Here is a 72,089-nt window from a genome sequence, read left to right on the forward strand (position 1 = left end):
ACAAAGACTTCATCTGACTGCCGTCTTCATGATGTCTCCCTTTGCACCATTGCTGTTGCATCTGCTCACCTCCACCCAACACAGGTCAAGGTAAAATCCCAGAACAGAGTAAACACACCCCCAGGCACAGTGTTACCATACCATGTGCTCCACTGAGTGGTATGCACCAACTTCAACAAAGACCTCACCTTACTGCCGTCTTCATGATGTCTCCCTCTGCACCATTGCTGCTGGACCTGCTCACCTCCACCCAAAACAGATAGAATCTCAGAACAGCGTGAACACATCCCCAGGCACAATGTCACCACACCATGTGCCCCACTGAGTGGCATGCACCAACTTCAACAAAGCCCTCACCTAACTGCCACCTTCATCAGGGCTTGCAAAATTACCTTGTTGCTAGCATAGACATGCAGTGCATGATATAAAAAACAGAACTGCCTTGAGGTGTCCCGCATGGAAAAAAGAAACTTGACAGTCATGGTCTACTCAGAAGCACCTGTCAAGCTGGCGGGAGCACTGTTGCGTACCTGATCTTGGAGTCGGGGTGTAGTATACACCACGTTGTCCCTCAAGGGTTGAGCCAGAACTGAAGAGATGTAATGTAAAAGCACTACCCTGTACCACCTACCTGGGAAAACACCAGAAGGCAGGAGACAGAATAACACTTCTTGCACCACGGAGCAGAGGACCTGGTGATATTTACCTGGTACAAAAACAGTGTGAGGCATTGAAAACCAGGAATCCAGAAAAGGCACACATGGTGGTCACACAAGGCAGAGGCAAGGCAAGAGAAACCATGAGGCAGCAGGAGAGGAGAGCAACAAGGTAGAGAGCAAGCAGGCAGAGAGCTGAGGGGCAAGGAGTAGGAAGGCAGGGAGCTGGGAAGCAAGCATCAAGAGGTCAGAGAGCATGGAACAAGGAAACATCCAGGAGAGATGCACGGAGAGCCGAGGAAGGAAAAGGAGTGAGCAACAAGAGTGTTGAGACGCTACGAGCTGCGTCTACTTCCTGCTTTTGTAGGCATGGGCATGGTTGCTAGGCAACGTTGTGCGGAATGCACGCATGCGACTGCCTGTCATGGCCATGGTAAGGTGATGTGGTCAGGCAAACGTGGGCACAACCAGCTGCCTTGGACTTTGTGTTTTCGGACCCCCACTGGGCCAGCAAAGAACAGGGGAGGACCGACTAAGCGGGGGTGGGGATCCAGCCACCAGACCCAACTAATGGGCAGGCCGCCAGTGGTTGTACAGCCTCCAGGCTCCCGGGCCTTGACCGCGACTCCTGGGTGTAACACTCTGCCCCCTCCCCGGGACCGTGGGGCCACCCGGTTTCCAAGGAAAGCAATGGTAAAACCATTGAAGTAGCCACGGCCAAAACACGTGAGAGGCAGGTTCCCAGGTGCGATCACTAGGTGCATAGCCTTTCCAGTGGATCAAGTATTGGAGGCAACCCCGATCAAGACGAGCATCACATATGGCTTCCACCTCATATTCAGGTTCACCATCAAACACAACAATGTGATCCGGGCCAAGACAGGTACGATACAATGAGTTCCGGAAGATAGGGCTTGAGCAGGGAGACATGGGACACCGGATGAATGTGCCATGATGCTGGGAGGAGGAGACGGAAGGCCACAGAAAACAGTTTCTTCATGATCTTAAAATGTCCCACAAAACAAGGGTCAAATTTCCGGGGACAGTTGCATAAGGGCAAATCCCGTGTACTGAGCTATACCCAGTCGACGACTTGATATGGAGGTTCAGGAGTTCTTTGTCGATTGGCCTGAATATCCTGATAGGCCTTGGGTTTTGTCAGAATGGATTGTAGGGATGCTTGTTTAACACTGATAACCTTAATATGGTCATTCACAGAGGGCATGGAAGTAGAGACAATCAGGGGTATGGGAAGTGTCCTGGGGTGTATCCTGTAAGTGCAGAAGAACAGGCTCTGTTTGGTGGTTGAATGAGTGGCATTGTTGTAAGCCACCTATTCCTTATCCAAATAATCCACGCAATCTGATTGTACAAAACCAGTGTAGCAACGTAGATAGGTTTCTATGGTCTGATTGGTCCTCTCGGTTTGTTTGTTTGTTTGTGAATGGTATCCAGAATTAAGAGTCATAGGTATTCCCAGGGCCAGGCACATAGCCGTCCAAAAACAAGAGGTGAATTGTTGTCCACGATCAGTGATGATGTTCTCATGCAAAGCCGTACAAGCGATAGATTTCATGCAAGAAAGCTGCTGCTGTTTGGCAGGTAGAGGGTATAGTGGCAAAAGGAACCAAGTGTAAAAATCAATGAGCACCATGATGCATGCATATCAATTGGTTGCTGCTATCTCTACAATAAAGTCAATGACGATGGTATGCGAGGGGTAGGGTGGAACCTCAACGGAATGCAGGAGACCCACTGGTTTGCATCGTGGTGTTTTATACATGGCACACGTGGGACAAGAGGACACATAAGCGAACACCTATTTTCTCATCGCAGTCCAGCGTAGCAGATTGCTCACAGCGGCCAGCAGTCACTGAGTCGTGAAAACCATGTAGGACCATGTTCCGTAGTGCTTCAGTGGGGAGGTAAATTTTACCTTGATAAAGGCCCAGTGCATCCCGGCTGGCAAAAAATGCTAATCGTCTTCAGGTGGACTTATAGGGGTTTATGGCCTGGGCTTTTCTGACCATGTCCAGAAAGGATTGTACAGCCATCATGAAATGCTTGGCGGGTAACAATGGCATGAGTTGTTCAGGATTTGCGGCTTGGGGTTTCAGACTGCATGATAGGGCGTCTGCCTTGATGTTCTGTGTGGCTGGTATATGCGCAATGGTGAAGTGAAACTGTGAAAAGAACAATGCCCATCGGGCTTGACAGCTGTTGCTACACATGAGGGTTCAAAGGTATAGCAGATTTCTGTGGTCGGTACTTACTTCAACCGGAAACTGTCGTCCAAGAAGGCGATGCCTCCATTCAGAAAAGCTTTCCTTGATAGCGAGTAGCTTCTTTTCGATGATGGCATAATTACGGTCACTACGTGTCAGTTGACGAGAATAGTATGCAATGGAATGTTCCAGGCCGCTTGTAGGATTAAATTGCAGTAGTACTGAGCCTATGGCGGTGGAAGACGCATCAGCTTCAACAATGAACGGTTGATTTTTCCATAGAGTGTAGAAGAATGGGAGCCTTGGCGAATTCCATTTTATTCATTTGGAACGCCTGTTCTGCCTGTCATCCCAAACAAAGATGGTTCCTTTCCATAGAAGAATTGTGATACTGCGTGTCAGTTGGGCGTACATGGGGAGAAACCGGTCATAGAAATTCTGGAAGCCAAGGAATCTTTAGACTGTCTTCACATCCTGTGGACTGGTTTAATCCTTGATTGCTTGGATTTTCCTAGGGTCCATGTTGATGCCAGTGGGACTTATCACATACCCCAAAAATTCAATGCGCTCCAGATTTTTCTTCTTTGGCGAACAATTGATTATCTTGTAACTGTTGAAGGACTTCCGAAATGTGTAAAATATGTTCTTCCAAGGAGGGAGAGAATACCAAGATATCGTCTAGGTATACCCACATGGTTATGCCCAGTAGAGCCGCAAAAATAGAACCCATGAAGCGTTGCAACACAGAGGGGGCGTTACATAGGCCGAAAGGCATGACTCGGTACTCGAAGTGCCCCAGAGGGCATTTGAAAGCTGTTTTCCATTCATCCTCGGGTTTGATACATACCAAATGGTACGCTCCACATAGGTCGATCTTGGTGAATTGTGCCGCCCCATAGGGATTCCAGAATGTCCCGGATAAGTGACAAAGGATATCTATGTTTGCACGTAATGTCGTTCAGTAAACGATAGTCCAAACAAGGCCTCAGGGTTCCCTCCTTTTTAATCACGAAGAACAATGGGGCCCCATCTGGGGATTTGGAATGCTGTATGTATCCCTTCTCCAGGAATTCCTGGAGATTTCTTCGCAATTCTTCTCGTTCAGTAGCAGTAAGTGAATACACACAACCGTGAGGGATAGACTGATCTGGTTTGAGGAGTATTTCACAGTCAAAGGACGTGGAGGTGGCAAAGGTATGTCAGTGGGAGTGGAAAGCACTTTGTCGAACTTGCAATATTCAGTAGGCCGTTTGCGGCAACAGGAGATTTTTTGGGCATGGCTTCTGATTTGGTGATGGTGAAAGGAACAGCCGGGGAGCCTGAAACCGAGCAACATTCTCTGATCCAACAATGGGAACAGAAGAACAGGGTTCCTGTAGCCCAGTTAATGTAGGGGTTGTGGAATCCCAGGACCAAAGGGTGCGAAGGAGACTGGATGATGTCAAAAGCCAATGTTTCCTGATGTGTATCAATAGGCAGATGAATGGGTTCCGATTCTTGAGTAATGGGTCCAGAAGCAAATGGCTTGCCATTGATTCCTTACACCAAGGCTGATTGATTTTTCTGGCGGAGCTGTAGACCTTGGAGCGCCAGGAATTATGTATCCATATAGTTACTGGACGCTCCAGAGTCCACCAAGGCCACAGTATCGACAAGGTTCCTATTTATGCCCCAGATAAGGGTCACCTTCTGAACAAACAAGGCACGTGGACTCATGTCTTGCATCTCGTCCATGGGAAGGGGCAAAATCGGGGTCGGGCTTGTTGTTTCCTTCCCAGCTGACAGCAAGCCCATTAGTTTCCCATTGGCTTGGCTGGTCTGTTAGGAAACCCTCTCAGGAAATGGTTGTCATCACCACAATACAAACATATATTCTATGTACTATGTCTCCATTTCTCGGCTTTAGGCAAAGGACCACGTATGGCCCTCAGTTGTATTGGTTCCACCCCTGCTTATCCAGGAGGGACGGGGTTCTTGGCTGATTGTGTAATGTTGGAGACTGGTCTCCCGTAGTCCTGTTGATGCCATTCTGAATGTCTCTTATTTCATCGATCGTCAATCTTAATTACGAGGTCTACAAGGGCCTGAATGGTAACTGGTTCAGGAGCATGAACAAGCTTATCCTTACCAGACACAAAAGGTGTTGCTCCGGCCAGGGCATTCCCGGTGAGGTTATTCAGGATATAGACGATCTTTGCTCTGTCACTAACTAAATGCACAGGATGGAACATGAATTGAACCCAACAATGGTTGAAAAACTCAAGTACATTGATCCCCATCATACTTTATGGTACTTGATGATACTATGGTGCTTTCTGCGAGTGGAGCTGCTGCATTTTGGGACATAGCATCCTTCAATAGTTGGTTTTCTTGTTTTAACGTGTGTACTTCTAGCGCAGCACCCTAACCTCGTCTCTCAGTTAATCAATGGCTCCCATGTCGTCAAGATCAGACGGTAGGCATCTCAATCTTTCAAGCTGGAGTGAGCGCTGTTGCGTACCTGATCTTGGAGTCCACGGTGTAGTATCTGCCACGGTTTCCCTCAAGGGTTGAGCTGGAACTGAAGAGATGTAATGTAAAAGCACTACCCTGTAACTGCCTACCTGGACAAAACACCAGGAGGCAGGAGACAGGATAAGACTTCTTGTCCAACGGAACGGAGGACCAAGTGATATTTACATGGTACAAAAACAATGTGAGGCACTGAAAACCGTGAATCCAGAAAAGGCACACAGGGTGGTCAAACAAGGCAGAAGCAAGTCAAGAGAAACCACAAGGCAGCAGGAGAGGTGAGTAATAAGGTAGAGAGCAAGCAGGCAGAGACCTGAGAGGCAAGGAGTAGGAAGGCAGAGAGGTGGAAAGCAAGGATCAAAAATGCAGAGAGCATGGAACAAGGAAACATCCAGGAGAGCTGCAAGGACAGTAGATGAAAGAAAAGGAGCGAGCAACGAGAGTTTTGAAACACACCGAGCTGCGTCTACTTCCTGCTTTTGTAGGCGTGGGCGCAGTTGATTTGCAACGCTGTGCGGAATGCATGCATGTGACTGCCTGGCCGTGGCCGTGCTGACATGAGGTTGGTCAGGCAAACATGGTCACAATTAGCTGCCTTGAACTTTGTGTTTTTGGACCCCGCCAGACCAGCAAAGAACACGCGAGGACTGACGAAGCGTGGGTGGGGATCTGGCTGCCAGAACCCAGGTAAGGGGCACACTGCTAGCGGTCATACAGCCGCCAGGCTCCCGGCTCCTGACTCTCGACCAAGGTACTGGGAGTTGCGCTGCAACGTAACAGCACCCAAGGGTGGGGTGGCACTCCTGGCTGTCCGGGGTGCTGCCATGGAAGCCTTTGAGCTATGCTCTCTGGAAAGGCCCATGCCCAACCGCCTGGCCCAGCCCCAGTAGCACTTCCCTGGGTGACATACCATACCCTGGGTCCCACCTGGGCTTTCAGCTGTCGGGCTTGCTTAGCCTCTCGCTCTGCGACCAGACCTGTTGGTCCCCATCTGCTCTGGGGTCCCAGTCCGAGCATGGAGGAGCCCATCCAGCTCCCATGACACACGTCTGTCCCACAAGAAGACGCTTCCCACTGAATATTATGGAGCCCAGCCACAGACAAATGTAGGCGACAGCCGGGCCAGCTGCAATTTAGGCCATCTGGTCTGACTACCATGGCCAGATGGCTAGTTGGGCTCAGCTGAAGGACCAGAAAGTCAGGACGGTCCGCCCCAGCCACATTGCTGTGTGACCATGAGAATGTGCCTGTTTTAAGGCCACTGTCCAGGATCCAGGGCTTAAGCCGTCACCTCTGAGCCCTAGACCCGCCTCAAGCCGCCATCTCTGCGCCCTAGGTCTAGGGCTTTAGCCACCATCTGCAACCAAGGCCTAGCCTCTCTACCCTGACTCCCACGGGCTGGGTCATTCCACTCTGCCGCTGGCTGGGCTAAGGACTTCCGATCTGCTAGGCTGACTGAAAAGGGAGAGGAGTGCTTTACACCCAGCCCACATCCCTGCAGGTGCACCCAGGGTGGGTGGGAGTTTCCCTGTGGCCGAGCAGGAGGAAGAAGGATAGATACCATTGCGGCACTGGCACCTCGGCAGTGCCTTTGACAAAACCTTGGCCCAGAGGATGACTTCCAATAGATTGCAGCAAAGTAGCTCCTCTGCTACTCACGAAACTATGACCCAGAATCAAGTCGTCGACAAATGATCATGCACCACATTCCCCAAGAACATGTGGTGCACTACAGGCAAAAGAGGTTGCCCCCTTCTGTCTACTTTCGAGTCCTGAGGCATACAGCTATATGCACCGGGACCGAGGCTGACTATCCTAGGCCAACCGAGGCTCCACAGTGCTGTGTTACCGTTACAGTTTAGGGGGGATTCTGAGTTAGAGGCATTCAGTCATAATACCACAGATGGCAGCTTCGCCCCATTGGCTCCTCAGCCAAGCACATAACCAAATGTCTGACCATGTGGCTCCTCTCGTACGGAGTAGGATTATTATTGCAGCAACAAATCTGTAGGGTACAACTAACCTGTCACACGATGGTCTAGACCCATCTCACTTTCCATATTCGTGGGTGAATAATCTAATGTTTGCGAATTCTGTTTCACAATGATAGGACGAGCTGACATGGAAGGATCAAAATGCAAAGTCACTAAGAATGCTTTGCCACAATAAGGCAGTTATCCCTGTAGGAATTGTCAGACACCTCCTTCTGCAAACACAAAAAGTTAGAAGGAACTTGGGGCCCCACTTGCGCAGTTTGTCAACATACTTAAAATCGAGATCCAACAAGCTTTTGCTCTTAATTTGGCAGGATGTGTGGTGCCCACCCTGAGCTTGCATTAGGACACCTGCATCATCGTAGGACAGGTATTCTGCCCCAGTCAATCTTCCCACCTGCCAAATTATCCATAGCAGGTTGTGCCTGGCTGGAGCCAGGTACTTGGAGCCAGAAGTGACATCCCTGCTGGGATTTCCCCTACCTCACTGGACAACTGAAAAGATTATAACAGTAGTGGGATTGCACTGCTGATCCAAGAGGCTCACACCTATCCTACAACTCTCACATCTCCTCACAGTGCCAGACTAGAGTCAAGCACGGTAGGGTCTCCTATGCCCGCTGATTTGGTCAAACCTGTTCCGTTGGCTGTGGTTTATTAGATAGTAAGTAGGGACAGTTCATCCATTCGTGCATGGCACCTATGAGATGATGTAGCATTTGGCCACCTTAATAGAGTCATAGTTTCTCCCGCCATGTACCTGCATTAAATTGAATTTCTTCACTTTGACATTCAGAGCACTGGGCAGAAATCACATTGTGTGAACACCCGCTGCAGGCCCTTGTGATTCCTTTTTTCAATTAAACCGTCAGATTTCCATGGTCCGAACCAGTTCTAAGTCATCTGCTAGGCATCGGCTGAGGAAGAACCCTGGGAGGGGAACAGAGAGCAGCCACCACCCCAGTTGAGGTGAACCACTGGAAGTGCTCAGCTCTTGTCCAGAGTAGTCGGGCCCCCCTGGGGTGGAAACGACTTGTCCGGCCATGGTGCGTGGCGTGCCCTGCTACATGCACCAGACTGACCCACTCAGCCCTTTCTCATCTTGAAGTTACGGATCTCGCTTGCCGACTTCCCTTACCTACATTGTTCCAATATGTCAGAGGCAGTACACGCTGGTGCCCTGCTGTGGATATGGGTATAAGCCTTTGCAAGATTTATATCAGATTAAGAAGAACCAGCGAGAGCTCACTGTACGGCGTCCGAACTGTGATATTTTCCAAGGCTCAGACTACTCTCTCAGGCCTAACTCCATTCCACGGTGCTCTGCCCTTCACAAGAAAATACTACTCTGCCCAGGATGCAGGATGCACACGGGATTCCCCAGGAACTTTTGCATTACCGCAATGGATGCCCCAAGGGGGCCGGTCTATGCCAATCTATACCCAACTCCCTCTCGTTTGGGTGATGGCAACGGAGGCCATTACCTGTCTCTACCAAATGGCTCTCAACCATCTCCTAGGAAACACTGACCAATGTTCAACAGCAGTTCACGTGGTACCCTCCGCCACTATGGCCTTCAAAGTTTCCGTTTGAAAATATGCTACTACCACCAAGATCTGCATCTGCAGCGGATCCACCCGGGCCCTCGCCCTCGGCTACAGTGTACACTGCAGCAGCTCTCCTGCTCATTGCGGCTTACCCCATGTGGTACTCAGCACTAGCAGTGAGTGCCTGGGTATGGGCCCGACACTCCTGTGCCATCCATTGCAAGAGATAGTTAATTCAGGGGGTGAGTTGTTACACACTCCTTAGCAGGTTCTGACAGCCACTGTTCTCCTTTCTATATCGCCCAACACCTTTTCTGGGGCCTGATGATCATCAGCATCATGCGCCTAAACCTGATGTTTAGTTCATCTTGCAGTGCCAGTTCTCCGTACCAAAAGTGGCACAATGGGCACTGGAAATTGCTGGTCAGCTTCATGCCAGTGAGCCAGGCTCCTCACCCAAATAAAGTGTGAGAATAGGTTGAAATTTCTTTGGCCCCAAGACCTCTAATCATTTGCCTCACCAGCTTAAACTGGGGTATCCAAGTGCCAGCTATCCCGAGGGAAACTTCAGAGGGAATCAGCTACTAGATGGTCCGAGTACTCTTCTGCCCCTATTGACAGGTCAGATGACCGATTTGCATGACAGGACCACTACCCTGCCCAGGCATAGTTCACCATCTTCCTGGTCCTATCAAACACGCTCATGCTTCACCTCCCCAACAGAGTTGGCGAGAGGTGTGGTGGTGGTGTGCATGAACAACAGAATCCCACCACAGCTGGTGTGCACTGGCCCTCACCTTCATTGTGCCAGAGGGTTTTGTTTGGCTCTTTGACTTGTGCATGTGGTAGACTCATTGGTCTGTGTTTCAAGACATGTTGGGTGGGTAACCAACATCACCACAGACCCCTGGCACCCTTCGTGATGCGACATGGTGAGGGTACACTGAGCACCAACACTATTCGTCAGTCACACTGATGAATGAGCCTGTCACTCTTATCGAGATACCAAAGAAACCTCTTTCTTTAAAGAGGACAGTCCACACAAGTCGATAGTCGCACCAGGAGCAGGGGTCCCCATCCCCTGTCTCTGCCCGGTTGACTCCTGAGAGGTGCCAGGACGGGTACTGGAGGAGGGTGCACTGGTGGTCAATCTCCCTCTGCCCCATAACATGGACAAACTGTAACGATAGAGCAAAGAGCCACATGCCCCCACAGAGCCGGTCGCAGTGCACTGCCACAGAGGAAATGTGCACCCAACTCAGAGAAGACCCCATCACGCCGTGCCGTCGGCTGCTACAAGCCTAACACCATACACGTGGTGGGCCCCGAACAGAAGGACTTGGGCTCCCTGAGTGATGCTGGGGAGTCAGTTACCTACTGGCACAGCTATGGTGCTGTGAATCCCTCACCACCTCAACCTAACACTGGGCCTCCACATTGGTGTAAGGAGGGCCAGTGTTCAGCAGAGGTAAAGGGCACCAGGGTGGAAATAGGGTGTTGGGTTGTCCTCTCAGGGAGTATGGGCACTAGATGAGGAAAGATGCCTGTAACAACATAGGACATTGGGTTGGACCTGCTAAAGAAGTCAGTCATACAGACTGTACATTTGTGAATCAATGTAGAATAGGATGTGCAGTGCACCTGCATGTGGAGGGCTGTAGCAGTCCACAACACCGTGTCACTTTACTCCACTGAGCATGGCTGCATGTCCAGTACTCTGACTCGAAATGCTGTCGGGAGGGCAATGGCCCCGACATGAGGGAAAAAATCAAATAAGAACAAATAGTTAATCTAGGACAGGGGTACAAATCAAATAGAGTCCACCTTGGACAAGGACAAAAAAAGAATAGTCCACCTTGGACAGGTGTATGAATTAAATAGAGTCCACCTTGGACAAGGATTCATGAAAAAAGAGTCCATCTTGGATGGCGGTACAAATCAAACAGATTATACCCTGGACGAGGACAAAAAAATAATAGTACATCTTGGACGAGGGTAAAAATTAAATAGACTGCAAAGTGGGTGTAGATCACTAGAATAGGTAGATTACTTTTCTTAGAGCTAATCATGATACCTTGTTGCCGGGGAGGGGGCTCCAATGAAATGGTGCCCTTCAATCTCCAAATGGCGTGTTCAGAAGTAGAAATTGAGCCATATTCAGCTGGGCGCTTGGTTACTGATTAATTCCATATGCAGATACTGGAGAAATCATGGATTCCTGACAATGTATTCAACTTATTGATGCTGTATTTATTTGACAGATTTCAGCCATCACCTTTTTCGGCCTTACTGGGTCTTTCTCAAGGCTGTGAATCATACTGTACCGCAGTACCATGTGTATGCACATACATTAAGCACCCAAATTAGTGAGTCCCATTCTGTTATTAAAATGTGAGTTGCATCATACAAAGTGTCAAGTGTGTACAGTATACATGAAAGTATTAATTTGATATTTACCGTTTTTTGTTTGGGTACACATAAGTAATTACACATAAGTAATGTATATGCATAGGTATTAAATCATCAAATCACAATTGTTTCATATATTTAAAATTCATGACCAGATAATGGTTAGTTATGAGAAAGAGTATGTGACATGGAAACAAAGGGGAAGAAAAAAAGGAGTGATGGTTAGCTCATTGTATGGAGGTTGATGTACTTGTGGTGTTGTTAGTTTAAGCCTGGGTGATCCTTGACTTACCGTGCAGTATAATTGAGCAGTCATTGCTGGGAGGCGATGACATAAGATCCAGAGTGATCCCTGCTGGTGTAGGCACTGGTTGGGCTGGCTACCATTTGTATGTGTCCTGGTTGGGCTGGTTGGATATTAGTCCACTGTGTAGCTCAGGGTTGTGTGCCAGTCATTTGATTGGCTTTCTGGCAATAGCTGTGGAGATCGAGAGTTTGTTGTGAGGTGTCGTTAGACCTCTTAGAGCCCAGGCTGAGCATTAGCTTGGTGTGCATCCCAAGCAATGGATCAATTTCTAGTGTGGGATATTTAGCTGCTCTTGATGCTAGTGGAGTGTGGGGATGTTCCATGCTGATCGTTATTCGTGGTGAGTGTGCTTACATCCCATCAGAGTGCTAATCTCTTCCATTTATTAAGGCGTTAGAGGTTAGTGGCCCTGGTGGGGTGAAGTTAAGGTGAATCCTCGGCAGCATGTAGCTTGGTAAGGCATTATTATCCATGGGGGACATAGTCCGACTGTGTGGGGAGTCCATTGTTTTCTGCATTCACTAAGATATGGTACTATATATCGATTGTCCCCCTTATTTGGTAATGCAGTGGCCTTACATGGACGTGGTTCCATTTAAGTTGACTCAGTCCCGCGAGTGCCATCTAACCGGTGCCCATGTATACAGATGTTACACTTATAATTACCATTATTTCAAACAGCATTTAGAATTGTAATATCCCTTGTTGGTTGATTCTGAATATTGTCAGCGTGATCGGGGGTTGTCAGTGTTAGTCAAGGGATTGTTTTACTAGCTGTGTCTAAATAAGAAAGTGTGGTCGGCATACGCCTGGGTGCCATGAGGTATGGCCCATGGTTTGGGTTGTAGTAACACAATAAGACGGGTCGGGAAAGTTTGAATCTAGGTGCAGTTATCTTGCCATCACTGCTTGTAATAAAGTGATAGTGGCTCAGTATTTGAGCGGTTTGTGGGTGGATTGCTAGAGCGCCGTGATTAATGGCACAGGTTTTCTTTTTGTTAGAGCAGTCAATATCAATTTAAGTCAAGGAGTAGTGATGTTGCCATCACTGTTTGTAATAAAATGATAGTGGATCAATAAATGAGCCATGTTTATTCTTCAGTTTTATAGTGGCACGTGATGACGTGGCAGTGAATGCCAGCTGTTAATGATTAACAGGACGGCTGCTTATGCCAATCAGACCCTGAGTGTTGAGTTAAGCCTGTGTGTGTTCGAGTACTGACTAATTAGTATGAGACTTGGGTTGGCAATGCTAAGTGTAATGCACCAATGTGTGCTTGTGGTCTGTAATTTCCCCAGCATTTTGAGGTCCAGCTTGTTATCGGACCGGCCTGCTGTATAGCGATATGTGTCCTGACAGGATTATTCCAGGATATGATTGCTGATGTGGCACCCATTATCTATTAATGGAGGTTTGGTGCAGTGCTTGAAGATAGGTGGCCCATTAGGGCTTGTGTTGCTATATAAAAAGCATGAGTGCCATAGCTGGTTTGTGGGGGAATGTTTAGAAATGTTGTAGGAGTGATTGAGTATGTATGCAACTAGGCACCATAGGTCCGTTGGTTAGTGGAAAATGGGGCAATGGATGGATGGGAAGGAGCACAAGTAATAAATGAACAGGCTGGGTTTCATGCATTTAGGCAATGTTGTTACATGCATACAGGGAGAGTCATCCTTGCTTAATTTGATTGCTAAAGTTAATAAACAATTGCAAAAATACATTGAATTCAGGTATCCTGTTAATTTTTAGAAAACATATTTTCGAAATGCCATTTTGGCGAAAAAAAAAAATTCTAAAGTTTTCATTTGATTTTATGTTTTTTTTTGTTTCGTTAGTAAAACAAGTGTAAATAAAAAAAAAAAACAGGGGTTTAGGGGGAACCCCCCCATTTCAAAAATAAAATTTTTAAAAAACCATAAAAAAAGAAAATCCCCAATTTTGTGTCGAAAAAATGGCATTTCGAACATATGGCGTTCGAAAATGTCACTATGAACCTTGAATTCATGTTCTGTGCTAAGACCCGTTTTCACGCATCTGTATTCATAGATGAGCCTTGCTTCTCTATGCCATAGTCTTAGCTCTCAATCTCCTCTTGCTTCACAGGTTACTGTTTCAAGTCCCACAAACCTGATATCCTTCTTGTGTTATTGTTGATGTTTCTCCTGCCAGTGTAAGGCCAGGGGATATCTTATATCCTGCTTTACAAGCATGTTTAGGTGTTCCCTGATCCGAGTCCTCAATTCCCTGATTGTACATCCAATATACATCAATTTACAGACACAAATGATTAATTTACATATACAACATGTTTAGCTCTGCAATTGATTATCTGCTTTATCTTGTGGCAATTAGTGTCATTGAAATATATTTGCTTCACATTCTGTGTGAATGGACACATGGAGCCAGTTGCACATTTATAAAAACCATCTATTTGCAGTTGGTAGCCAGGCCTTTGGGTGGTCTCAGGATTGTCCTGAGCGTGGGTACCTTGGTGAATGAGAATTGCAGTTTTGTTGATACACACTTCTTGATATCCTGGTCAATTTCCAACATGCAAGTGGGTATCCGGTTAATTTTTCGAAAACATATTTTCAAAATGCCATTTTGTCGAAAACAAAATGCCGGAAAAAAAATGTCAAATGTTTTTTTTTATTTTATGTTTTTTTGTTTTGTTGGTAAAAAAAAGTGTCAAAAAAAACGGAGATTTGGGGAGAAAGCCCCACATTTCGAAAATAAAATAAAAAATAAACCATTTGAAATTATTTTTTGTTGGCAAAATTGGCTCGAGAAAATGGCATTCGAAAATATGGCATTCAAAAAAGTCACTATAAACCATGCCAGTGTTTATTACTTATTTTTTGTGGCTTGTAGCTGTCGTTGTTGTATTGAGTTACAATGTCAGCGTGGTGTCGGTTGTTTCTGTTTATCTTTCAGAGTTAGTAATGAGTCCCTGGTTATTGATTTAGTCTTGTTGATTGCTTGTTCAACTGTCTTGTCTGGATAACCTCTTGAAAGTGATCTATTTTTCAGGAGTTCACATTCTTCCTGATATGCGTCTTCATTGTTGCAATTACTCTTTGCACAAATGTATTCTCCTTTGGGAATGTTCTGTATTATTGATTTCCTATGGAAGCTCATAGCAAATACTATGGAGTTTGCCTCCGTAGGTTTCCTACAGGTTTTAGTTTGAAGTTTGTCAGGGTTAGCTGCAATTCTTAGATCTGAAAAATCAATGGTTTCATAGCTGTGGTTTCCTATCAATTCTACGCCAAAAGGTTTGCTATTAAGATAGTTTTCTAAGTTTGACCACTGCTCTAGGCTTACAGATCATATTAGAAAAACATCATCAATGTATCGGTACCATTTTAAGATGTGTGGATTGAAACCAGAGTGTGTCAGTGTATGTACTTCTTCATAATGATTAATGAATCATTGCGTAGGAAACAGCTGTAATGTCTGTTGCAACATGGCTTGACGCGTCCCTGCCCTGTTTGATGGGTCCTTTCCTCTAATCAGTATGTGCTGCTCTAAGCTGTTCCCCCCCTGATACCGGCGGTTGAAAGATCTTGCTGCACTTGTAATGCTGACGGCTGTGGCCACAACGCCCTGCTGCATCTGCCGTTAAATGGGTGTGCAGTTTTCTACATTTTGGCATCTTTCTGGCACTGAGGCTGGCTCCTGTGGGGCCAAGGTTCGGCTTGGAAGAAAAAACAATCTACAGGTATGTCTTGCCCGGTCTAGTGGAGTGTTATACTCTGCTCCGCTACTTCTTTTTGGTGTTTTTCTTCTATAGTGTCCACAATCTGTTAATGCTTGCACCCAATCAATCTGATAATGCTTGCACCCAGCACTCCCGCATTGCAAAAGCCTTTAAACTTCCTAAGTAACACCTCTCACACTGTAACCCTGCAAAAATCCGATATCATGTCTTCCAACCCTCTGGCTGCATCACCATCCCATAATGGGGATCACCTCTCTGAAGTGTTGGCCTTAAGTTCTCGTAGGAGGCAGCAAATTTGCACCAAGAGAACTGAGATGCCTTCTGATATCGGTACCCCTGATAAGGCTACTGATATCCTAATAAAATGTACAGAGCTCGCTCAACAATGAACAAGCTCAATAATCAAGGTTTAACAAGTAAAAACACCAACAGCCCATGGGGCCGCTAAATCTGAAAACCTTTCTGAAAGCAGTTGTGAATCCTTTTATTTTTATTTTTTTTATTTTTATCGGCAGAGGTTTACAGCAAACACACATGTCAGAGCACAAGATACAATCAATACACACGAAGGACGCAATGCGCCCGCAAAGAAAATAGTACATCAAAGGGAAGAAGAACAGTCAATTATGGGACACCATGGCATTCGAGATCAACTCTGTGGGACCGGGTTTGAGTCACTTCCAGATGTGCTATCAGCCTGACTGATAAGGTAACTGTTAAAAGCAGACCATATGTTCTTGGGGCGAGAGTGTGCAGGGAGCATAGTGAGATATTCTTCTTTGCAATTCCGGGACCAGGTAAGTGTGTTGAGCCACTTCTGAAAGGTCAGGGGGGAGGGGCTCTTCCAACCTTGAAGTACACACTTCTTGGCTATCATGAAGCCTCTGTTTAGGAATTTAGCCATGCGTCTAGTATCATCAGTATTCCGCACCCCGAACAAAACACCCAAAGGATTAGGGTCAATCACAGTGCCGGTGTTATCAGTGAGCGCCCTCAGAATCCCATCCCAGAAATCTCCCAGTATGTGACACGTCCAGAACATACGTAGATGGTCTGCACCCTTTGCCTTGCAGTGAGCACAGATATGTGTGGTGGTGCGAGTAAACTTAGAGATCTTGAGAGGAGTGTAATACAACCTGTTCAGTAATTTAAACTGCATGGCTCGGTAACGGAAATTGAGGGACACTCTATTAGTGTGCGAGCACATCTTTTTCCATAATTGGTCGGAGATTTCGAGCCCCAATTCATCTGCCCATTCGGTGCGTGCTTTGGAAGGCTGAGCAGAGGTGCCCACTAATAGCATTTTATATAAAGAGGAGATGACGCTGCGGGCGCCACTTGAATTAGCAATGTATGCAACCTCTGGGGTGTCAGGAGGCTCATCCATCAGGAAACGTGGGCCACCTGGCTTGGAAGGTGGCACAGAGCCTATAGTACTTTAACATCTCGAGTGCAGACCCAGAGTGGCCCTGCTTCCATGTCTGTGGATCAATGAACCTCCCCTCAGGAAAGAAATCAGTCAATGCCGGATAACCAAGAGCACCCCAGCGTCGGGCCAAGGCTGTGTCGTGTGTAGGTTCCAGCCCTGGGAACCCCTATAGAGGAGGTCCCAGACATGGCCTGCACGCCAGCCCCCCATTTTGAGGTGCCAGGAATATACTTGCCAGGGTAAGTGACGTATGAGGAACAAATGAACCAACAGAGAGCAGCTCTAGGCCTCTGCCCAGTGCCCATCAGAAGAGCAATACCTGTTGAAGTGCCTATAAGTAAACAACCTTGGGCAGCCCGGTACCCACTAAGACAACCGTATCAGCAGCTGACACGAAATGAAGACTACCTGCAGACTGTCCCCGAAGAGACCCAAAGAGCCTTAATGGAAGAAAAATGGTGACAACATAAGAGCCCGAACAGATGTACAGATGAACATAAACGACGATCAAAAGATGACACACGAGGGCGAAATGCAATGAATAATGGTGCGACAGACTTAAAAGAAGAAACAACGTTGCAGCACAAAGAACGTAACCATAAAGGAAGGATGAAAATACGCAACTAACTAAATGCCTGTAAATAGACTTGTAACGCAAGAAGCCAAGGAAACGGTACTGCTTGCAATGCTTAGTAGAAGAATAGAGCGGCAAGCGCCAACTATATATCTACCTCAATGAAGCACATTATACAAGTACGACTACATTTTGTAAAAGCAGAATTAAGCCCAGGCTGCAAGGGGCTAACAAGGCCGAGATTCATATTCCAGCTAAAGCCAGAAGGGAAGAGCAGAATTGAAACTCTATAAGAAGTAGCTCATGCCTGGGAATTCGAGCTCAACACCAAAAAGGGAGGATAGCAGCAACCTCGAAGAATCGAAACTTCAGAGCATAGCAGCCAGCCAGTGAAGTTCGAGATAAGGAGGCCCCAGGCAGGTGGCGAGGCTATAGACGAATCAAATACACGAAAAGAAGGAAAATGAAGCATATTCACGGGGAACAGACATGTGACCAGCCAAGGGAAAGAGGTACCAACGTCTGATGTCACCCAGAGCCCGAGGATGCCATAACTTCTCCTGATAAGAAGCTACATTTTCCAGGCCATCCTCAGCCAACTAATTGACACATAGCCCTAAAGTACTGATTGACGGAAGGGAGGCAGGATGAATCTAGGGGCACATGGCACCTGGGTGTCTATTCTGCATGCTGCTAATTAAAGTGGAGATTTATGTCTAGGGGTGTAACCCACCCAATCACAATGGACCAAATAATCTAGGGTCCTATTGCTAGTATAATCAATAAAACGTTGCACTTGTAGTGACGTCTATAACAAGTGATGTAGAGGGATGGGCGTAGGCGCCACCCGATAAAAATTATCAAATCCTCACGCTCTGTTACCATATACAGATATAGCACCTATACTTAAGTTACCCTTTCCAACCAATAGAATTACACGACAAACTTATGAGTGTTACACGTCAATGATGACGAATTTTGGGTATAACTGTTACTGGTTGAATGAAGAATTTGGAAGTTGAAGCGAGACAGGCGATTGCATTACAGTTAATTTCCATTTGTTTCCCCGTTTTTTGTACTTGTCATTAAACGGACTTCCCTTTGCCAAACCATTGACTTGTCCTTATTGATTGGTGTTGGAGTAAGAGAATCCTGCACCCCATCCTCCTCAAGGTGCAGCTATCTTGTTTAAGGTGCCGGAGGGCGAGCTCTGAATCTCATGGGCCTGTTCAGAGGTCGTTCCACCCTCCAGTACACTTAGTAGCGATGAGGATGGTTTTGACCATCGATTAGTGAATATCGATTATTGATAAGACACCTATTGACCGACGACACAAAGTAACTCTAGGTCTTCAGCAATATCACGAGTCCTTCGCCATTCGGCTGAGTAGACTGAGAAGCTTCCCGTGGACAATGATAGTGTAAGTCCATTCAAACTTCAGTGGGTCCGAAGGAACCTGCCTTACAGAGCATAACCCTTCTCATTCCTACGGGCAGCCGATCGGATGAAAAGATCGAAGGAGGCGGTAAAGGAGGGGCGGTGATCCCGAGAATCCAGAGGAACCATGCAAGCGGTGAGTGAACCAAAAAATTCAATACTTTGGCAAAAGTCTTGTAGGCATTAGAACAAGTAAGGGAAAAGGTAACGGAGAGTGGTGGAAAAAACAAAATAGTTAGAAGTAGAGAAGGCACTATATATACATAAGGGGATAATGTCTCGAGTATAATTGAGGAAAACAGAGGTTACCTGGATAGACACCCGAGAGAAAAAGTGGTTACTGGGATAGACACCCGAGAGAAAACAGTGGTTACCGGGATAGTCACCCGAGAGAAAAACAGAGGATACCAGGGAGGACACCTGAGATAAAAATGAGAGGATTCGCCTTGTTCCTGCGCTTTAATATAGCAGTCAAAAGAAACGTGAACTCAGAGCCCACAGAATAGGGGACGATTAGGATACGACCACGTTTAAAGACGTCGTTAAGAAAGTTCGTTTACACCTCATGTCGAGGTATTGAATAGAAGGCAGAGATGTATGTGTCCAGCTGGTGTCTGTCTAGTCTGTCAAGTGTCTATTGTACGTGTTCTGTTGTATGTCACATGTAAAGAATTGTGTATCATTAATAGTTTGAAACAAAGTTTTGGGTTTTACGTGATTCCGTAATTGAGAGGAAATCGCACACGGATTGATGCTCTTGAGTAAATTGATGATATAAACTGTTGGCGGGAAAGATTGGATTGGAGCTTGCGGTATTTGGTGCTCGCTCATATTGTTGGGAGTGGTGAAATTGCATGAAAGTATTGTTGGAAACAGAGTTCAAACATGGAGGAGTTTACCCCACTTGCCCACTTATGTAAGCAGCTGCCTAAACATGCACCCAAGCTTGGTGTCATATCGTGGCAGAGATGGTGGGTATGGAATCGCTGGCGCGGAATCGCTGGCGTTATAGTCCGCCATTGCGTTTCCCAGCACAGCTTCTCTCTGCACCGTTCTAGATGTTGCACACGTACGTAGCCGGAAGTATAAATTCCACCATTTCCTGGTTGCATACGCGTTGCAACGTTTCCGGGTTTCCTCCTGTGTTGCTGCCTCTCCCACTGTGTTTTCGCTTCCTTTCTGTGTTGATCGTTTTCTACCCCGTATTCTTGGGTGTACTGTATTTCTTTCTCTCGCTAGCTCCTAGTAATTGCTGCCTTTCCCACTCCTCCCGTTTCCCTGCTTTCCCTCCTCCTCTCTCTCTCCTCCTTCTTTCTCCCTCTTTCTTCTCGTTCCGTCCCTCCTTTCTCTTCTCGCCTCTTCCCCTTATCCTTCTTTGATTTTCTTCTTGCCTATTTACATTTGGATCCGCTGTGTGCCTGGCCTTGGCCTGCTGTTTGGACTGCCTTCGTCTTGCCTCCTTACCTGTTGGGTCTGCTGTGTACCCCAACGCTTGCCTGTTTCCTGGACTGCCTTTGCTTTGTCCTCTAGCCTCCTGGACTTTGTTGTACCCTCAACTGCCTAACTCCTGGAGTGACTTTCGTCCAGCCCCTGTGCCTTCTTGACCAGCCACGTGTCAGAATCCTTTCCGCTGTAGCAGTTTGTTGTTTGCTCTTTACAGTCCTATCCTCCCAGTCTTCTTGGAAGCTTTTTGGACTACTCTTCGATTACTTACCAATTTCCAACGTAACCAACCAACCTCGCCTCAACTAACTGAAGGAAGTCTCTTAGGGGTTTTTTGTGCCACCGGCTTTTTCTCCTTGTTGGCGCTCCCGGAGGGGTTACCCGTGTTGCTCCTATTTTAGTGGCACGGTGGCATCCTATCGAGGGCGTCCTTACCTTCATAAAAAAAAAGAGAGACCTTCAAGACGCAAGGAAGGAAAACCTAAGAAGAAAGTGGAAGGTGAGGAGTTGGGGGAAGGGGGAGAGTCTACTTTATCGTCTGAAGAAGAGGACATTACTAACGTTTGTGACAGTTGGAGCTGATATCCCACGGGAGAAGGGAAGACGAGCGCATGGAAAGCACTCAGTTATATGAAACAGAGGTTGAAACAGAGGATGTCACCCGAAGTAGTGGGAGCAGGAGACTGTCCCTGGACAGGCTAGAAATTAGTAAGAACGACGAAGATGCAAGGAGTTGTGTGAATTCGGAACAATCAATGTCCGACTCCGGAGGGGAAACAGAGGACGAGACGAAGGGAGACGGCGCGAAAAGCGGCTCCCAAGGGACAAAGGGGTACGATGGTCAGACGCTAGCGAGTTCGCACCCAGGACATCAGAGTCTGCCGCACAGCCTGACCGACATGTGGGAACACCTCACGGTCAGAGGGGGGTGTCAGCACCCACCTATGTAGACAGATTGAGGACATTGCCAGGTAGACAGCTATGCAGGAATATTACCCCAGCGATAGACAGGAGAGCCATGGGGAAGGAGAAGGAAGACTGTGTATTCCAATTCCCACTGCTAGAAAAAGGGGGAGTAAGACCACGATATATTCCATGGCCACACATGGATCGAGAGCACCTGAAAAACAAGTTTCCAATGCTGACATCGGGAGCTGGGAAGTGGATACACAAGTTAGAAAAAATGACAGGGGGTGTCACGTTAGGGCACATTAAGGGCTTCCTAATCGCCATACTTGGTGAGAGAGCAGATGATGTGTGGAAACGAGCAGGGTACCCAGGTGTAACCATAATTAACACTACCCATGACGGAGCACCATTTAATAACTGTAGAGCGGCAGAGTGGAAAGCACTACGAGTGCTGTACCCAGACACTTCCGATAAGGGGAGCTATAATGACTCGAAAAATGAAGGAGTCAGAAGATCTGTTGATTTATATCCAGAATTTCCAAGACACGTGGGAGCTCGAAACGCATGAATCTTGGACGAAATCTATCACTGTATTCTTCCATATATTGTGCCAAGGATTCCAAAACCAGTGCAGAAACAGCTCAATAAATTGGTGGGGTAGAAGCTAAACCGTGGGCCGAAATACAGTTGACTATTGCACATTACTGTAGATAGTTGCAAGAAAAGAATCGAAAAAAGGAGGCAACTCGTAAGGGTGAGAAAGCGAAGCTGGTGCAAAAGAAATTATCGAAGTATGCTCTCGAGGGAGCCATGCTGACAAGCCCAGCTGAACCGAACCGAACGTACAACATGCGACTAACCTGCCGCAGAACAACCACGGTAATGTGGGATTTTACCCGAGTGGAAGGGGATTTAGAGGAAGAGGATGGCAGAATAATCAGGGAGGGTTTCAAAGTAATCTGGGAGGTTTCCAGAGTAATCAAGGAGGCTTACAAAATGTGCAGATGGGCAGTCCAGATATGTCAAACGGACTGATAACCCAACTACCGCCAGTATGTTGGCTGTGTGGTATAACAGGGCATGTGGCGCGTGCAGAAGCCAAGGCACGTGGCAAAATGGTCAAGGAATGGGAGCAGGTACGGTGAATCTGCCTGCAATCTCCCAAAAGGGTGGTGCACAAAATCACACATTGCCGCAGCAAGCACTAGGCTTGCAGCAAGTTGCACAGCAAGGAGTTCAACCCTCGAACATGGGGAACCTGCCGCGAGGACAATGCCAACAGGCACCACCACAAATGTCTCAGGGCACAAACTCTAGGAGTGGAGAAAATCCACAAGCATACAGTGAACCAAACATATATATAAACTAGGACAGCTCACTGGGAACTCTGATGTGCTCTATCCTATCAGTGACACCAGACCCTAACAGGGAACTAAGGGTGAATGTCGTCATAGGGGGGGAAAGAATAATTCTTCTTAGTTGACATGGGTGCAACTCACTCGTGCATACGAGAAGGCAAGTTTTCCTTGTCCGGCCAGGCCATAGATACTCAGAGTTTTACAGGAGCTCACAGCAGAGTTCCCTGTACGGACAATCTTCCTGTCTCCGTAGGAGAATATGAGATGAATGTGCCTTTATTGTATTCAAGTCAGACCCTAGTAAACATTTTGGGTCGAGACTTAATGACAAAGTTGAATATGACAATCTCGTACATGGAGGAGGGCATAGTATGCTCCACTCCAGGAATGCATTATTCAAACCTGTGCGAAATGATCAGAGCATACTCAGAACACATAGCCATGAGAGCTATACCGTTAGAACCAGAGGTCTTCTCATATGGCATGTGTGTGCTTATGGCGGGATTGCCAGGTCTTGTAGATAGGACCATGAGAACCCCTGACGAGTTTCTATTCAGACCAAGAATACCTATGCATGAAGAAGGGGGACAAGTATTTCCCTTGACGATACATATTGCAGCAGTACGAGGGAAAGTAGCATTGGTCGAAGGGTACGATGATGAAGGCAGACAATGGTGTGCGATTATCGCCATTGGAGAAGGGTATCAAGTGACTGGACTGACGTCACTGATGACGATCTGTTCGAAAAACACCCTGACTTAGAAGAGACGAGGGTGGAAGTAAGTCTCATATTCTGGGTCAAAATGATCAAACGAGAAGTGCTGCAGAGAATGATGTTGGCGCTGATCCTTCCCGCATACTTTGATGACGATATGGCCCAGGTGCCTGTCTCAGTATGGACTACAGGACCCTATGACATAGGCCTCCTGAAAGGGGCAGGAGAAGTGAAAATTAAACTGAAACCAGGAGCAATTTTACCAAGAGCACGACAATATCCCATGTCCAGAGAAGCGGATGAAGGGATCACAAAGATAATCGCCGCCATGATGGACCAGGGCATCCTAGTGACGTCCGAATCACCCTGTAATACAGTGATTTACCCTGTCAAGAAATGAAAGGGAGGGTCTTGTCATTTAATCCAAGATTTAAGAGCATTAAATGATATTGTTGAAGCCGAGTTCCCTCTAGTCCCTAATCCATCTACAATTCTCTGTAACATACTAATCGAGGCAAAATATTTCACAGTGATTGACTTGAAAAATGCTTTTTTCTCAATCCCGTTGGACCGTGACTCACAAGATCTAATGTAATTTACTTTCAGACAAATGCATCTGAAATGCACGAGGTTGCCACAGGGGTATTGTGAATCCCTGTCCATCTTTAACAGAGTCCTGCAAATGGACCTAAGCAAAAATCCAGTAGACAGTGTTGTTTTGCAGTATGTGGATGACATTCTGATCTGCAGCACCACTGAAGAGCAATGCAGGCGCGATTCTATCCAGCTACTGACTATACTGGCTGAGAAAGCATATAAGGTTGACAAGAAAAAGTTACAATACTGTCAACAAGAGGTGCTGTACAAGCTATCATGAACACGGCTAAACCGCTCACGATAAAGCAAATGCAAAGCTTCCTAGGCCTGTGCAATTATGTTAGAGCATGGGTCTTCGGTTACAGCTCGTATACCAAGCCCTTTCTTCAGACCCTAAAGAAGGCCCAAGCGACAAAGGAAAAAATTGAATGGACTGAGGCAATGGACAAAGGGTTTAGAGAACTCAAGAGAGCAATTTGCACGGCTCCAGTTCTCAGGATTCCTAATTATGCACAGGAATTCTACCTGTTCTCGCACATAGATGGCAGAGTTATGATGGCAGTGCTCGCCCAAAGAACCTCGTTGGGGTACAAGCCCCTGGCGTATTACAGTGGGAATCTGGACCCAGTAATGAGAGGCCAGTTCCCATGGGAACAAAGATTAGCTGCCGCAGCATTCGCTATAGAGAAGGCAACAACCATTGTAATGGGATGCTCCATGACGTCATACGTCGAGCACTCATTATTCGCCATCCTAGAGAAACCAAAAGAAACCTTGACATCTCAGAAAGCTTATGCATTTGAAGTGATCATATCTAATCCATCGATCAAAATAGTTTGTTGTAAAACAGTAAAGCCAGCTACGTTCATAGCTCGGCCAGTCACTGAAGGAGAGCTGATACATGACTGTGCAAATTATGAAGAATTCTATGAAGAAATCCCCAGGGTGAAAGAAAATGCCCTGGCGGGTGGTGAGATCGTTTTCATTGGCGGTTCTTCGAGAATCGACCAAGAAGACGGACAAAGATACACAGGCGTTGCCGTAATGAAACACAGAGCAAACGGAGAATTTCAAGTACTCGTCAGTGCACGAATACCATCTCATTATTCAGCACAGTTTGCAGAACTACTGGCGTTCATACTCGCCATTCAGAATCATGCAGACCAGTAAGTAACGGTATACAGTGACTCGCCTATGTGACATCCACAGTGCATGCAGGGCTAGCGCGCTGGAAAAGGAGGGGCTACCTCCGAGTGGACGGCACGCCAGTGCAGCACGCAGCCTTATTGGACAGGCTGATAAAGGCACTACAGCTCCGAGTGGGCATAGCGGTCGTGAAATGCGCTGCCCATACTCACGGGACAGATTTTGTGTCATGCGGAAATCACGCATCAGACACGGAAGCCAAGCATATGGCATCCAAGAGTAAAACGATCATGGAAGTAGAAGTGGCACACACCCATGAGCAAATGATGGTAGCTCGAGCCACAAAAGAGGCCTATAGTAATATGGGGCAGACTCAACTGATGGAGCTTCAAGGGGAGGCACCGCAGGACGAAAAGAACCTGTGGAAGCGTCAAAGGTGTTTTTTAAACCCCTCAGATGGATTGTGCCGGCAAGACAGCACTGGTAAACCAGTAATGCCTGTAGCCCTACTAAAAATAGCATTGGAACAGCTGCATTACCATTTCACATGTCAAAAGAGAATCTAGCTGCAACGCTCGCGAAGACTGGTTTATACCGAATTTAGCAGAGCATGTTGCATTCTTTATGGTGAACTGCATAATCTGCCAGCAATTCACCGCTGGGCACACATTAAAAGTAGTGAGAGGAATCAACCCCTGGCCAAATGGGCCTTTTCAACACTTACATATCGATTATGTTGACATGATTCAAGTGTGTAACGGGTACAGGTACTTAATTGTAGTGGTGTGTCCATTCTCTAGATGGATAGAAGCAGGTCCCTGTACACACCCAGACTCAACCTGTGCTGCCAAATTCCTGGTGAGGGAAGTGTTCCCTAGATGGGCGGTTTGTGAAGTGATGAGGTCAGATAACGGGGCTCATTTTGTTAACGCATTCTTTGAACAGATCAGCTTGTTGCTTGGTATAAAGCACTAGTTCTCGTCAGCGTATCATCCGGAAGGTAATGGGGTTTGAGAGGGGCTCAACGGCTTGTTAAAGGAAAGGATAGCCAAGTTGAAGCTTACTCTAAAGAGGGGATGGCTGCACTGTTTACCACTGGCATTGTATGCTCTTCGGAGCCAACCAGGCTCCGACCATCATCTTACACCACACAAGATAGTTACGGGAAGAAGAATGAACACCCCCTTTACTGCATGAGATAGAGCTAGATGTGATGCCCAGGCAACCCGAGAGGTCTTGGGAAGCGAGCTACAGGAATACCTTAACTGCATTACATCAAGCCTTACTATCGTTTCAGACCAACTACAGCGACGCCGAAAAGGGTGCAGTGCAGCACAAAACACAGCAGGAGATGCTGAAACGGACGCAGTTCAAGGTCTATGTACGCCTCTCATCTTCCCTGGAGATGGCGTGTTGATAAAAAACCACACAAGAAAAAGGTGGGACGAGCCAAGATTCAACGGCCCTTTCATCGTAGAGGACTGCACTCCCTCAGATGTTAAACTGCAAGGCAGGAGAGCATGGATCTTTCTAAATTACATTAAACCCTATATCAGAGAGATCCCTCTTGCTGCACCCCACCGTGAAGAAATCACAGACAACGGGGAAGAACCTCAGCACGTGCAAACGAGATCCATGACGAGGAAAAAGGATGCATGAGCAGCAAAAGCCAAGACAAAAGAACTTGTTTGTAAATTCTGGCTTAGACTGGACATTTCCTCTAAGCATATGGATACTCTGTGCATCATAGTTGCAGGGTGAAGAAGAGAATTGCGCATCTAAGCCACAACACATTGATAAATACGAACTCTTGAACCAAACCACACTCAAGCATAGTTGAAAAACAAGACTCTAATAGACTGTGACCGAGGACTCTTATCTGAAAAACTTAACACCGTATCCTGAATCATCAAAGATCAAGACGTCGCTTTGCAGCATTTATGGTATCTCCCAGCAGAAATCTCACATGGGATGTACTCACCTACTTCCAGTTAGTGCTAATATCATATCCGTCACTTGTAGGGAGAGTAACCTATGTCACAGACTTTGTTCAAGATCCTGCCAACAAGAAAGTAATCTGGCAACTGTTGACTTTCATCGCGGAAGCCTTCGCTGAGCTACCCGAATACAGTGATAAGGACACAAATGCTTCCAAATTCAAATTAACTGAATCACCGATGGAAAGGGATCTAGTGTTGTGCATACATGATTGTTAATGTGAGATCTATACTCCTAATATAGGAGCTGACAAAAGCACTTTAATTCTGCACCTTAAGGGTGCGTGTTTTAATATTTGTGTGTAAATGAACAATAAAATATGCATATATATTTTTTTATAAATCTAAGTCTAAGTAGATGGTGTTGTTTCTCATTCGCCCAGAAATAAATAAGGACATGAGAATATGATCCACACAGAGAATAGAGTGACATTTAGCACCAGTTCGATTGTTGCAACTTTTTAAGGGTTAACCCCTTCATACTTAGGGTAGGCTGGTGCCATATACCCTTAATCTCTCTTTTTGTTGGAATACACAAATGCTTCCACCACAGGTGATCATAGATGAAATCAGATATACTCTTTTCCTTTGCATCATAGAGGAATGCCCAGGACTCGTCGGGAGAACCACGGACACACTTACATACATCAGAGATCCAAGAAACACTGAACATTTGAACCAGCTGTGAATCAAGCTCAACTACCTGGTCGCAATCCACGCAGCAGGAAAGTGTAGAAACTGTTCACGTCAAAAGAAAGGCCTGTGATCCAGAACCCAGCAAAGCAGGACAAATGACCCTGTTACCCGAGGACAGCCGACTGGCACACAATGTCCTATTCCGTCTGGTCACTGACTTTCCAGAAATGGTGGGGAGACCTGCTGAGGTTGACGTCACCTTCATTAGAGATCCAGCTAATGTCGCACACATGGGAACACTCCTCCATGGAATCATGCTCCAGGTGGAACTGTCCAACTTTCAACAAGAGTATCTAAGGAGATTCCAGTGAAACCGTCCGCTGAGGGACAGATCCAGGAGACAGAGACAAAGCACTTCATCTTTGCGCCGAGGGACAGATCGAGAAAGCTGTGACAAGAACTTCACGTCATATTTTACTTATTTTTATTTTTCTGACTTTGATTTAGATGAATTGCTATTTTTTCCCAGTTTTACATTAAACAGGATCCAGCATGTCTTCAGGACTGAAGCAAATTCGGGTGGTGGACTTGGAATTGACCTATTTTGAATATGCTCAATGAATGTGACTCACCAAGGGGATAGTCTAATCTTTTTTCCATAGTCTAGCGAGGGAACTGCATCCTGTAACCAGAGACAATTGGCACGCGCAAGAGGGGGGACACTTACGAAGCACAAGACACTTTATGTTACAACTTTCTGAGAGACAATCATGGAGTAAGTGAAAAGAAAGAATTTTAACAGTGATATGATTGAGATGGGGGCCTGGAACAGTAACCTGGTCCTCCCACAAACAGAGGGGCGCCCCCACTTCCCTGGAAGAAAATGCTGCAAATTGTCATACCGTTCAATTATGTGTATATGCATAGTGATTATTATTGTTTTTCTGTCACTAACAGTCAGAACTGCATTCTTTATTGGTGCACAAAGCGTTCCAATTTCAGTGCACCCACCAGATAATGTACATATGAATCCTACGAAAGCGCCCATAACCTATATAGTTTTTCCAGTCCCGAGAAAATCTGATGGTAAGGTAAATGAACTAAAATGAAATGTAATTAGCAGTGATTCATACACACTTGAGGTAATGAATGAGAAGAAAAGCTGGAGACAGGGACAGCGCAGAATGAATGAAAATGGAGCACTGACCACTACACGCACATACACTGAATGCACATGAACAAGGGCAAGTGTCATGGGCTACAGAACCTCAAACGAAGACAACAGAAGGTACGAGACTGCTTACCGAACAACCAGTCCCTGAAAATAATAAAGGCGACCAAAAAGAAGCAAATGAAAGGCCGACTAAAGAAGATATAGCGAAAGCCCTCAAGAAGACAGAAGTGGCTACGAGAGAATTCACTGCAAGGACACTAATGTTGATAGACCAGTTATTCCCGTTTATAGCTAGAGCAAGGAAAATACATGAGGAACTGAAAAATAAAACCGCAGAGACTATAGTGATAAGAACACCAGTTCCAACAAAAATGACAAGCACCAGGCCCACGATGCAACCTTAAGTTGGGCTGATGTCAAACGGATGGTGGGTAAAGGCACTCTACGAAAGAATACAAGAGGAGAGGAAGAGAAATGCAAAACCGCCTCTTACCACAACGATACAGATAATGAAACCTGCTTCACCGACAAGCATTCCTGAGAGTCCCCCAGCATGGAAAAGCCGCACAGACGCGTTTAGAGATGTAGTTATAGCTAACCACAGAAAGACACTAAGAATCAAGAGAAGTCCACATGAAGATAACAATGAACTGAACAATTACCTGGATAGCACAGCACATCTAGGAAACAACATTCGTTACCAACACATGAAAGAGTTCGGAAGAAGAAGCTGAAGGAAAATGCTACATCTGTGTACTCCTACCGTACAGCATGGGAAAATCCAAAATCTTTGTGGCTGTAGAAATTGATGCCCCAACAGCACACTGTTTGTCACACGTAGCAATGTGCAACACCAGAGGACAGTTCATGGGAAAAGATGCCTCACTGCTATGGGCAACAGAAACAGCATATCCCGATGAAGATGATTATGTCCAGGACATTAAGACAAGAAACAGAGTTCATACCAGGAATCACGTGATCAGGTATGCAAAGCCAGAAGCGAAAGGAGCAGGAACTAAATGGGAAATTAACCTGAGACTGAATGTCCAAAGAAAAACTCCAGAAGAAGCCCAAATTTGGAAGAATAGAGGCCAGATGCAGATTTGGGGAACAGTGCTTTCACCAAACGGATGGGAAGAAGGAGTAGTGATCTGTCGAGCGTGGATGGTCCTTGGAGCCTGCAAGGAAGCAGTAGAAAACTCACAAAAACTGTGCAAACCTTTATGGCCTAAATTGGTAAAGCTGCGGCTGACATGGGTCGAAGACAGAGGAGGACCCTTGTAGATCGTACCACTGGAAAGCCCAAAATTGTGCTTCAGGAACAATGACACAAGGAAGATGGGAGAGAATCAAAACTGCGGACGAATCTTTGAAGCTCCCGGAATGACTCAGGGAACCGCAGTGATTATGGATCATTACTGGGCGTGTGGATCCAAAGCATACATAAGACTACCGAAAAACTGCAGAGGCATGTGCACAATTATGAACGTCCACGTTCCTGCACCTGTGATCCTGAAGAATGACCTGAATGTTGACAGTTTCCCGAAAGCAGATGCCCACCTAAGAAAGAGGAGGTCTGTAGAACTGGTATCTCGAATGAAGAGAGAGAACTACTTTCTGCCAAATCAGAAGAGGCATTTCATGCAATCCCATATGAACACAGGCTGTTTCCTGCCACACATCCAAGTTGGAGTAAATACGAAATGGTTGCAGATAACCAGATGGGAGTTATTGCAGACCATCAACACTACCATAAAAGGATTCAATGCAATCAAAGAAGAACTAAGAGCAATCCGATTGATGACCCTCCAGAACAGATATGTACTTGACATGATTACCACCATGGTTGGAGGTGTTTGCGCAAAAATCGGAGAATCATGTTGCACATTTATACCTTCGCATGATGAAGGAAATTGAACTTTTACAGAAGCCATAAATATGCTGACAAACCTGCAGAACCAGATGATCAATTAAACTGACGAAGTTGATGATGACAGCTGGTTTGGAACACTATTTCCATGGGTCCCACAATGGATGGAAGACATATTTAAGATTCTGGGAGCCCTGCTAATTGTGATACTACTAGGATTTTGTGTTATAAAGATAATCATCACACAATGCCAGAAAACTGCAAAGAAAGCCATTGGAATGAAGATCATGATCGATGTCAAACCAGGATGGAAGCCAAGAGACCTGACTGATGAAGAAATCAGAGACTGTGTGAAGGCTAGCGAATTTGCGCCAGAAGGAACAAAGTTTGTGTATCCCAGAAAACAAAGAAAATATGAAGGAAAGTGCATCTACTGCAGCCCAAATGGACAATGCCAGCTAATGACCTGGAACAAAGATGAACATGTAAAAACAGCAGGAAGTTTGAAGGAAGTAATAAAAATATGGACTCCAAAGAAACATACGTTCACACCATCATGTACAAACCCATGAGACGATGAACAAGATACTGAAGGACCAAGTAAGATGAATCCAAAGGAGGAAGCAGAAGTGGTCGATGAACCGACCAGAGGCAGGAGTGTAGCGGAGGTCCCAGACGTGGCCTACACCCCAGCCCCCCATTTTGAGGTACCAGGAACATACTCGCCAAGGTATCTGACATATGAGGAACAAATGAACCAACAGAGAGCAGCTCTAGGCCTCTGCCCAGTGCCCATCAGAAGAGCAATACCTTTTGAAGTGCCTATAAGTGAAAAACCTTGGGCAGCCCGGTACCCACTAAGACAACCGTACCAGCAGCGGACACGAAATGAAGACTACCTACAGACTGTCCCCGAAGAGACCCAGAGAGCCTTAATGGAAGACAAATGGTGACGACATAAGAGCCCGGACAGACATACAGATGAACATAAACGACGATCGAAAGATGCACACGAGTGCGAAATGCAATGAATAATGGTGCGACAGACTTAAAAGAAGAAACAACGTTGCAGCACAAAGAACCTAACCATGAAGGATGGATGAAAATACGCAACTAATTAAATGCCTGTAAATAGGCTTGTAACGCAAGAAGCCAAGGAAACGGTACTGCTTGCATGCTTAGTAGAAGAATAGAGCGGCAAGCGTCAACTATATATCTACCTCAATGAAGCACATTATATAATTGCGACTCCATTTTGTAAAAGCAGAATTAAGACCAGGCTGCAAGGGGCTAACAAGGCTAAGATTCATATTCCAGCTAAAGCCAGAAGGGAAGAGCGGAATCGAAACTCTATAAGACGTAGCTCATGCCTGGGAATTCGAGGTCAACACCAAAAGGGGAGGAGAGCAGCAACCTCGAAGAATCGAAACTTCAGAGCATAGCAGCCAGCCAGTGAAGGTCGAGATAAGGAGGCCCCAGGCAGGTGGCGCGGCTACAGACAAATCAAATACATGAAAGGAAGGAAAATGAAGCAGATTCACGGTGAACAGACACGTGACCAGCCAAGGGTAAAGAGGTACCAATGTCTGATGTCACCCAGAACCCAAGTATGCCATAACTTCTCCTGATAAGAAGCTACAGTTTCGAGGCCATCCTCAGCCAACTAATTGACACATAGCCCCTAAAGTACTGATTGATGGAAGGGAGACAGGGTGAATCTAGGGGCACAAGGCACCTGGGTGTCTATTCTGCATGCTGCTAATTAAAGTGGAGATTTATGTCTAGGAGTGTAACCCACCCAATCACAATGGACCAAATAATCTAGGGTCCTATAGCTAGTATAACCAATAAAATATCGTACTTGTAGTGACGTCTATTACGAGTGATGTAGAGGGATGGACGTAGACGCCCACCTAATAAGAATTATCCAATCCTCACGCTCTGTTACCATATACAGATATAGCACCTATACTTAAGTTACCTTTTCCAACCAATAGAATTGCACGACAAATTTATGAGTGTTACACGTCAATGATGATGAATTTTGGGTATAACTGTTACTGATTGAATGAAGAATTTGGAAGTTGAAGAGAGACAAGCGATCGCATCACAGTTGATTTACGTTTGTTTCCCTGTTTTTTGTACTTGTCCTTAGTCATTGGTGTTGTAGTAAGAGAATGCTGCACCCCATCCTCCTCAAGGTGCAGCTATCTCGTTTAAGGTGCCGGAGGGCGAGCTCTGAATCTCATGGGCCCATTCAGAGGTCGTTCTGCCCTCCAGTACACCCCCATATGGGGAGCCATTTTTAATAGGGGTATGATTCCGTGGTCGTGTTCAGTAGACGGCCCCAGGCAAGCAGGGTAACTGCCACAGGGTCAAGGGGGGAATCGGGCACATAATCCCGATGAAGTATAAGGGTCATAATGTTAACTTCAGCTGCTGCCAGAGTTTCCAGTTTTACATGCGGGTGGGTAAGAGAACTTGGATACCAATGAGTGGTATATTGGGCCTGTGCGGCTATCCAGTACAGTATTAGGTCAGGAGCTGTGAATACCCCCCTCTTATAGGGTTGCGTCATGTCTAACCATTTCTTACGCACCCGAATGCCATAAAAACTGTGCACATGATTTGTGTAGTCTCGCGAAGTATTGTTTCCCGGGCCAGATGGGTACATTGCTAAAGATGTAGAGCAACTTGGGGACCAAAATGATCTTGACGAGGGAGAGTTTACCAGCAAGTGACAATGGGAGAGAGTGCCACTGTGCCATTTTCGATTCGGCAAGCTGTGGTACGACCAAGTAGTTATCTGCTAGCAGGGTGGGCTTGGATAGAGACATCCGGACTCCTAAATACCTGATTCCGCCAGGCGACCAGCGAAGTGGATACCCCGAGACAGGTTGTTGGGTGGAATTGGTGAGTGGGAGAATCTCAGACTTGGAGTAGTTGATTGTAAAACCCGAGAGCGTGCCCACACGTGTGATATGACGTAGTACGGGGTCAAGGTGGGTGGAAGGGTTTCTGATGTATAATAACACATAATCGGCGTATAAGGATATTATCTCAGGGGCGTCTTTCAATCGTATTTCCCTGTGGGAATGGCGTGCTCTGATATGGTCTGCCATTGGTTCTATCACTAGTGCGAAGAGGATAAGGGAGAACGGGCAGCCATGTCGGGTACCTCTGAAGAGTGTAAACAATGTAGATGTTAGGGAATTGACCCGGACCCTAGCCATTGGAGTAGTGTACAGCATTTTAATGCATCCGATCATATTGGGGCCAATCCCCATCGTCTCTAGAACCAGCCACATGTATTTCCACGAGACCATATCGAATGCTTTTGAGCATCAAGCGTGACTGCAATGGCACTCATGTCCTGGTCAATTGTGGCCATCACATTGAAAAGCCGCCGGATATTGTGAGAAGTGGACCTCCCGGGTACAAAGCCCCCTTGGTCCTCGTGGACCAGGTGAGCCATGATCGGAAGGAAGTGGTTCGCTATCACCTTAGCAAAGATCTTGGTGTCTATATTCATGAGGGAGAGGGGCCTGTACGAGCTACATTCGTCGACCGGTTTGTCAGGTTTAAGCAACACCGTATGACAGCTTCATGCAGGGAGGGAGGGAGAACAGACACACAGTTTGATTCCTCCCAGACCTCCAATAGTTTGGGAGCAAGAATAGCAACGTATTCCTGGTAAAATTCCGGGGGGAGGGTCCATCGGGACCCGGTGCCCTGCCCTTTGGGAGGTCCAAGATGGCTTTGTCTATCTCTTCCAGCAGGATCGGGGAATCCAATTGTTCCCTAGTCGAGGAGGAGATACATGTTGTGGGGATCTGATCAAGCAGTTCTCTCATGTGTTGTTCACTATGTTCAGAGGGTAAAGCATAGAGTTTAGTGTAAAACTCAGTAAAGATACCCAGCATTTGCTGGTCCGACCATTATGGAACGCCCTGTGCGTCCTTGACAAACACAATCCTGGCCTGACCCCATTCCCCTCTCGTTAGTTTCGCTAGCGTTTTTCCCAGTCTTTCACCCTCCCCGTATTTCCGTGCAGCTTGTGGGCGACTAAAGTATCGAACCTCTCTTGTGGCGTGAGTCTTGAATATCTTGAGTTCCTCACTGATTTGTGCAAGTTTGGCAGAGTCGGCTGCTGTCGAGCAATCTTGTTCCAATTCCTGCAGCTTGGATTCAGAACGGCTGAGGTTGTTCCTTATAGTTTTTAGTACTCCCGCCTCCCTCAAAATGGACATCCCTCTGATATATACCTTGAAAGCATCCCAGCGGACCCCAGCAGTGGTAGCCTGTAGGGAGCTGCATTCTAAGAAGGTCTCAATATCCGCTAGTATGTCAGCCTTAAATACTATGTCGAGAAGGGCCGCAGACTTGAAACGCCATGTACTAAAGGTAGGCACAGGTGTACCAGATTCCACTGACAGAGTGATCGGGGCATGGTCGGACAGCGTACGGGTAAGTATATGCGCCTTACCAATCCTTCCCATCAGGTCGCTAGATACCAAGAAAAGATCAATCCTGGAGGAACTGACATGAACAAATGCATAATAAGTATATTCACATAGCTGAAGGTGGAGAACCCACCAAGCGTCTCGGATGTCAAGTGCTGCGCTGTGCATGTGTAGTCTACGTGCTGCACATGGCGGGGTTCTAGATGCAGTCCCCATCCTATCCAAGCTGGCATAAAGTATCAGGTTCATATCACCTCCCCAGATGATCTGGATCCCCACATAGCCCAACAGTATAGAAGCAATGACGTCAATGAAATCTGGGGTATCGACATTGGGAGAATAAGTGTTCACAAAAAGGTATTCCTTGTTCACTATTGTGCAGTATAAAACAATATACCTGCCTTCGGGGTCCATATAGCTCTTATGGAGTGTGAATTTAATAGATTTATGGATCAATGTCAGCACGCCTCTGGCCTGTGTGGAGTAAGCCGAATGAAACCTATTAAACCCCAAGATGGTGCAATGCTCATCGCCAGGCTACCCCAGGAATGCGTTTCTTGCAGCATAAGTATCTTAATACCGTGTCTCTGGGCGTAAGCCATGATTTTGCGGGCCTTGGTGTAATTACTCAATCCCCGGACATTCCAGGACATTATATTTATGGACATTTCATTGTCCTAGGGTACATCCCAGCTAGTGTGTCCCAGGGTGTACATACAAACACAATTATTCCCATTGAAACGCCTTACCATGACATGAAATACTGGTCTGCCTCTGCCATTTTCAATAGAAATTCCCCAAACAGCACCTCCCACCTCCCTCACCACCCCATTATAGCTGGCAGTGTCCCCACCCACCCACCTCCCGCAAATACCAACAAACACCCAACAAACACCCACAAACCCAATCCCAACATGGACAGACCGCACTACTGGCCCAACAGGGGCCTATACCTAACAAGTCCACCAAAGTAGCCATTCCAACCGCAGCGGTTTACGCTGTTGCTGTGCAGTCAACCCAACAAGAGTAATGAAGTACCGGGGGTGGTATTTAAGACCGGCAGTGTAAATCAGTAGGACAGAGTTTCATCTGACTGACACATGTGGCAGCAGGGAACAGAACTAGAGCAGCAGCTGCAAGTATGGTCTATCGGTGTCCAGTCAAATGTTCGAAAACAAAGGGGTGAATGACCTTTTGTTCGAAAGTAAAAGGATCGAAAAAAAGGTTCAACATTTTTATTTATTTATTTATATATTTTTTAAGTTTAGAATGTAAAAAAAGTTTTTTCTAAAAAGAAAACAGGGGCTGGAAAAAAAAAATTCGAACCTTTTTTTCGGTCCTTTGACTGTCAAGAAAAAGGCATTCGAGCCTTTTGTTTTCGAAACCTTGACTGTGAACCTGGTCTATCAATTTCAAATAACATAGGAAAAACAAATTGCATCGGTAGGTAAGAGTATAGACTAGTGTCACATTATGACCAGCATAACATTTACCGGGAGATTCTCAATTGTAACCCAGGTGGAAAGGTGTGCCATAATTCAGAATGCTACCCGCACATGTGGCGAGGAGCTAGTAGATCAGATGCTGCTATCAACTCAAAAACTAAAGGCTACTGATTACAAAAACCTTAGGGAGACCGAAAGCAGTTAGAGTTCGGCTCAGTCATTGTCCATGAGATCTTCAGCCGGATTGTTAAGCGGTATCTGTGCCTCTATAAAATTCACTGCTTCATCAGGGACTGTGAAAAAGTAGAGTTTCTCCTTGAGAGTGAACTTCAAGCGTGCCGGGAACAGTATTGCATAGGAGATGTTCCGTTCCCACAGCATCTTCTCCACACCAAGAAACTGGCGCCTCTCCTGCTGTACTCCCACTGAGAAGTCGGGGAAGATCCTGATTATTTGGGAGCCAAGACGCAGTTCCCCCTTTTCACGTGACAGGTGGAGGATAAGGTCTCTGTCCCTGTAGCTAAGTATTTTAGCAATAAAAGGCCTTGGGAAGTTTCCGGGTTTGGATCGTGGAGATAAGGCCTGGTGAGCTCGCTCAACAGTGAAGAAGGGGGACAGATCAGGGTTGTCCAGCAGCTCTTTAAGCAGATTCTCAACCGCTAGCTCCATGCGACCCTTAAGAGCATTTTCTGGAATATCTATGATACATATATTGTCCCTACGCGATCTAGATCCAAATCGTCACATTTAGCCTTGACGAGTTTCATGTCGCGGGTAAGGGAGGCAACTGTGTCCTGAAGGCAGTGTAGACCATCTTCATTAGCACCAATTCTAGATTCCGCTTCAGTGATTCTAGTTCCAGCATGATCTATTTGGGATTTAAGTGATGCGACGTTAGCATTTATATCGTCCAACTTTTCGTGAAAAGAAGCGAAGTTCTTAGCCATAGATTCCATCATTGCCGCGAGGACGGAGGCTGAAGTGGCAAGAGGTGAAGCAGGTTCCTCCTGATTAGATGATGCATGGCCCGGCTCTGATCTAGGCGTCACCTTGGTAAACTTATCCATGGCCCCCGTTTTGTTGGCACCCAGGGATCTGTTAGACATTTCAATACAAACGAAAGTGTGATAGAGCCCAGATGACTGACGTCAAGGTGCTGTGTCTGCTCCAGCGGACCGGGCAGGGGCCAGAGAGTACAAAGTGGTAACAACATTAGATGATAAGGGATCAGAGTAGAAGTAGCTGACAATAGGTGGCCTGTTGATTATGCAGCTCCCGGGACTGGAAATATGCGTAAACATGGGGGCATCAATAATATAACGGCATAGTCTGGTCAGTAATCCGCCACCCAAATATATAGCAGTGCGAATGAACCAGGTTACAAGTAATATGTGGGACTATGGACAGAGCCACATATGCTAGTGCGCAGTCCTCTTCGTATGACTCATGGTAAATTGTGGCTCAGTTGGTAGATGACCAGGCAGATGTAGATGTTAGCGGGGGTATGGCATTCAAAGGTCTGTGGGGTTTCACGTAACAAAACCTGCTGGGCGCAGCCATGCAGCACTGCACATGACATCCAAGGGCCCCTAGGGGACCGCCGGGGGACCAGTGCACGGGCCCAAACTGCAGCGCAGGTAAGAGTGTTTGTTGTTTGCGGGGGGAGGGTCAGCCAGATCCAGGTCCTGCAGCGGGTAGTAATGGGTGGCGGAGCAGCTCAGGTATGTGACAGTTGGCCGTGGCTCAGTACAGTGTTGGGGCGCCGATGGGGGCTGGAGAGTGGCACCAGAAGGGAAGATAAATACTGGCTCAGGACCGGGCAACCAGCACGTACCTTCCGCCTTCAGGGGCAGCCGCACCCGTGATCCTCACCTGCGGTGGCCTCCGGCATACGCTAGGCAGCATCTGAAGGGGGCCACACATGGCCCATCGGCAGTACGTCGTGGTCAGGCAAGGTTGAGCCACAGCGCCGTTCAGGACACTGCACGGCTCCTCGCAGGTGATCCCGGGAGGCCCCGGGGCTGCCCACATGACGCGGGCCACTTGCTGAGTACACCTCGGCCCCGCTGCAGGAGCAAAGTCAAGTGGCACTGGGGGCACCGGGAAGGGCGGGGCACACAGTCCAGGAGCACTCCACTTGTGCCGGGATGGTATCAAGTATGGGGAACCGCTCGTCGCAGCCGCTCCCTCAAAGCAATCATGCAGCAGCACAAGTCGCTGGCACGCAGCGTTGCCAGCCAAGGGGGGCCAGCAAGTAACACCCACAGCAGCCGCAGTGCCATACAGATGAGAGTGATGACAAATATCCATGACACAGTGGGTGTAGAGACGCTGCGGCCGTTGGGCAAGATCAGTAACGACAATGAGGCTGCAACACTGTGAAATTTTCAGTCAGTCATAATTAGGGCCCGAGACACCGATTCTCCCCGGAATTGAAGGTAGACGTGCCGCAAAGTACTTGCTACCTGCAGTGGCAGCAATAACTGAAGGGTGATAGTTTATCTGCCGGGGGAGTCGGATTAATGTTGACTGTGCACGGAGCACCAGAGCTAGGGAGCCATTTCTTAAGCTGCTCAACAGCGCCCCCGAATCCTTAATTTTGACTTCTAGGGCAACATCTTTGCAGGAGGAAGGGGTTCTCAAATGTAATTACGCTCCTCCCTCATACTCTCTGGACGGCTCTGAAAGAAACATAATTTCTAAGCCCCGGAGGCACTCTAAGGCTGCAATCAACAAAGAGTTAAATAGGTGTGACAATTTCTATGACTTTGACGGGTGGCTGGATTCTAAGGATACACTTGTTAAGAGACATCACTCTCGCAATACTAAAAAATGTCATTTAATAGTCCCTCAAGTCCTACCTGTGATACATCTGATCACTGATAAAGTGAACTGCTCCTCTCAAACAGATTTGCCACCTAAGGAAGTAGATAACTATTCACAAACCACAGGGGTTTCTCCAGCTGGTCCGAGCCCTGAGCCCACATTATTATTGAATGCAGCACCATTGCTTCTGCACATTGCAAGAAACAAGTATTCCCAGAACTCTGATTCTGTTTCTCTTGTGCCTGCTGACGATACTGTTAAATAACATCCAGATGGCATACATGCATCCATGATTCCCAGACCAAAATTGGCCAATTTACGAAGTTGGCGACTAAGAAAAACTCATATGACAATGCCTAAGGATGAATCCATTCGAGAACTGATTCTGGATCACAGGAATTGTGTTATTAATAATGTCATGAAACCATCTCAGAGAGAACCAAGAGACTCACTTCGAAACAAAGTTCTTGTATGGCTTTGCGCAAGATATGGGCCATGGGTAGTTTGGTGTTCCGACCTAAGTTCCTGCGCAGAAAGGAACTCGATGATTGGTGTGCCCAGTGGAATAGGGATTGCATACTGGTTGGGTGTCATACTAGCAATTTACCCCACTATTTAAGCTTGTGTAAATACCTGCCCATGGGCTCCTCGAACCTTGGACTTGTAGTTTGACATCTAATTTTTATCTGAAAACTGGAAATTATCGTCTTACTGGGTTTACCCTTGAGTGTTTCATCCTGTTGTTTCCCCTCCTGCGGACAAGTAGCGCTTTACAAGAATTCAAATAAATAAACAGGTTTTCTATTGCCGGTGCATATGTAGCACCCATTGCGATTCTTCTTGTTTGGCGAAAGTATTTGTCATTGAACAAAAAGATATTGGGGGTCATTCCGAGTTGGGCGGTAAGGGTTAATGGGCACCGGTAAGGATGCCGGTGCCGGTAAACCCTTAGCGCTCAATTCCGAGGCCCCATAGCGGGAACTGCAAAGGACGTGTGGTGAGACCCGTAATTCGCGCCTTCCCCATTCCCATTGAGCACTATGGGGGCTTAAATGGGAATGGGGATTTACCGGGTCCTCCAAGGTCGGAATGACCCGGTAAGTCCCCATTCAGCCAGACCGGACCCAGACCTGGGTTTGGAGGCAGCCATGGTGCTAAGAGCACAATGGCTGCATCCAAACTCGGAATTACCCCCATTGTTGGTTAAGGAAAACTTGAATAGTTCCTTTGTCATCTCAAGATGGGTGAAGAATATTGCTGAAACTTTTGCAAGGGTGAAATATATTGCTTGTAATGCCAGTGTGTGCTTAATTGAAGTGTATAGGGATTTCACATCTAGTTCCCATTCTATGTTCAGTAGTATTTTCAAGGTATGCATGGTGTCTCTGAGGTAATTTGCGATATTCGTCACTTCAGTGGCCACAATGTTGTTGATGTATTTGTCAATGGGTTCTGTAACCCATCTGATGCCGCTCAATATGGGCCTGCCCTCGGAATATTATCAAACTATGTGTGCACTTTAGGCAATAAATAGATGGTAGATATCCGCTAGAGATTCACCATCAACAATCTTTGTTCATCATCTGTTAGTAGTCCTTGTTTGTGCAAACCATTTGCTGATCAGAGCCTTTGCTTGTGTCACTATTGTGGTGGTTGGATTGGATGTTATTGTTTCATAACAGCCTGGTTTTTCCAAACAGGAATGCTGCGCATTCTCACACTGAGCTGTGAGAAGAGAGGAGACACCACGAGCGCCTTAGAATAATATGGCGTTTTGTCACCAGACTAGTGAAAGCCATGCGGCACACATGCCGACTGGAAGCTTTTAAGACAGGATACAGCAGCAATCAACAAGACAGGTTCGCCCTGAAGAACACGTTCACTCCGAAATGCATTGGCAAATGAACCACAAAGTATGAATATGTTGATTGTTTCCTCACTAAGAAGAAATTAGTGAATTTTAACATAAAACTCAGTTGAAAATGTTTAACTTTGACTGACTTTGTGAATGCACATGAAGCATACAGAAATATATTCATGTTTTTGCAAAAAGCCAAAGAATTTATGAAAATCGATTTGGGTATAAACAGAGAGCGACTGATTAGCTTGGTACAGTTACCCAGCTTATTGCTCCACTGGTTTCCAGGTGTTTGGTTGCCATTTTGATGTAGTTTCTTTTGTATAATATGACGATGTTCTGATCTTTGTCAGCCTGCTTGATTATGTATGGTCAATCTATGTCCCCTATTGATAATAATGCCTTACCTAGCTACATGCTGCCGATGATTCGCCTTAGCTTCATCCCACCGGGGCCACTGACCTATAATACCTTAATAAATGGAAGTGATTAGCACTCCAACTGGACATAAGCACACTCACCACAAATAACGACCAGTGCAGGACCCCCCCACACTCCGCTAAGCATCAAGACTGGCTAAATACCCCACACTATAAATTGATCAATTGCTTGGGATGTATGCCAATCTAATACTCAGCCTGGGCTCTAAGAGGTCTTCCGACTCCTCCCAATGAACTATCGTTCTCCAAGGAATTGCCAGCAAGCCAATCAACCGACTGGCCCACAACCCTGAACTACACAGTGGACTAATATCTAACCGGCCCAACCAGGAAACGTACAAATGGTAGCCAGCCCAACCAGGGCCTACACCAGCAGGGATCACTCTGGACCTCATGTCATCGCCTCCCAGCAATGATTGCTTAATTATACTGCACAGTAATACAAGGATCACCTAAGCTTACACTAACAACACCACAGGTACATCAACCTCCATGCAATGAGCTAGACATCACTCCTATTTCTTTCCCTGGCGCACTCCCTGAATCATAATCTATGCGCATACACATGGTGCTGTGTCACAAGCTTGTATTACTTAGGTTGGGTGTGTGTTAGTGTGTAGGTTGGCTATTCTAACTCATGGTGTAGTCAGGACAAGGCAGTCTGAAATCTGGCATCAAAATGAGGCACACCCCAAGAAATAGGCTCCTTGTGGCACTGCAAAATAATAGGCTCTGTTAGGCCATATAAAAAAATAGGGTCCGCAAGGCACACCCCAATAAATATGCTCCTTGTGGCACACACAAAAAATAGGCTCCACTAAATGATCATTGCACCCCTATCCATGTGAGTTAAGGGTGTGTGTTTTAACCCCCAAATGTGTCTGTGTCCCTGTTCTCCGTCTCTGCACATGACAAGTATTGCACATTGCACCCCTTAAATATCTCTGGCACAGCGTTGGGTGCGTAGGCGTGCTGAATGCATCATGTAAATTACACACTTAGGCCCCTTTCTCTAATCTTCACCCTGCTGCCTCGTGAATCCACCTGCCTCGTGACACTTTTGCCTCCTCCTGCCCTGGATTGCCTCCAACCCTCACCATCTGCTGCTTCCTGTTAGTGTGTGAGTGCCTTCTATTTCCCCGTTGCCTGTTCTCCTGTAGCTTATCTGTCAGGCTCTGTGACTACCTCATCTGCCTTCCTGGGACTTCCACCTCTCTGTTCCACCTCCACTGCTCCACAGCACTTGTCCTCAGGAACCAGCTGCACACCACTAGCTTTAGGGGAGCAATGTCCGCTTGATCGACCAGCACCCCCAAGGTGATGCTGAGGGCTGTCAACTTCAGCGCAACTAAGTTGGCATCTTGGGTGAGCAGGTCCTGGTGAACTATGACACCCTCTTCCACCACGGACGCAGCTTGGGTAGTGTGGACATCAGAAGATCATGGAGACAATCACGGCTGCCATCAACACAGAGGGTGGCAGTTCATATCATGGACCACACGAAGAAGTGCTTGGATGACCACAGGCTCTGGAGCCAGACGAAGACAGCCCTTGACGAAGGTGCCACTGTGTATGTGTACCGTGCATGCCGCCATCGGGTGCCAGTACTTCACCTCGGGGCCCTGCAGAGGATCAACCCAGCCATCTACACCCATATCCTTGACCTGCAGGCATGGATTCAAGCTGCTGGTGAGTACCAGAGGGTGTACTACTGTACAGTGTTTGTGTGTGCTGCATGGGTATGCATCATTTGAGGTAATCTTTTCTGTACATGGCATGTGTGTTGCACATTTCTTAACTGTCATGCAGTTTAACGCTGATGCTGGGTATATGTGGTGGGAGATATCCATGAAGTGGACAGGCGTAGGGATGTCCACTGTCAGTTCTTGGTGAGAAAGTATAGTTGTGTTCGTGCAATGTGAGTTGCTGACAGCAAGTACTCAGGCAGGTACACTTGCCAGATTGAGATGTTGGGGGCTTTTGAGGGGCATTCATGCACAATGCCTCCATGGGTTGCTCATTTGCAAATGATGATTGCATCATCCACACTCAGCTGCTGAGACTGGCACTTTTTAATGGATGTCTGGTTATGACAGGTTGGTGCATTGGACTGTCAGTGACGGCTGTGTGATCTGTCAGCCCATTGCATGAGGGACCAGACATGGCATGCCATCATGGCATTTTTTGCAACTGGGAGCAATAGCACTGCTGCTCGATCCTCAGCAATTGGTGCATGTACGTGTGCCATGCTTTGAGGTCGGACTGTCAGGGGTACATGTTGCTAAATGTGATTGGAGAGACAAGTGCGCAAGCAAGTCTTGTTTAAACTCTGCACCTGCTTGCATGGCCATGCTGTGCAGAAACAAATTAGGACTGGCTTCAGAGGTCTTTCATGAAACAGGTTAAGTTGACAGCTATGGTGTACCCAACAGCACACTCTGCATGCCCGGGGAGGTCCCCCAGACCAGCTATACTCTCATGTTTTTACCAGTTGCGTGCCCTACCAGGGGTCCCGCTATCCCCCCTATCCCTGTGTATTACTTCCGGGTGTCCCAGATGGCTGTCAGGCTGTGGACATCCAAATAGACTCCAATTTCAAATGTACTCCAGTTGGGTCTATGAGGTGGCAGGACACCTTTGGCCAGACCTTCTCCTCTGTCCCCGAGGGTACACAGATTTCAAGTAAGCATAGTTGTATTCCTCTGGCTGACTCTAGTTAGTGTGTATGGGCCCTGTCTGCGCTCCACTTGGTTCTCACTGCCACACCAAGGCTCCGCACATCCCCATAACCTCCAAGGGCCGTGCCCTATACAATGTGCTGGCAGAACTTTGCCTGCTGGGGGTGCTCATCTGAGAGGCCAACTTCACTTCCTTGGCGACAAGAGAACATCAGATGACTTGCACCACAGCAGCAGTGCAGCCTGTCCATCTGTGCCCCTGCAGTCCACAGGATCGTTCGGCACACTTGGGCCATCCAGGGTTGCACTGTTTGTCCAGCCTTGACTGTTGTTACAGCCAATGACCTTCCGCCTACCTTGGGACGGTTTTGACTCGGGTGCATGCCCCCTCGCAGAGTGTCCCCTTACATGGGTGGCTCTCCCCTCCAGGAGAACAAAGGCTGTGCAGCCCAGCAGTTCCCCATTGGTCATGTCAGAGTAGTATGGTGAGTAGTTGGCCACAGGGCCTGGCCACAGTGAAATGGGCGCAGGCCCACATGAGCCATTCCCTTGCACTTCTCCACCGAGGTGTTTTTTACACAGCAGTCCAGGATGATGACCGTTCCACAGGGTGGCACACCACCCTTCCCCACACCAGTGGTTGGGACATGTGAAGCAGCCCTCCCCCTCTCAAACAAGTTGTGCCTGGGCCTAACCTCTCCCTCCCACCCATCCAGCTTTGCCATTGGTGCAAGGGTGACTGACCTGGCCCCACAACCTGCAGCTTTGTGGCATGCTCTGATCCTCAGGTTCCACAGACAGTCCCAAGGGTGCTCCTGAATACGAACTCAGATCTGACGTGGCAAACCACTGGTTTTATGCATATTAGTGAGTGGCGGGAAGGTAAATGACCAGGATTACCTGAGTAACGGCGAGTGTGTCATCTGTGTATTGGTGGAAATGTATGCTGTGTTTGCTAAGGGTATGTCCAAGGGATTCAACATATGGGTTGAAGAGGAATGGCGATAGGGAAGAGCCTTGTGGGACCCAGTACTTGACAGGGGTGGGGTCTGATCGATAAGGGGGCAACCTCAGTGTACACATTCAGTTGCACTCACAGGCTCAGGATGTCTTCATTAATCCACAGGTTCAGCAGAATATCCCATAGTATGCATCTATCGCTGTTGTGAAAGGCCATGGACAGGTCCATAAATGCTAAGTTAAGGTTTTCTCCCTTGGTGGTATGGTGCTTGTCCACCATCATAGGGTAGTTACATTTCTGTACACGCAAATGTATGGATTGTTTAGGAATAATCAGAGAAGTAGTCTCAAGGACAATTTCAGGAAATATTGATGGGATTCTCTCAGGGATTTTGTTCTCCTCAATCCCAGTTCTAATATCAATCCTACTCTGAGCATAAACACAGGTACTTGGTCTCATAATGTATTATGTATTGCTTCTTGAGGGTGAGCCTGGGTGAGCATATTCATCTTGTAAAAGACTCCTGACATTTGACCTCTTTCACACAAAACAGGAATTCATGCATTTTGTGGGTGGTTTAGGGAGGTTGATTTGGTTGTTTTGACCAACACAGTATACTTTGGGAACGTGTGTTTCGATTTCAGAATCAGTTTTGCACAGAGACACATCGAAAATTGATAGGCGTTACTTAAGGTAGATGTAGAAAATGTATAGGATTTACTTGAGGGAGAGGGAGACATTCTGATGTGATTTAGTTGAGGGACAAATAGAACATTCAAGTAGAAGTTAGTTGAGGGATAGGTAGATCATTAAAATAGGATTAATCTGAGGGAGAGGTGCAAAATAGAAATAGGAAAATAAGTTTTTTGTAACTACTAATTACCTTAAATAACACAAATGCACTTGTCATTGCTTGTCAGACTGGGGAAAAGGGCAGAATTGGACACAGTGGCAGTAAAGAAATGGCATTTAGTCGCTGTAATTTAACATGCTATACTTTCATGCCCAGTCTAAATACTCATTGTTTGCAAAATTACAACAACAAAAAAAGCCTACTAGGCCAGATGTCATTCAGATCACGCAAGTGCAGGGGTAGGGGGAAGGGAGAAAGTGCAAGGGGAGGGGAGGGGGGAAGTGCAGTACAAGGTAAGTAGAGTAAAATAAATAAGGGCCAGCTGGTGGCAAGTGCAAGGTAAGTGCAGACAAGTGCTGGGAACAGGGGCTGTAGGGATACAGAGACAGTCCCGCAGTGCATGGGTTGCCAGCGAGGCAGTGCAAGTGGAGAGTGGCTGGGCCCAGGACCGAGGTCGGCGAGAGTGGCCCAGTTGCAGATTCTTTGCAGATTCAGCGAAGGATTAGCAGGGGAGAGGGAGAGAGAAAGCAGAAGCAAAGAGGAAGGTTTTGAGGTGCTTCCGAAACCGTAGATGGTTCTCCTCAAGTTTCAGGGAGGCAGGAAGGCTGTTCCAGAGGGAGGCCCCTGCCGCGGAGAGAGATCTACCCCCAGCTCGTTGCTTCGAGAAGCGGCTGACCCTGAGGGAGTTGGAGACGGATGAGCGAAGGGCTCGGGAAGGAAGATATTTAGGAAGAGAGAGTTGAAGGCCCCAGAAGGCCTTGTGGACAATGCAGAGGGTTTTGAACTTAATCCTCGCAGCCACTGGGAGCCAGTGTAGAGACTTCAGTCCTGGAGAGATACGGTCCCTGGGCTTGAGGCCAAGGACAAGTCTCGCAGTTCTGTTCTGGATGAGTTGCAGAGGGCGGAGAGTGGAGGCAGGCAGATTAAGATAGAGGCTGTTACAGTAGTCCAGCTTTTGAGAGAACCAGGGCTTGTGAGACAGTGAGCTTCTGGGGGAAGGAGAGGAAGGGAAGAATACCTCTGAGGAGGTGCAGCTGGTAGTGTGACTTCTTAGAGACGTCAGATATATGAGGGGAGAAGGAGAGTGTGGAGTCGAAGATAACCCCGAGGTTTTTTGCCTTGCAGGTAGGAGCAGGAAGAGGGCCAAGAGAGGCCGGCCAGAGAGCTGCAGGGAAGGAGGGAGTGGGTGTGCCGATGAGTAGAATCTCAGTCTTACTGGCATTAAGGCAGAGTTCATTGGCGGCACACCATTCCTGGATAGCAGACAGACAGTCAGAGATGAGGGAAGGAGAGGAGAAGGCCGAGGGTAGCCTGAAAATGAGCTGGGTATCGTCCGCATAGCACTGAAAGTTGGGGCAGAGAGCGGCGATGCGGTGGGCAAGGAGTGCCAGGTACTGGTTGAACAGCCAGGGGGAGAGATTTGATCCCTGGGGGACACCACAGGTGGAGAAAAAGATGTCAGAGAGGAAGGACCCCAGTTGGATCTGAGAGGGTCGATTGGAGAGGAAAGAGGTGAGCCACGCCAGAGCCTGACCAGTGATACCCAGGTTATCACGGAGACGGTTGAGCAGGATGGCATGGTTGACAGTGTCAAAGGCAGAAGAGAGATCGAGCAGAATGAGAACACACGGAGTGTTGGAGTCAAGGTTCAAGAGTAGGTCCTCACGGATGTTCAGGAGAGCAGTTTCCATGCTTCTGGAAGCTCTGAAGCCAGATTGATGGTTATGAAGACTGCCAACAGATTCAGCATGGAGGTTAAGCTGGGAGATGGCCAGTTTCTCCAGGAGCTTGCCCAGGAAGGGAGTGATGGAGATTGGGCGATAGTTAGCCGGGCAGGAGGGGTCAGAAGAGGGTTTCTTAAGAAGAGGGTGCACAAAGGAGTGCTTAAGGGGGATGGGAAGACTCCAGAGGTGAAGGAGTGGCTGCAAAAGTCAGCCAGGGCAGGAGCCAGGGAGTCGATGTGGTCCTTGATAGTTTTGGAGGAACAGGGGTGAATCTGTTTAGACGAGACTTTCATAGATCGGACTTGTCTGGAAACCTCGTCAGCAGAAAAAAGGGGAAAGGCAGAGAAGGAGGGAGGAGGGGTGGCTGTAGAAGGGCCAGAGGAAGAGCCAGGAAGAGAGGGAGGGAGGTGACAGGAGGAGAGTGAGGACAGGATGTCCTGAGTTTTAGACATGAAGTGAGAGGCAAGTGCAGTGCAGAGGGCCTGGGAGGGGACAGGAGAGGTAGAGACTGCAGCAGGGTTGGCAAGCTCCTTGCAGATTTTAAAGAGTTCGGCCGAGTTGTTAGATGCCGCAGAGATGCAGGCTTGGATAAGGGCTCTCTTCTTGGAGAGAACGGAGAGACGGTATTGCCTTTGGAGCAGGCGGCAGGCCAGTTTGTCAGAGGATGAACATGAAGCACGCCATTTCCTCTCTGCCACCCTGCACTTGCGTTTAAGGGTGACGAGCTCCGAGTCATACCAGGAGTTACATTTGGCTTTGGGCTTCAGGCTGTAAGAGGATTCAATTCAACACTACAGCTAAGTCAATGCCTAGTCTGGGATACTGAATGGAAACCCTTATTGATCTATCTTTATGTCCAGTTCATGCGTTCTGGATGACTACCCCTGTATAACACCCCTCTCTTGGAATCCTCCTGACCCCACTGAGCCAAGAAGTAGTTCTGTTTTGCAAGTTTAAAAGGTTTATTTGATAATGTAAACAATAGATCTATATATCACACTTTATAATAAATTAATAATTGAATATCACACTGAATCTGAGCAGTAATCAATAATGGATAGTCGGCCACTAGCACACTTGTGAATAGGAACAGAAGAATAAGATGGTAGAGAATACTTTATATAAGTTCAGATGGATGTAATGTTGAATGAAAAATGCAATACAGAAAATACTCAATATGATTTCAACATAACAATGTAATCACTTTTCTCTGGCAATCCCCTCCCCCCCTTTATGCAATGCAAGGAAATTGAAGGAAAGCACACAGTTCTCAGAAATGCAATCAAATGTAATTCAGTTCACCCCAGCAAGCTTAGATTACAGATCGGAGTTTTAAACACATGCCCAAAATGCTTTTGAAAAATATACTAAAATGCTTTTAATTCCTTCTAGGAGGTTCAGGGTGAGTGAAATATACTTGGGATGAGTTCAGGCTCACTTTAGCAAGGATCTAGGAGTAACTAGCAGGTTAAACGAATTTTTGGCAAATGAAAGCAAGAAAACTGCTGTTTTCACACGTTGAGAAATTTTGCAAATCGTGGCAAATTCGCGAGTGCGTTTTTCGCGATTGCGGCAACATTATAGGGACTAGCACTATCGTTTTGGGGTCCTAGGACAGCCTAGGATCTCAGCTTCCAGATGAAAGTTACTGCAAGTCTCTAGGACAAACGGTTACGGAGATATGAGCGATTAAATAAAGGTTGTTTTTCAGATTTGGAATTTTAAAGTTCAAAAAGACAAGTGACAGCTAGCAACTAGAAAATGACAGGTGACAGTTAGGAGTCAGTTCTACTTAGATTAAATAGATTGAATTATATTATTTTAACTAAGAGATTGGTTCTGCACAGTTCTACTAGGTACTCACACTATATTCTTGAATTAAATGGGCCTCGCCACGGATCTGGTCAGGTTTTAGACTGGACTCTGGTCTGGTCTCTGCACTTCACAGTGATCTGGGTCAGCTCTCTCTGGTTCTGCTAACAGCGGTCTGGTCTGGGTCTGCTCTCTCTCTGGATTCTGGAGATTGATGGATTTAAAGTCTGGATCTTTCTGCACAGCTTTCTCTAGAGATTGATGGAGGTAAAGTATGGATTTTCCCGGCAGAGCGTCCCGCAGCAAATGGATTTGAAGGTCCTATCTGTCCTGTCTGTCTGCTTTTATCTGTTTTAAAAATGGGTGTGTGTGCAGCATCACTAGCCAGCCCCTCTCTCAACTGCCCATTGGCCCAATTCTCCCCTCTCCCATGATTGGGGAAGGAACTGTGAGTCAGAGTGATGCTGTAGGTTTTATGGGTCGGAGGATCCTCCCCTGTCAAATTGCACACAATCTATATTTGATAAAAAAAAACATATTTGCACAGGTACACATTTGTTTAAAATTACACGCACCCATCACATATCACAGGAGGTATACCCTGTCCAAATCTGCTCTTCCTGGGGGCTTGCATTCAGAAATGGCAACATTTGCACTTTTTAACTGATTTTGCAATTTCGGACATTAACCCCAATTTACACACATGTGCGCAAGGAGTATGGACATTACTTGATGAAATGTCAGATTTTTAACATGCATACATTTTAAGTAATACCCTCTTAACTGCTAGCTTGCCCCCAGATCATGCCACCGGTTCTAAAAACCTCTTAAAATGTGGGCAGAAAAATCACAAGAATTATGGTGTCATTTAAATAATTTTCACAAGTCCGTACTATGAGTTATTCATCTTTTTAGAGTTATGTTCTGGCCCCAAAGGGGTGTGGTTTTTTCAGGTCACATGGTACAGAAACCAGTCTTTCCAGTTTCTGCCAAGCTCAGAGACCCTGCCCCTCCCAGCTTCTGCCAAGAGGAAGCTGTTTTACGACATCTGCAATAAACCATCTGCCTGGTTGAAGGGGGTTGCATTGTTCAGAGCTCCTGTATTCTGTGGGGGCTCCCCTTAATTCAATTATCAGAGAGATGGCATATCCTTAGTGTGGCCAGCAGGAAACAGCCAGTCCTGGGATGTTACTTGTGAATCAAGTTTCACTCCTGATGGGGGTAGTTGCCAGGCAAAGTTGGAATCTCTTTAAGCCAGTTTTTAGCCACATGTCATTTCTGTTCCCCAGTTTTCTGCATTCAAATAACTAACAATTTTTTTCATATGCAGCTAGAATGCTGATTCTAAGTTTAAAACTATGACATTTAAACAATTGCAGCCTATGTGACACTCAAAAGTAGGTCACTCATTTCTTTTAAACATTTAGATTTTTAGTGTCTTTCAGTCCAAATTTACTTAAACTGCTGAAATCCACAGCTCAGCCAGTCTTGTGATGAACATTGTGTTAGGCTCATCCTCTTTCCAGATTTTGTATGCCCACAAGACTTTATTCTGCCAGATGTCCGCTGGTGCTCAGTGAGATTTTTGGATGTGTTGCAAATAGGCATTTTGAGCTGGCATTCAGAGAAACAAAAGGTGATTTTAAAGTGCGGTTTTTCCTTTGGCACACATTTCACTCATGGCACCCCGGCCCATCCTGCTTGCATTGGTGGGTGGCAAGTTAGGCAACCATTTTAGTGTGCAAAACTGCGCGGTTTTCATAGATTCTGGCGCACATGTGGGCTTTTTCGGCCATCTTGGATTTCCTAAGCCCACAGCACCAAATGTTGTAGCATAATAGTCCAAACGTGGGTCAGAACACCCAACAAGGCGGATTCTCATGACAGGGGCAAGAATATCAAGAGTATCAGATATAGCAGAGTGGAGCATGGAGAGGGCAGTGTCAGGGTGGGAGTCAGCCGAAAGGGGATGGGGGGTGAGAAGGTGGCAGCGAAAGCCTGAACTGACACACGTTTCATGGGTCGGATGACCGAGAAGATGGGTGGCAGTGATGAGGGTGGCTTTGCCTGTGGGGTAAGGAGGGTGAGGTGGGAGGATAGGAGAAAATGATCACTCCAGGAGAGAGGAGTGGAGAGACGGACGGAGAGGGGAAGGTCAGAAGAGATCAGAGCATCAAGAGTGTGCCCTGCAGAATGAGTAGGCCCAGACGGGAGAATAGAGAGTGAGAGAGAGTCGCAGAGGTCACGAAAGAGTCCCGTGGGGGGACAGGAGACATCCAAGTGGATGTTGAAGTCACCAAGAAAGAGGAGTTGAGTGGTTGAGGACAGGAGTGAGGAGGAGAGGTCAGCCCACTCAGAGAGGAAGGAGGAGATTTGACCAGGTGGCCGATAGATAGTAGTCACGGTAAGGGAATGGCTAGGAGAGAGAGAGAGACGGCAGACAAGGCATTCAAAAGAGGAGTAGGTCTGCATAGGAGTGACAGTGGCAGGAATACACTCAGGGAAGATAAGGGCTACACCCCCCCTGCACGGTTGGGCCTGGGCACGGAGATGATCTTGTAGCCGTCAGGTAGGAGTGTGTCTGAGTGAGACCGAGGACGTCAAGGTCCAGTTCCTCAAGAAGGTGACAGATATCAGAAGAATGCTTGATTGCAGAGTGAGAGTTAAGAGTGGCAATGTGGAGAAGGTTGCCATCCTTGAAGGACTTCCGGGGAGGGGTACAGATCAGATCTTCGCCCTGTGGAGGTGTAGAAGAAGGAGCAAGAGAGGGGGCAGGGAGGGAGGGTAGAGGCAAGGTAGCCGAGGACAGAGGAGGGGGGACAGCAGGAGAGGAAAGGAAGTTGATGAGGCATGGGAAGCGTCTATCAAAGATGTGAAGGTTGGCCTGAGGGCCTTGGACAAGACGGTCCCATTAGCGTAGACATTAATGATGGCCTTAGAGGAGTGGAAGGAAGCCAAGAGGACATCCCAACGGGTGCCACCATTAATGGGAGAAGAGGAGAAAGGAGAGAGCACAGAGACCATATGAAGGGTCCATAGGTCAGGCGAAGGCACGAAAAAGAGGATGTCAGTGAGAGTTTCCTTGGAGCAGGCACTAGTGTAGGTGTCAGCGAAAGGGAGGCCTGGGTTGGAGACCAGGATGTCCTTTTTAAACTTTTTCCTACCAGATTTAGTGAGGAGAGCAGGGTAGTCAATAGAGAAGCAGTTAGAGAAGATAGGCGAGATAGAGAGCACCATGGAGTAGGAGGGAGTGGGGGGGAAGACAGACGATATGAGAGCATGCAGGCAGGAAGTGAGCGGCAAGCCCTAGTTTACCACATTTCAGAACAGTGAGTGCGTATTAGGTACAGAGGCCACCTAAGTTTGAGAATCCTGCGGGGGGAGAAAATCCCTGGTTACCACAATTCAGAATAGTGAGTGCGTATTAGGTACAGAGGCCACCTAAGTTTGAGAATCCTGCGGGGGGAGAAAAAACCCTAGTTACCACAACTGTGGGACACAGTGAGGTGAAGACACCATGAGAAAAAGTGACCAGGAATAGATGGGGTGGGCCAGGAGAAGGAGGAGAAGCAGTACAGGCGCCTGGCGTCCCCTGCGTGCACCTGCAGACACACAGGGAGCCGCAACCGTAGGAGCGGCCCTTTACCTAAGGGGCCCTTAGCCGAGGGGGCTGCCAGGCAGGGGGCTGCCCAGGAAAGGGGTGGATATAGGCAGAGTGAGGAGGGGAGGGGGGGTGTGGGCGGGCAGGGAGGCAGGAAGGGAGAGGAGGACCAGGAAGTGGGAGGGGGGAAGCAGCACAACAACGTGCTCAGAGCGCGAAGGCAAAAATTAAATACTTTTAGCAACAATAACTCACGGAGGCCCGCAGGGCCAGGCAGGGCTTCCTCATTGTGCCAAAATGAATGCCATGTTGTAATGTGTCTATTTTTCCTATCTCCATGGCATGCTGTTCAGGATGTTTGTTTGCATGTATGAGGTGTACGGGATGCCATGTGAGGCCATCCTCTGAAGCCTGAAAAGTAGATCCACGTAGGCTTAACATGTGGCCAACTTTGCACCAGACCTGCAGATGCACTGGCATGCTGTTAAATCTGTTACCAGTTTAATGGCATCCACTACAGATTGTAATTTCCTTTCTGACTTTTGAGAACATTCAGACATGAGTGATCATTTTACTATAGCCGGTCACATAGCTATAGCTGGTAAGATAGCTCAGTGAGTTGATTGCTCGCTGCAACGATGTGTGTGTGTGTGTGTGTGATCGGCAGGTTGCAGGTTCGAATCCCGCTAAAGCCAACTCAGACTTTCATCCTTCTGAGGTTGATAAATGAGTGCCAACACAGATTGGGTGATATTGTATGTATATATGTTCTTTATAAAGCACGTAAGGGTAAGTGCTATATAATAACACATCATTATTATTTGGCCTTGGACGTCTGCTTGCATTTTCGCCCCTTGTAACACTTGTGTATAGGCGCGTTACAAATGCCATATCATATCATTTACAGTAATTTGGTAACATGGGCCTATAGACACTAATATTAAAGATACATATGGTGATCCATTCTTGAATGAAATGTATATCACATTAAAGTGATAGTGTAACCATATTGGCTGGTCAGATAGCTCAGCGAGTAGCACGCTTGCATTGATATCCGTGCAGAGCATGTTGATTGCAGGTTCGAATCCCTGCAGGGCCAAACTCAGCCTTTCATCCTTCCGAGGCCGATAAATGAGCACCACACACTGTGGGTTATAAGCAGCGTTCACATAACTGAGGGTTCGTAGCGCTATATAAATGCAAAATGCTAATTATATTGCCACTTCCTGTTTTGTAAGGGGGTGAAAGGTCGTGTTCTACTGCTTCCTGTGATGTCACTTCAGGGTGGGGTCAAATGACATCAATTCCTGTGATGTCATCAGCGGTCAAGGGTCATGTGATGTCACTTCCGCCAACCCTGGAATTTTGGTGAAATAACTTCCCTGTGTACATTTGCTTTTTACAAATGAAGTCTTTGGAAATTAAATCTTTTTTGTGTAGAAAAAGTGTTAGAATGCATTTTTTAATTTTTTTATTTTTTTATTTTATTTCATACAGTTTAGTTAAAGTTTTGAAATAACTAAATCAACAACTACAAAATCACTGCTTGCATAAAACCTCGTATAACATCACAAAAGTATCATTTATAAAATAACAGTCCCTCACTATGGTCCATCGATGCCTATATGGCAAAGCCCTAGCATATCTAAAAAAACTATTCAACTGGCATGAACCAACCAGAAACCTAAGATCATCTAACAAAGGCCTCCTCCAAACTATTCCAGCTAAAAAGTGAAACGGTCTCGGCAAGGCCTTCTCGGGCAGAAGCATCCTTAAATGGAATGAACTACCTGCGGCACTGAAATTAGAATCAAACTACATACAATTCAGAAAGAAACTAAAGACCCTGCTATTCAAAAAAGTACCCATCCAGATACAATCTCTAGCACCACACTGAACTGACTTATAATTGTGATTTATGTTGTCCCGTCTTCTGTCTGCTCACGTCCTGTCTCAGTGGAAAGCGCTCTGATGCCCGCGGGCTTCAGCGCTATACAAACAAATAAATAAATAAATAAAATAAAACAGTATTAAAATAAAAGGAGAACGAAACACAGCGAATCGAACATTGGACTATCAGTGTAGATTCTCAATAAATTCTCAGGAGGCACTCTTCTCCGTTTCCAGCTTCATTTGTAACTTTTCTAGAAACATCGTGAGAGCAAGAGTTAGTTATTTGCAGTCGCTGTTATGCATTTGAGACCACCAGTCTTCACTAGTGACTAGTGTAGATCGTGCATTCGTCCATTGCTTTCCCCAGGAAGAGGGTTCTCATATTTCGGTTCTCATATTTCTTAGGGATAGGTGTTTTAGGTTCTCCTCATTTTGGTTACAAAATTGACAGCTTGTGTTTTCAGATTGAATTAATCTTCGGTGGATCAAGATTTCCTTGGTTTCAAATACATTCAGTCTGAATTTTAAGTACAACCTTCTCAAAGTCTTTCATGGACAGATGACTATATATTTGGCAATAGTGTTGACTCCTTTCGCTTTGATCAGTGAATTGGCCATACATTTGTGTCTCAATCTTTTTTCGGCCGTCTCGATCCAGTCAATCTGGAGCAGTTTTTCTTTTACTGCATTCGGGTTGCCTCATAAGGTTTTTTCATCTGTGAGCAGTTGTGCCAAGATCTCTTTACATTGTTGTTTCCATATAGTTATTGCTCTCTTGCCTTCTTGTGATATTTTTGGCTCCATTAGGGCTTCAAAAGGTGGAAGTTCTGCTTCCACTTAGGTCTTCCTATAGTTTGTTCCACATTATTCTTGCGCTTAGTGAGGTTAACCCCACCTTGTAGAGCACACAGCAGTTGGGAAGCTCAGAGGTATTTGTAGAATTTGTTTCCAAAATTTACTTTCGCACCTAGACCAGATCTCGGACGAGCACCCAAACATACTTTCGGCTCCAAAGGTCAAAATTGGGGACACCTCACTCTTGTAAAATGTTATTATCGGAACACATGAATATTTTCCATATTTTTTGTGGAGGATCAAGCCTTGCGTTGTTAACTGTTTGCAGTTGCTAGCGATTTTCTTCATCATAGGTTCGTCATTGATGGATGAATTAACCAGCATTCCTAGGTATCTTGTATGTGATACTTTGGTCAGAGCTTTGATCCCCAATGTCCACCGCTGGTTCTTTGTCATCGGATGGGCACCTTTTCTCTTTTCAAGTATGAGCATCTCTGATTTGGATACGTTGATCGCAAGACCTAATTCTTCAATGAACTGCTTCAAGGTGTTTAGTTTCCCTTGGAGACTGATAGAACGCATTTTACGCGGGATCGTCACCTCCTCCATCTCGGAGGTTGGATCTTTCTGGATAGTCGTGGTGTATTTGTCGATAGCCCCCTTGTTCTTCTTAGGACCAAAATTATCCCCTTTTTTTTATCGATTGTTCAACAGGGTTAATGTGCTCTGCCTTCTCTGAGTGGCGTATGGCAGCTATTGCAATGTGTGGTCGCGGCCCCCAGTGTGCACAGCCCACAGTAGGCCTGGTCGGGCCAACACAACACTCATTTTGCGGAAAGTCTTATCGGTGGTGGGGGGTCGGTGTCCATATGCCTGTTGCAGGTAGTGCGTAGGTGGTGTTGCAGCACCAGTGCCGTGGTAGGAGCTCGATACGGTCTGTCGCGAAGCCTCCTGGTCGCTAGCTATAAAGATACAGTTCAGAGGGTGTCCCTTAGAGGCCTCGGTTCCCGCCTTCGTATACACTGTCTGCGACGCACAAACCAAAATTCTTTCTAATCGTTTCTGTCTGCCGTGAATGTGTGTATTTCGCCCCAAATATATTACGGGGGCCGGGGGAGTTTGTGCCTAGTGCAATGCTGCCACCTCCCTCTCGCCGCCTCACTTATCTGCATTGTTCTCGCCGCGATTCTTGTCGCCGGGTACGGGCCGAGCGCCAGCCGTTCAGCGGTGCTCGAAGGAGGGGGGTGGCGGGAGCCAGTGGGGGGACCTGGCAGGCGCTCTACGAGGAGCGGAGCACCCGCAGCAGGCCCCAATAACGATGGGCCTCCAGTGTCTTGGGCATGGAGCGCGCCTATTTCCGCTGAGCTCCTCCCGTCGAGTTCCGGCTCGACCTCAGGCTCCGATCCCCGCTGTCCATGAAGTTCGTATAACGCTATATCTCGGAGAGTTGTTCACCGTTGGTTTCCAAATTTCACAGCTCTGTTCAGTAGCAATTGCCATTCAATCCATGTTTCATGGAAGTAGAACCGGACCCGTTGAACAGTTATATCAGCGCTCAGATACCTGAGGGTTCGTAGCGCTATATAAATGCCAAATTATTATTATTATTTATTATTATATTTGCATTATGGCCCTGGTTCATTCCGGAGCTCACACAGGAGCGGCCATTTTCTCCTGTGGGCAACAGCGCCCCCATGTGTGTCATCTTTCTGTGAACAGACCAAATACTTATTTCATGCAACTTTGGGAAAGAAAAGCATTAAAATGCATTTTACAAAAGGAAAGTCTGAGTAATCTTTTCACAAATGAAAAATCTTCGACATCTTTGGGGCCAGGGGATGTTATAGCATAGCCATCATGAGTTCCACCATTACTAGAGATCCCACACGTGAAAGGGGGAAGACACAGGCAGCTAGATTGTGATGTACATCAACCACTGCAGTTATTTGCATGAGGGAGCCCAAAATTGTGTGAGATGAATATAAGTCTTCACTGACAGACTCAGCAGGACTGCCTGCAAAAGTAATAGTAAACCTTAAGCTCTTGGCACCCTGATCTTCTCTTACACTTCTTCTATCAACTCTTTGCTGATGGAACTCAGACCTTCTTTTCCGTCCACTCCTTATCCAATGAGCTGTTGTCAAAAAAGTCTAACCGTCTCTCTGCCTTCAAATATTGGATGGCATCTCACTCGCTCATGCTCAACGCCACTAAGACTGAAGTTCTCTACTTCCCAGCCAAACAGGCTATCGCTTCCTCACCCCCTCCTCTTCTCTCCTGACTACTTTCCTTTATCTGCTTCTGCTCGTAACCTTGGTGTAATCTTCGACCCATCACACAACTTCTCACACTTCATCTCTAAGCCTGCCACTGCAGCCAGACACAACCTCCCCAGTACCAGACAACTCTGTAATTTTCTTCCTTTTTATACCGCTGAATAGCTAATATCCTCCTTAGTTTTTTCTAGATCTGACTACTGTGCCAGTATTCTCTATGGCCTTCTAAACTATGCTTTTTCACTTCTGGACATAGTCCTCATCTTCGTGGTCTGCACACTTAAGAATCTTTCTTGCTTTACCCCTACCTCCTCTTCCTGTTGGCAGATTGGCTATGAAACAAAGGGCTAAGTATATACTTCTACAAGTCATCTTCAAAACGATCCATGGGCTCTCCCCATTCTAACCTATCTGCTGATCTCACTCCCTACTGTCCTCCTCACTCGTTATGATCATCATCTGCTCACCTCCTTACCGCTCTCTCTCTGTCCTAACTTCCCTATTCTAGAATGCTCTTCCTCTCCCTCTCCGTACTACTCCAACTCTACCACTATTTAAATTGAAACTCAAATCCCTCCTTTCTGAAGAACCTGTTTCCTAGCACTCTAGGTACTGCAACCCTGTTTTCCTATTTCCCTATCCTTCATGGACAACTCTACAGCACTTTTCCATCACCCCTCCATCCTTAATATAGCACTTAACCCACCATCCTATTTCTATGTCATTCTGTAATGTCCTCGCCCCTGGTTTAAGTTTCCACCTTCCCCTGCAACAAACGGCCTTCACATTCCCTCACCCCATTGTAAAAGACCCATGCCCTCTCTGCTCTTTTGTCAATGGTAAGCGTTTTTGTGCCAAAAAGGTATTGCTTTTCCTGAGATTTAAATAAACAAATAAATAATAGATGACCTCTATTGATGAGCTGGGGAAACAAAGCTCGGTGTTGGTGAGCATGATGAGTCAGGAGACATAGAACACAATAAAGGAGGCCATGATGAGCCAGGGGACACATCACAAAGATACACAGATGCCACTGCCATCCTAAAGCAGATCCAGGGGCTACCCTGACACCCTCCTCAAAATAGTAAATTCCTCACTCATGAATTGCATCATCTCCAGAACCCTGAAAATGGAATGATCTATTGCATCTTTAAAAAAAACACCTTGGACCCAGACGATCTTGCAAACTACCACCTGATCACTAGCCTCCCATGATATCAGTGGAGTAACTTTGCTGAAAATGTTGGGTGGGACGTGACATCTGAAGAAAAGGTGCCTCAGCCAAATTAATGTGGACAAAATGGTGTGACATGAAATTTGGGGGGGACAAACACCCCCGTCGCCCCCTAAAATTACGCCCATGCATGATATGCAGTGATTATAAAAAAAAAAAACGAATGAACTAATACTGAAAAGATATAAAAAAATAAATGTTTGGGGGTGAGGGTAAGGGTCTATAAAGTGGGGGGTTCACGGTCAGGTTAAACGTGTTTGGAGACAGAGGTTTTTTTTCTGGTATTATTTAATTCACTATTATTTGATTCATTATAATCACATGTAACCACCTCCCATTCACTGGAAAAATCATTGAGAAGACACTTGCCAATCAACTGCATGGTCAAATTAACCAACACAGTCTCCTCCATGATTACCCATCTACATTCAGACCAAAATGCAGCACTGAAACTGTCAACATCCAGGTCATAGATGATGCTCTTCAAGTCATGGACAAATGTGTCCCATGGCATCTGGTTCTCCTTGACCCCTATGCTAGGTTTAACTGAGTTGTCCATATGACACATACCTTCCTACTCGTTAACAGAATTGGCTTCTCGGGCACAGCTCTCAACTGGTTCACACCTTTTCTAATGGACAGGAACCAAGCCATTTGGATTAGCAACTTCAGACCAAGCTGCTGCACAGTCATCTGCAGAGAACCACAAGGCTCAATAGCCTCCATTGTAAACTTTAGTTTATTCATGGAACCAGTGGGATCACTTCACAATGGCCATCAAATCTCTTTCCACCAAAATACAGACAATACTTAATTATACCTAAAAGGCAGTTTTACCCATCATCTCAGCCTCTCAAGTTCTCACCTTTGCCATAACAATTGGCCAAGCCAATCTTACCACCATACTGGGCTATAGCCATCTGAGGTAGCACTGGCCTGATATTGCCACCTATAGCCTCTGGTGTTGGCTGGGCTTATTTCTCATGCTGCTATGCTCTATTATAATTGTTCTTTTATAACGCACTTAATACCAGCAAGTGGTTTCTAAGCACGGGATTGGGATTCGAACCTGTGTTGCTCAGTGTTGTCTTGCTTCCAAGACAAACAAGTTGCCCCTGAGCTATCCTTCCTACATCATTGTATGGAGCACATGCATTCCTAGAGGTGCTTTTGGGTGCTTCCTATGCACTAAAGGTTAATATGACAATGGGTACAGTGCATGGTACATGCTTATAATACATCCATTCTTACCTCTGTGGAATTTGTTCACACATTGAAGATGTGCCCACTGCTAAATGTGCACTCTTTTTTCTCCACTGCAGCGTATCATTGCAGAGCTTGTACATAAGTACACACACGTCTGCCTGTACCTTCCTCTCAGACAGAATGAAGTACTGCAACACCCAGAAGGGGCCGGCTAGAAAGTGTTGCAGCAGTACCCTTTATTTTGTGTGCACCACTGGCCTGCCTTGACTCCTAAACAGGAAGCACACACCAGCATCAGTTAGGACAAAATCTATTCTTCCCCCTCCTGTTGCTTTGACTTCTGTTCCTCCTCCTCCTCAACCTCCTCCTCCTGGTCCTCATCCACCTCTTCCTGTTTCACCACTGCGTGCACCACACGCTGCCCCTTATCTGCCTCTTAATGTTCCCTGTCTCCCTGTCCCTCAATTTAACCCTCCTCATGTCCCACCTCCTGCTGGTCCTCAATTTCTGCCTCTGTATTTTCCACCTCAGGCTGCTCCTTCAGCTGTATCTCCTAATGTTTCTAATCCTGCTGTTCGTTCAGATCTACCACAGGATTTTTTAATTTGCATTTTTAAAGCGCTCACGCAGGCCGGGGGCATTGAGGCGCTGTTACAGGAATATGGCCCTCATTACGAGTTTGGCGGTAGCCATGGAGCTGTTAGCTCCATGGCTGCCACCAAACCGGGCTCATTTACCGGGTTCCTGCAATGAGGAATAACCGGGTTATTCCAACATTGGAAGACCCGGTCATTCCTCCTTGCAGGAACCATTCCACATTCCCATTTGAGCCCCCATAGGGCTCAATGGGGATGGAGGTAACAATGGGCAGATTACAACTGGCCCGTTGTTACCTCCTTCTTCCCCTCGCGGGACCCAAAAAACACGCCTGGTTTTACCAGGCGTGCGATCCGGGTCCCGCGATGGGAAGCTTGTGATCAGCCCTGTCGGAATGAAGGGAGCCGGTCCCGTACCGGCCCCCTTCATTCCGACACAGCACGGGTCCTAATGAGGCCCTATGGGCCTAATTACGACTTTGGAGGTAGCCATGGCGCTATTGGCGCCATGGATGCCTCCAAAACCATGTCCGGGTTCCCTGAATGGGGAAATACCGGGCCATTCCGAGTATGGAGGGCCCGGTATTTCCCCATTCAGGGAACCCGGACCTTCCCCATTCTCATTCGAGCCACGATAGGGCTCAATGGGAATGGGGAGTGAGCTAACAACGGGCCCATTACAAGAGGGCCCGTTGTTAGCTCACTGGTTCCCTCGCGGGACCTGCTATGGATATCTGGATAAACCAGACGTCCTTATCGGGTCCAGCGAGGGAACCTCGTAATAGTGCGGAATGCATATTTATAACGAGCTTAATACCCAGAGGTTTCTAAGCGCGGACCCAGGGATCGAACCTGTGTTGCTTTGTGTCGTCTTGTTTCCAAGGTGAGTACATTGCCACTGAGCTATCCTCCCGGGATGATCCTCCATCTCTGCCTCCTCCTATTCCACATCCTTCTGCGGAACCTCCTTCGCACCCATAAATATCAATTTGTCCTATCTTGTTGGGGCTTCTCCACATATTCCCTTTTCACCCAGTTTGTGTTCATCACCCCACTGCCCTGTGACTCTTGATATATCGATTAGGCCCATACTGGATTAACACAGAGTACTCTTTATGTGTCCATCTTAATGTTAGATGACACATTTGCCATCTTGTTTCCACCATCACTTTGGCCTTGGTCCCCAGCTGCCAGAACAGCCATTTGCTGGTTCTTTTGTTGGATCCCCTGCCTAGTTTTGACCCATGCCCGTGCACAGTTGAGGAAGCTTTTCATCTATGAGCTGTTATTCATTGAACACTGACCTACCATTCCAGCTCTGATCCTTGTTATGCCTTTTCTACATTTTATTATTCATGCGCCCCATGTTGTTAACATGTTTTATATTTCTTGTTTGCATCATGAACAGTTTTATTACTCGTCTTTCCTCTTGGTCCTGTTCCCAATTCAATCGCTTTTGAAATCTTCATAAACATTTCTTCCTTTCTATTATCAGTTGTCTCTTTCCTGCAGTTTTTATTGCCCTATAAAATGCATGCACACTGCACAACACCTACTATACTCCTGATCGTTCTCAGACTTAGCATACATTGGACCTCATTACGAAGGTAGGCGGTAGCACCATGGCTACCACCTTACCGCATTCCGGGTCCGGGTTGTCAAAATAGGGACTTACCATGTCATTCCAACCTTGGAGGACCCGGTAAGTCCCCATTCCGAGAACCGTTCCCCATTCCCATTCGAGCCCCCATAGGGCTCAATGGGAATGGGGATGGAGCTAATAACGGGCCCGCTAATAGCGAGCCCGTTATTAGCTCTCTGGTCCCTTAGTGGCTCCCGCTAAGGGCGCCTGCTAAAACCAGGTGCCCCTAGCGAGACCCACTAAGGGACCTCGGAATAGGGCGGTAAGGGTTTACCGGCACCGGTCTCCTTACCGGTGCCCATTAACCCTTACCGCCCGCCTCGTAATGAGGCCCATTGTCTATGGCCCTCATTCTGAGGTTGGTGCTAGCCATGGCGCTATGAGCGCCATGACTAGCACCAATACCGGTACCACCACTGACGTGGTGGTATGGGGACTTATCGGTCCATTCCGCCCTTTGCGGCACCGGTATGTCCCCATTTGAAATGCCATTCCAAATTCCCATTTGCCAAATTGCGGTACCGTTATTGACTCCGGTATCCCTTTGCGGGTCCCGTCCTTAACGCCTGCTAAATCCAGGTGTTAAGGGAAGGACCCGCAAAGGGACCTCGCAATAGGGCGCAAAGGGATTACCGGCACCGGTGTCATTACCAGTGCCCGGTATCCCTTTGCACCCAGGTCGTAATGACCCTCTATGTCTTACTGAGACCAGGATCTCTCCTTTCAATATTCCCCACCCCTGTTACTCTTAAAACCTCTTAAACTAGTTTCTCTCACCCTCCCATCCATAAGGATCAGCCATAGTCTTAGGAGGATAGCGCAGCGGCAATCTGCCTGGCTTGGAAGCAAAACAGCATGCAGGTTCGATCCCCGGGTCCGTGCTTAAAAACCTCTGGGTATTAAGCGCGTTATAAATAACCTATCAAATCATAGTACAGCTATTCTTATTCACTGTTCTTGGATCCCTCTTTCTCCTCCTTCTTCGCTTCTGATACTCTCTTCCTTTAAATACCATTTCACTACCACTATGGGCCTCATTACACGGTAGGCGGTGAGCCATGGCGCTATTAGCGCCATGGCTCATGCCGGTAAAATACCGGCACCGCCTTGGCGGAAAGGGGATTTACCGCCCCATTCCACGGTTGGAGGGGCGGTAAATCCCCCTTCCGCCATTGCCCTTCCCCATTCCCATTTCTGCCCCATAGGGCTCTATGGGAATGGGGAAGGCGCTAATTACGGCACCGCAATTTTGCGGTGCCGTAATTAGCTCCGAGGTCCCTTAGCGGGTTGGTTTTTAACGCCTGCAAAAAGCAGGCGTTAAAGCACCAACCCGCTAAGGGACCTCGTAGTAAGGCGGTAGGGATTTACCGGTACCTGTATTTTACCGGTACCGGTAAATCCCTACCGCCATCCGTGTAATGAGGCCCTATGTCTTTCCCTAAATGTCATCTTTCTTTATTTCTTACTAGTCGTTCATCCTCTGTGTCCCCTTTTATCCCTCTATGACATTGACTTACTCCCAAACCTCCTACATTCCGATTTTCCTTTCTTTCCTTTAGAGTGACTTTAAACTTCACCTTCACTTTTTACTCTTTTGTCTGAAGTCATTGTTTTCCTCTTCTTTTTAAACAAGCCACTATTCTAGAAATGAATAAGAAACCTTTTCTTGGCCATACTGTTCTGACTTGAGTGTCGTGTAGACCGATGAGACCTCCGTCCCCAAGTGACGCACAGGGGAACGAAATAGAAACCCGCTGTGCGACCCTTGAGGCCACAGGTGAGAGATGTCTTCCCAGATCCACGGAGCCTCTGGAACACCGATGCTGCTGTCAAGAAGGAAGGAGGTTAAGCACCAGGCAATCACAGTACAGGCAGGTAAACAAAAGAATCTAAAGTGTCTTACCTATCTGGTGTAAGGGAGACCCAGGTAACCTAGTAGGGAGGTTCGAGGCTCATTAGATGCGGCGGTCCCTGGAATAGTAGAACCGCAGGTTAGCGTGGATGAAGGGTAGCCACCTGTGGGAGTCAGGGCTTGACTTGAATCCCCAGTAGGGAAAAGGCGTAGAAGATCAGCAAGGTACCAAGGGATGATCCAAAGACAAGTCGAGGTGCAGTCCAAATATCCGGCAACAGGTAAACAGTTCCAAGCAAAAGTACCAAGGGGTGTCCAAGGGAGTCCGAGATAGAGTTCCGTGATCAAGGTAACAAGGAGCAAGATGTAACGCCAAACAGTGTCCGAAGCCAGCTGAGAAGCAATGAGCGTTCTGTCTCTCAGACCTTTATACAGATCGCCCCTGGGTCACGTGACTTCTCTGGATCATGTGACGTCCACCAAGATCACATGGGGAACGCCATAGCGTATCACGTGACCGGCGTGGAGACGTAAGGCCGCCCTTTCTGCTATACGTTCTCCAAGGCAGTTGCCAATGCAGAAAGGGTTGCAATCGAGCCCGTACAACGGTACGGAGCTTTCGATTCTGTGGCTTCACCGAATCACTTGAGCCTCGAAGCTTGGGAGGAGATGTTGGGGGAATGTGAGCAGTGTTCTGATGTGTCGTGGCCTGGTGTGCAGAGGATCGCCTAACATAGCCCCCCCCAACGGCCCACGACCCCGTGGGCAGGACGGATGATCCCTATGGAAGCGGGCTACCAACCGCGGGGCGTTCACATCAGATGCGGAAACCCACGAACGCTCCTCCGGGCCGTAACCCGTCCAATCCACCGGATACTGGAGCCTACCCCTAAACCATCTAGAACCCAAAATGGCCGATACCTCAAAAACATCAGGAGAGGTCAAGGACAACGGCGCAACAGGGGTACGAAGACGGACTGAGTCAGGACAGGGTTTGAGGAGGGAGACATGAAACACAGGATGGATACGCCAAGAGCTGGGGAGGACTAGACGGAAAGCCACCGGATTAACAACCTGTGAGATCACATACGGCCCGACAAAGCGAGGCAGCAATTTCCGGCAACCCACTAGGCGAAGATGTCGGGTAGATAACCAGACCCTAGAACCCACCACCAGAGGGGGAGCAGCACGACGTTTGCCATCCACACGGGCCTTCATAGAGGCCTTTGCTTCAGTGAGATGTACCACTGTACTCGCATGAATAGCAGAAAGATCCCTAAGACATGTCGTGGCCGCAGGATTCGAAGAACCAGAGGCATCAGGGACCGGCAAAACCTTGGGATGTTGACCATAGAGGGCGTAAAAAGGAGAATAACCAGTAGCTGAATGAGCCGCATTGTTATACGCAAACTCCGCAAGCCGCAAAACGGCCAACCAAGAGAACTGGTGTTGCAATATGAGGCAACGAAGGTACTGTTCCATCGATTGATTCGTCCTTTCGGTCTGACCATCGGTCTCCGGATGATAGGCCGAAGAATACCTCGTATCAATGCCCAATAGTTTCGTCAAGGATCTCCAAAACCGAGAGGTGAACTGTGAACCTCGATCGGAAACAATGACCGAAGGGAGGCCGAATAGCATAAACACATGTTCAAAAAACAAGTCCGCCAAGACAGGGGCCGAAGGGACACCTTTGCAAGGGACAAAACGGGCCATTTTTGTGAATGTGTCCACCACTACCCAGATGGTATCGAAGCCTTTCGACTTGGGGAGATCGGTAACGAAATCCATCGTCAATGTATGCCAGGGCCTGGGAGGTACCGGAAGCGGAAGCAACAACCCAATCGGTCGACCCCTTTGATGTTTAGCCTGAGCACATACCGCACAAGACCTGACGTAGCACTCCACATCGCGCTTCATAGAAGGCCACCAACACCAACGCTTGAGAAGGTCTAAAGTGCGCTCTTGTCCGGGATGGGCATTAAAGGGGGCGTCATGAGACCACTCAAGGGCAAGATTACGTGTATCAGGTGTAGGAAGGAACAGGCGTTCATGTACGAAAGGTAAACCATCAGAATATACCGGATCCCATTCTCGTAACTGGTCAGAATGATCGCTAGTCCAGGATCGAACCGAGTCTATCAGAGACAATGAGGGAGTACAGAGACAAATCACATGACTCTTTTCGAGAACAGTGTCGGGGAAAATAGGCAATTGGACCCCCCCCGGGGAACGTGACAAGGCATCCGCCTTCCCATGCGCCGTACCAGGACGGTGCATAATACGGAAGTCGAAGGAGGAAAAGAAAAGATGCCATCGGACCTGTCTGCTATTAATGCATTTCAGGGAGGCCAAATCCTGTAGGTTCCGATGATCGGAGTATACTGTGACAGGATACTTAGCCCCCAGAAGATGATGACGCCAAACACGGAACGCGTCCATGACCGCCAAGAGTTCTTTTTCCGTAACGGTATAATGAGACTCAGTACTGGAAAACTTACGGGAGTGGAATGCCACTGGATGTAATTTGCCGGTATTAGGACACGTTTGTGACAGCACCGCCCCGAGGGCAAAGGAAGAGGCATCTGCCTCGACTATGAACGGAAGATCCGGATTGGGATGTTGGAGTACCGGTGCGGTAGTAAAGGCGGTTTTCAGAGTCTCAAAAGCCTCCTGCTGTTCTCTCTGCCACTGATATGGCACCCGAGGACTAGTCAGGGCCGTGAGTGGGGCTACAATCGTGGAAAAGGAAGAGATGAAACGCCTATAGAAGTTGGCGAATCCTAAAAAGGCCTGCAAGGACTTGAGTGTTTGAGGTACTGGCCAATCTAAGACTGCTTTGACCTTAGACTCGTTCATGGATACCGCCCCAGGGGTGATGTGGAAACCCAAAAACTCAACAGAGGTCTTATGGAACTGACATTTCTCAGGTTTGGCAAATAAGGAATGTTTGCTTAAACGGGTTAACACTTCTCGGACGTGTTTTACATGATCATCCAGGTCACGAGAGAAGATCAGGATGTCGTCCAAATATACAACCATGTACACATCCAGAATATCCCTGAAAATGTCATTCATGAACCGTTGGAACGTGGCCGGGGCGTTACATAAGCCAAAGGGCATGACAAGATATTCGTACAATCCGTAACGTGTACAGAAAGCAGTTTTCCACTCGTCTCCCTCGCGAACGCGTACCAAATTGTATGCGCCGCGTAGATCAAGTTTGGTAAAAACGGTAGCATGTGTTAAATGATCTAAAAGTGGAGTGATTAACGGGATGGGATATCTATCCTTCTTGGTGATCGCGTTAAGACGCCGATAATCCACACAAGGACGTAAATCCCCCTCCTTCTTAGGTACAAAGAAGATAGGACTTGCCGCTGGTGAAGTGGAGGGGCGGATGTGTCCTAAACGCAGGGCATTCTGTACATATTCTTTTAACACCAGTTCCTCCGAAGGAGACAGAGAGTAGATCCTGCCCGAAGGAACGGTGGAATCAGGAAGCAATTCGATTGGGCAGTCATAAGGTCTATGTGGAGGAAGTACCTCAGACGAGCCTCGATCGAAAACTGATTCGAAAGCCAGATATTCTGGCGGGATCCCAGACACCAACCCCCCAACAGTATGGGACTGTATGACTTCTGGATCGTCAACCGTCAGTGTGAGTTGTGCTAGGGCTCCCAAGACCCGAGAGGGTGTGTCAGGGGCTTGATGGATCGGGAGACAATAATTCTGACAAATATCGGACTCAAAGAGTACAGTGCCTGCTTGCCAATTGATCAATGGATTATGTTCACGTAACCAGGGTATCCCTAGTATGATACCGAATTGAGGTGCGGTGATCAAATCAAAACTCAAGGTTTCTGTGTGTATGTCCTGTATGTTCAACAAGAGGGGTGCGGTTTGATGTCTAACAGGACCAGAAATCAATGCGGAGCCGTCTACGGCTTGGACAGGTTCCGATCGTGTTTTTACCACTAAAGGTAGATTGAGGGAATGGGCCAAATCAATATCTATGTAATTACCAGTGGCACCAGAATCAATAATGATATTGACTGCATGCAGAAGGCCAGTAGAGGGACACAGAGTAGCCTTTACGGAGATAGGTTGAACACGAGCAAAGGCAAGAGGGGTTCCCGGAGAAGAAGATGGGACACTCGACCTGGTCTCCGGTTCTAAGGTCGAGCCCTCCGAAAAACCTGACTCTTCTTGGGACGTCGAGGACACTCTTTCACGAAATGTCCAGTGGTGCCACAGTAAAAGCACGCATTATCAACCCTTCTTCGTTCCCTCTCAGAGGTTGTAATAGGACTGCGTACCCCTCCCACTTGCATAGGTTCTTCAGTAACGGAAACGGGAGTATTAACAAGAGGAGGAGAGGAGGAGGCCCCCGATTCAGCTCTACGCTCCGCTCGGCGTGCATCTACCTGTAGGACGAGATCAACCAATTCCTGGTACTGAGTAGGCATAGAAGGGATTACTGCTAAAGCGTCTTTCATGGTGTTACTCAACCCCCTGTAAAAGACCACCGCCCGCTTATTTTCTGGCCATGATGTTTCCGCAACTAGCTGATTAAACCTGGTGATGTAATCTATCAGCGTTCTTTTGCCCTGAGTCAATTCCAACAACTCCAAATCCCTAGACTGTGCCTTGTGCCGAGTATCGAATACTCGGGACATTTCTAGGACCAACAAATCAAAGTCATAAAGAACCGGGCTATTGTTTTCTAACAGGGGATTAGCCCAAGCGGCAGCTGTTCCAGCTAAATGGGAAAGGGCGAAGGCGGCCTTAGCAGTGGACGTGGGAAAAGCCAAAGGCCTGCATAAGAAATGTAACTTGCACTGGTTAACAAAGGTTCTGAATGTCTTGGGATCACCCTGGTAACGTTCAGGAGCAGCCAGGGGGGAAGGAGTTGGGAGGATTATTGGAGTCGGTACTGGCGGTGTAGGGGAGGAGCTGCCCTCTCCAAACTCTGGGTCTGCAGGAAGGGGATGCTGAACGCTCTGTATGGTATCCAGCCTTTGGTGGATCACTGTGTTCGCGGCGGCCATATCTGCCCTTAGTATTGTAATTGCCTGAACTAAAGCAGTTATCGGTTCGTCCGTGGATCCCTGCATCGTCTAACACGACTATACGGCTTCTCAGTCTGTTCTGACTTGAGTGTCGTGTAGACCGATGAGACCTCCGTCCCCAAGTGACTCACAGGGGAACGAAATAGAAACCCGCTGTGCGACCCTTGAGGCCACAGGTGAGAGATGTCTTCCCAGATCCACGGAGCCTCTGGAACACCGATGCTGCTGTCAAGAAGGAAGGAGGTTAAGCACCAGGCAATCACAGTACAGGCAGGTAAACAAAAGAATCTAAAGTGTCTTACCTATCTGGTGTAAGGGAGACCCAGGTAACCTAGTAGGGAGGTTCGAGGCTCATTAGATGCGGCGGTCCCTGGAATAGTAGAACCGCAGGTTAGCGTGGATGAAGGGTAGCCACCTGTGGGAGTCAGGGCTTGACTTGAATCCCCAGTAGGGAAAAGGCGTAGAAGATCAGCAAGGTACCAAGGGATGATCCAAAGACAAGTCGAGGTGCAGTCCAAATATCCGGCAACAGGTAAACAGTTCCAAGCAAAAGTACCAAGGGGTGTCCAAGGGAGTCCGAGATAGAGTTCCGTGATCAAGGTAACAAGGAGCAAGATGTAACGCCAAACAGTGTCCGAAGCCAGCTGAGAAGCAATGAGCGTTCTGTCTCTCAGACCTTTATACAGATCGCCCCTGGGTCACGTGACTTCTCTGGATCATGTGACGTCCACCAAGATCACATGGGGAACGCCATAGCGTATCACGTGACCGGCGTGGAGACGTAAGGCCGCCCTTTCTGCTATACGTTCTCCAAGGCAGTTGCCAATGCAGAAAGGGTTGCAATCGAGCCCGTACAACGGTACGGAGCTTTCGATTCTGTGGCTTCACCGAATCACTTGAGCCTCGAAGCTTGGGAGGAGATGTTGGGGGAATGTGAGCAGTGTTCTGATGTGTCGTGGCCTGGTGTGCAGAGGATCGCCTAACACATACTCTCTTTTCTAATTAACTTCTGAAACATGTTGTCTACTCACAACTATCCCCATATCTTGATTATAACTCACCTTCTTCCACTACGATTGTCATAATGCCCTGTCTACTGAAACTGCTCTTGCATTTCACTACTTGTATCACTAGCTGCCATTATTCGAAACATTCCTCTCGCCGTACTTTTTTTGTGTGCAATCTGTATGCAGATTTTGACACAGTGGATAATTCTACACTCTGTTCCTCTCTTTTTTCACTTGACGTTTTTGGCTCTATTCTTTCCTGCATCTCTTTCCACCTCTCTAATAACTAACATTCCATGTTTTGGGCTGGAGGCTTTTCTTGTCCTCCCCCACTACATTTGCGCGTCCCACAGGATTCAGCACTTCATTATTCTCCTCTCTTTCTCTTCACTATTCCTCTCTCTTCTACTATTATTTCATGTGTCTTAATTTGTCATTTCTAAGTTAATGATTCTCAAATTCATCATTTGTCTACCTTTACTAAATAGTGTCACTCCACTGTTTCTGACTGTCTCTGCTAGAAAGGTCTGGATGCTTTCCCGCACTCATTACCTCAACCACTCTGGAATGGATTTTCTTCTTTCCTGCCCCACCCCTCATTATTGTCATTCCCCCTCCCTCTAGCCATTGCCCTTCTAATTTTCTTCCCCTCTCTACTTCTGTTACAATCATGGCATTAGTTTTGACCCGTTACTTTCCTTTTCTGATCACATTTCTTCTTGTGCTCACCTCCGCCTTTAACAAATTCATAGCATTGGGAAATAAACCCTTTTCTCTCTTTTTTGCCACATAGAACTATGTTCTCACACTGTCTTTTCCTGCCTTGATTACTGCTCTTCACTCCTCTTCAGTCTCCAAGCCTATTTTCCATTCCATGTTTTATTCTACTATTCATCTTCTTTGTCGGCTTCCTCTCAGTTCTAATATGCTTCCTTCCCTATGTTGTCTTTCCATCCATGCTCATCTTGAGTTCTTTTATTTAAATGTGCTCATGTATTTGACCTTCTTATCACTTCACTCTTTCTTTCTTATTAGCGGTCATACCTCGCCCTTGTGCTTAGCCCCATTTTTGTAATTTCCTCTGCTAGCCCTTAAAGTCTGGAATGCTCTTTACATTCTTCTCCACTCCTGGTTGTTCATGAAAGCTCATCTTCTAGCTGTCTCCTGCTGTTATAAAATGTTGCATCATGCTATTTGC

The sequence above is a fragment of the Ambystoma mexicanum genome, chromosome 5p (genome assembly GCF_040938575.1).
Source record: "Ambystoma mexicanum isolate Mex_15411 chromosome 5p, UKY_AmexF1_1, whole genome shotgun sequence".
Lineage (NCBI taxonomy): Eukaryota > Metazoa > Chordata > Amphibia > Caudata > Ambystomatidae > Ambystoma > Ambystoma mexicanum.